Source organism: Aotus nancymaae, unplaced genomic scaffold (assembly GCF_030222135.1).
Source record: "Aotus nancymaae isolate 86718 unplaced genomic scaffold, 86718_ANA_hifiasm-v0.15.2.pri h1tg000014l, whole genome shotgun sequence".
Taxonomy (NCBI): domain Eukaryota; kingdom Metazoa; phylum Chordata; class Mammalia; order Primates; family Aotidae; genus Aotus; species Aotus nancymaae.
The window spans coordinates 1,171,262-1,232,209 of record NW_026988425.1 but is presented as its reverse complement, the minus strand read 5'-3'; the positions used below and the strand labels follow the sequence as shown (position 1 = coordinate 1,232,209).

Sequence of the window (60,948 nt, the reverse complement as noted above, 5' to 3'; positions counted from 1 at the left end):
AGGCTTGGCTGGTCGCCTGGAGGTCGCGGAGCCTCCAAAGCCACGGAAAGACCCGCGTCTCCGCAACCTGCACGCCGCGAAGCGGGGTTCCGAGCTGGTCAGGGCCGGAGCCCGGGCCCCCGCGTGGAGCGGCGGGTGGGAGGGAGGTGGTCCCGGGAGCTCGGGGTGGCCTCAGGGGCGCCTGGACGGGGAGGGAGGGAAGGGTCGGCCCAGCCGGGTCACCGCAGTTCCGCGCGCGCCGCCGCCCGGCTCCTTCCCCGTCCCAAAGGCAGTGGGTGCGCCGGGCAGCGCCGAGGGCTGCGGGCGAGGGCGAGGGCGGCCCGGACGGTTCTCGCAAGGAAGGCGCCCGTCTAGACCTGCGCCGCTCCGGACCCACAGGCCCCCGCACCCGGTGTCCGGGCCCCGGGGCGCGCAGGACCGCGCTGGCCGTGGAGCAGTGGCCGCCGCCTGCTCCGAGCCGTCCGCGCCCAGGGGGCGGGGGGCGGGGGCGCGGCTCGGGGAGGTGCGGAGGCGGAGCCAGGACGCCGGGGCGACCCCGACCGCGGGCAGGGCGGGGCGGGGCGGGGCGGGGCGGACCCCGGCGACAGGATAAGAGCCGGAGGCCGAGCCGAGACCGCCCAGCGCAGCGGAGCGGGAGGGGAGGTTTCGCGGACGTTCGCGGCCAGGACTCGCGCGCAGCAGCCGAGGCCCGGGAGGCCAGGTGAGTTCGGGGCGGCTCCCGGCCCTGGCGTCCCCAGCGCATCCTCCAGGCGCGCGCTCCCTCCGCAGACCCCGATGTCGGGCGCAGGGGCTGGGAGGCGGGTTCGCGGGGCGGGCGCCGTCTGGGGTCAAAGTCGCCAACAGTCGCGGTGCCGAGCGCTCCCGATAGCGCCGTATGGGCCTCTGAGGCCGAGGCGGGTGTGCACGGAGGGGCGCAGGGCTCAGGACGGCGTGGGCACCGGCTGCCGCCACTGGTGTGGGGGCCGCGTGGATGCCTGTGGCTGTGACTTGGGGGATCCGGTTTCTTCTTGTGAAACTTAACCCCACTGGGGGCGCGGCGCACCCCAGATCCGATCGGAGTGGGTTTTCCCCGCCGCTCCGTCCCGCGGGGGCTTTGTCTGATTTTGGGGCGCGGGCGGCCGCGGGCGCTCCGGGCAGTGCAGGGAGGCCGGGCGAGGGTTCTGCCGGCAGCGCCGCTTCTTGTTCTGGGCGTGGCGGGGAAGGTCGCGTCCTAACAGGCCACGTTTCGCTGCGTGGACCCAAACCTGGCCTCTGAGGCCCCGCGCTCGGGAGTGGGGTCAGTGGCCCCGCAGCCGCTTCCCGGGCAGGCGGCAGAGCAGGGAGGCCGGAGACTCGCGAGCTCCGCACCCAGCGCCCTCTCCTAGCGCGGGGGTCGTGCGGGTGGGGAAGGGTCGTGCGGGGCGAGGGTTGTCACCGGGAGCTGAAGAATCCACCCGGTAGCGGCGCGTGACGTAGCTCATGGGCGAGTGTTGTGCAAACTTGGATGCAGCGGAAAGTTGCCCGTTAGAGCTGCCATCTACGTCCAGCTTCATTGTGTGTGTGTGAGTGCGTGTGCGCCTGTGTGTGTGCACGCGCACGTGCCTGTGTGTGTGCCTATGTCTGTGTGTGTGCGTGTGTCCCTGTGAGTGGCTGTGTGTCCGTGCGTGAGTGCACTCCTGTGTATGTGTGTGTGCATGTGCCTGTGTGTGGTCGCCTGTGTGTGTGTGCACCTCTGTGCATGCGCCTGTGTGCACGTGCGTGTGAGTGAACGCCTGTGTATGAGTGTGTGTGCTTGCTTGTGTGGTCGCCTGTGTATGCATGTGCCGGTGTGTGTGTGCACGTGCCTGTGTGTATGTGTGCCCGTGCCCGTGTGTGTGCCCGTGTGTGTGAGTGCACGCACCTGTGAGTGTGTGCATGAGCCTGTGTGTGTGTGTGCATGCGCCTGTGAGTGTGACTGTGTGTGTGCACATGCATGACTGAAACGTGCTGCTGGATCCAAATGCCAGAAGTGGCCCTGGCTGGGGCGGTGTAGACGCTCCTGCTCTCCTGCGCTGCGTTGTGGCCAGGGACTTTATGGAGCTGTTTGGAAAGGATTTCCCAGGTTGCCCTGCTGGCCCAGGAGCTGGTCTCCGCAGTGAAGCCGTGTCCATCCTCTGCCCATCTCTCTCAGTTTGGCTGGTGTCACCCGACATGGCTGGATGTGGCTTGCACAGGCACTCTTTGAGGAAACAGTTGTGATGGTTATGTCTAAATCCTTCTTTACAGTGGCCGACTTTGGCTATATAAATTTTGCTCTTTATTACTGAGTATAAACAATATAAGGCCAGGCTTGATGGCTCATGCCTGTAATCTCAGCACTTTGGGAAGCTGAGGCAGGGATCGCTTGAGGCCAGGAGTTCAAGACCAGCCTGGGCAACATAGTCTGACCCTGTCTCTACCAAAAATTACACAAAAAGAAACTTAGCCAGCGCTGTGGTGCACACCTGTAGTCCCAGCTACTCAGGAAGCTGAGGGGCAAGGATTGCTTGAACCCAAGAGTTTGAGGTTGCAGTGAGTTGTAATCATACTACCGTGCTTCAGCCTGGGTGACAGAGCAAGACTTCATCTCATTAAAAAAAAAGAAAAAGAAAAAAAATACAGGTGAACAGTCATAAAAACATTATTGAATGCTCTTTGAAGATTGTAAAATTGCTCTCTGGAAGTGTGGGGGGAGGCAGAGGTAATATCGACGTATTGTTATTAGAAAGCCACGCTAGAGCTTACACAGCATTGCGCTTTGATAGGAGTGAGGAGGGTGCAGGGGATGGAGGGCAAACCAAGTCTGTCCCGAGGCCTCCATGGGCTGGTACCCCAGCCCTGTGGTGAGAGCTGGCACCTCCCAGCTTCTGCGCCCCAGCTGTGCCATCTCAGGCACTGGGAATGCACCCATCCCTTCCCAGAGGAAAGCCTGCGATGCCTCGGGGCTCTGCCCTCCACACCAGGCGTATCCCTGGCCCTGGGGCTGAACTGCTGCCTTCCTCTTGTGCGTTTGTTTTTCATAGTGGCTGAAGACCAAGCGACAAGAAGCACAGAATTCCTAGATTCCGGGTGTGCCCATGAGTAAGAGCAAATGCTCTGTGGGGCTCATGTCTTCCGTGGTGGCCCCGGCTAAGGAGCCCAACGCCATGGGCCCGAAGGAGGTGGAGCTCATCCTCCTCAAGGAGCAGAACGGACTGCAGCTCACCAGCTCCACCCTCACCAACCGGCAGAGCCCCGTGGAGGCCCAGGATCGGGAGACCTGGGGCAAGAAGATCGACTTTCTCCTCTCCGTCATTGGCTTCGCCGTGGACCTGGCCAACGTCTGGCGGTTCCCCTACCTGTGCTACAAAAACGGCGGGGGTGAGTCCCATCTCAGCCTTCCTGGGCACGCTGGCCAGGCGGGGGGCCGTGGGGGCAGCCGGGCAGGGCTTTGAGGAAAGGCGGCACCCGGACGAGATAAAGCCGTTCTCAGGCATGAAGATGGGGCTCCCCGTGAGAGCTTGCAGTGGGAGCAGATCGTCCCGGATGTCACAGAACCGCAGAGCAGGGCTGAGAGCTGCCTGGTCACGTGTGGGCATTTCAGAGGTCAGGAGAGGGAGGCAGTCGAAGAAGCTGGGGTTGGGGGTGGGGCGGTGGACGGAGCAGCTTGGCTCTGCCTCCTCTTTCCAGAGGCTATTTCACTTTGGAAAGAAAATTCTCGAAGACCCAAAGAACAAAGCGTGTGGAGGCCCTGGAGCCTGGAGTGGCAGAGGAGTCCTCTAGAGAGTGCCTGTGCCCCCTGCACCCTCCAGAACCTGGCCACGGAGCCAGAAGGCTAAGATCGAGGCCCCCCGCACCCTCCAGAACCCAGACACAGAGCCAGAAGCTAAGATCAAGGCAGGGCTACCCGGGAATTCCAAGGACATTGATGGTCCCTTCCCAGGAGCCTCTTTGGGCCTCCCTGCCTGGCCTCTATGCTAGGTCTAAGAAGGGAGGCCTGGGAAAGAATTTTGAGGAAAGCCTCACTGAATGCCCGTGAGGAAGATGGTATTTTTATGCCCACCTAGAAAAGGGGAAGATAGAGGCCTCAGCAGGTCCAAGAAGTTGCCCAAAGACAGAGCTGAGGGACCCCATGCCTCCCCCTCCCCTTCACCAGGGGAGAGAGAGTGGCAAGCTCTCTCTCACTCAGGTCAGACCGGGGGAGCAGAGGGGATCTAGGAGGCTGAGGCCAAGGGGCCCCGGGCTTTGTGCTGGGGATGGGAAGGTGCAGGTTTCAAAGGAACTAGGCCCTACCCTGGAGGGGCTCCCAGCACCTGAGGCAGCAAAGCCCCTCAGCCACTGGGTCGATGGGGGCAGGCGCTGAGGGCCCCGGAAGCCAGGGACAGGACAGTAGGGCCCACTCAGTTCAGGGGCAGAGTAGGGGTCACAGATTCACAACTCAAGAGGTAAAGAGGATCAGGGCAAAGGCGGGGGACGCAGGCCAGGGAAGGACACCCCGAAAACCACGGGGAAGAACAGTATCCAGAGCAGCGCCGAGCATGGGCAGGGCGTCCCTGCACCGCTCCTGGGTTTGACTTCACAGCTCGGGGCGCACGATGCTGAGGAGACCCAGGAGGGATGTGTCAGGCACCAACAGTACTGCAGGGCGGGCTTGGGGACTCCTCGGCCCCAGCCTGGGGCTTCCCGTTGGAGAGTGGGGTGAAAGGGTCGGGCCAGGACATGGGTGGTTGACTGGGGCGGGAGCCCGAGCTTCCATGAGGAGAGACGGGCCCTTCCAAGGCCCCAGACTCGAGGCGCTGTTCTGCCCACAGGTGCCTTCCTGGTCCCCTACCTGCTCTTCATGGTCATCGCTGGGATGCCACTTTTCTACATGGAGCTGGCCCTCGGCCAGTTCAACAGGGAAGGGGCTGCTGGTGTCTGGAAGATCTGCCCCGTACTGAAAGGTAACGCGCGGGCACCTCCCTCGACCCTGGCGCAGCGCGGACCCTGGTGGTGGCGCTGGAGCTTTCAAAGCCAGCCAGCCCCGTCATGGGCATGCTGCCCTGCTTTGCTGAGACACAGGTGTGGCACACGCCACTTGAACTGGGGTCCCACTTTAAAGACCTGGGAGGACGAGGACTTGAGAGTTCATCCCCTTGCTTCTAGGTGAGGCTGTCCTGCAATTCGTTCATGGTGTCACTTTGTGTTAAAGTGACAGATGTTAAAATGCAGTTAAGATAAAACGCATGTCTGTCTGCAGACCCGCAGTGTATCCATTATCCATCTGTCCGTTCATCAAATCGTCTATCATCTCTCTATGTTATCGTTATTATCCGTCTTTATCTCAATCATTCACCATCCATCTACCTACCTATCTACCCACCTGCCTATCCATCCACCCGTCATCATCGTCTGTCAATGTGAGTTTTCCGCGGCTGCCGTAACGAACGGCACACACTGGGTGGCTTAAACGGCACACGTTTATGGTCTCACAGTTCTGGAGGCTGGAAGTCCACGATCGAGGTGTCAGTGGATTGATTTCTTGTGACGCTGTGTGGAAGCATCTGTTCTAGCCTCTCTCCTTGGCTGAGACCGCCTTCTCCCTGTGCCTCTTCATACATAGCTCTGCAACCAAACTCCCCCTTTTTATGAGGTCACAAGTCCTGTTGGATTAGGGCCCACCCGAATGACCTCACTTCAACTTGATTACCTCCGTAGAGACTTTGTCTCTAAATAAGGTCACGTTCTGAGGTTTGGTGGGTTAGAACGTCAACAGATGAACTCGGGGGATGGACACAATTCATAACTATCACCTATCAATCATCTGTTCACCCGTCATCTACCCATCCATCTATTATCTATTGATCCATCCACCTATCAGTCCGTCCATTCACCCATCCATTTCCATCCATTCATTCATCTATGGATCCACCATCCGTCCATCTATCTACCCATCCATTATCTATTGCTTCCTCCATCTACCTATCGATCCATCCATCCATCCATTCATTCATCTATGGATCTGTCATCCGTCCATCTATCTACCCATCCATTATCTATTGATCCCTCCATCTACCTATCGATCCATCTGTCCACGCATCCATTCAACTATCTATGGCTCTATCCAACCATCCGTCCATCCACCTTCTATCTATTGATCTATCCATCCATCCGTCCATCCACCTATCGACCTATCCATCTGTCTATTAGCTATTGATCCATCTAGTCACTGAGCCTTTCCGGCTGCTGGTGCCCTGCTCTGGCACCATGAAGTGGACACACCTCGTGTTGAGCACAGGTGGCCTGCCCAGCACCAGGCCCTCTCCCAGCGTTTCTGACTCCATCCTCATGAGACCCTGGGAAGGGCACGCAGTATGTCTCTGTGTTGGAGATGCAGGTGCTGAGGACCAGAGGGCTGGGGTCATTCCCCCGGCCTCCCCATCAGAACACAGTGGGATTTCATCCCAGGTGTTTCTGACTCCCCAGTCCACGCACGCAGGTCACGCTTGCCCCATGGCACAGCCACCTCTTGGGAGCTGGTGGTTCCGGGAGGATTTGGGCATTTCCTCAGAGGCACCACTCAGAAACCTGGCATTAAGAAAATGGCTACTAGAAGGTCAGTCTCTGGATACTCACAGGAGTTCTGGATAAGCTGGTGTGTTTAGAAGACAGCCCAGCCCAGCACCGCCCCAGGACGTGTTACCAGCGGGTCGGGGTGGACCTTCAGAGGCGAGCCGCTGACCCGCCTTAGGAGAGGGAACAGATGGCATTTCATAGCTGCTGAGGTTGGGCTCTGGGAGGAGAAAGCACCCTCGCAGCCGTGGAGACGCTGAGACTGGCCAGGCGTGATGGCTCTTCCCAGGCACGAGACACATTCATTCAGTGAACCACACTGAAACGGAGCCACAAAAAGAGGACTCTCTCCCCACACCCACCCTGCACACATCTTCAGAGTGAGAGACAGATGCTGGGGGCACGCACCGGGCCAGACGGCCCCTTGGCAGGATCAGCAGGGAGAGGTCAAACCATACCAGAATTGCCGGGAACACACCTCCGCCCCCGTCGTCATTTTCCCGGTGGAGGAGTGCAGCAGCCGACGGAAGACCCAGGAGCCTCCTTCCAGACAGACAGGTGCGCGGGTCACATTGGGTGTCACAGTGAACCCAGGCTAACGGTTCAAGATGCACATGTGTTACCTGTGTCCCCCCGGCCCTGGCCGGCAGCGCGGACACATTTCAGGGAGGAGACGCTGCCTGAGTCTGCAGTTGTGAGCAACGCTGAGCCTGCACCGTGTCCGTGGCGGAGAGCACCCGAGTGCTCAGAGCCTTGGGACGCTGAATCAGGGAGGAGGCCAGCCCAGTGGGGTGGGAGAAACAGCGAGGAAAGACAACCTCGGGATCTGGCACGGGCTGGGGCGATGTCAAACTGCTTTGCTGGATGTTCCAGAGCCACCCTGGAGTCTGTCACGAGTGTCTACATGCACAGCCCTGCACCCCATTCCCGCCAGTGAGCCTGGTGCTGGGGCGAGTCAAACCACCTCTTCACATGCAGGATTCGGGTGAGGAGCGCAGGAAGAAAAGTGTGGATCAGCGGATAGAAGCCAATTTCCTTCTGTCTGTACACGGAAAGGAGGTTCACCCACAAAGCTCCCAGCATGGGTCTTCGTGATGCAGTTCACAAAACGTCAAGAAGCTATTTCTAAGAGTTTCAGAGCGCCATGTGGTGGTAACCGACGTGACTTGAGCTAATAGAGCCTCTGACTTCTGTAGGTGTGTGTGAGCAGTGGCGCCTCATTCTGGAGAAATGCGGCTGGCGGCTGCGACATCTCATTGTGTTCCCCGCCACGCAGCCTGGGGAAGCTGGGCAGTCACCTCCTCCGTGGCACAGCACACGTGCCCACCATCCCGCATCCCATGCGGGCTTCATTCTGAAGGCCAGTCCCCGAGGACGGCTGCGAAGCGTGGCCACAGGAAGAAAGGCTCGTGGCCCCATGGGCAGATCTCAGGCAGAGCCAGTTCACGCCCACCTCATACCTGGTGAGGAAGATCACAAATCACAGAAAGTGAACCGTTGGACCCATGAAGGGATGGATGAGTCGATACATGAAAGCTGGACTTCTGTAGAGAAAAGACACCTTCAATGGTTTAATCTCAGTAATGCTGCAGGTCCCGTGCCAGCGCCCAGTTCGCTCTGCCTGCCTGTCAACCGCGGGGTGCCGGTTTAGGGGAGATTACGACTGCTCGCGAAACCGGGTGTGCACCATGCTTCCCCTGCGCCCTGATACGTGTGCCTTCTCTCTCCTTCGTCCTTTATAAAAAGTTAGTTAATAAAAATACATGCATTTTCATGTGCCATTAAATAGAAGTGCCACGTGGTAAATTAACACATCAGCTAAAGTGCCCAAAATAATCTTTATGGAGCTAAAAGGCCATCCAGCCCTGAGCAGGTGGCAAGTCCGTGGGGGAAATGAAGCCCAGCTCTCCCTGGAGCCCGGGAGCTGCCTTCTGCTCCTAACTGGGAACCAAGATCCAACCTCAAAAGCCAACGGGTGGAGTTCACGGTGAGACGCAGCTGCTCAGATGCCAGGACTCGCCTGTGTTTCCCGGAGTCTCCCCCGAGCCACTTGACGGGTGGGCACCGCAGCCAGAGGGGCCTCGGGGGCCTTCAGCCCCGCAGTGCACCCCAGGATCCCGAGAGGTGGTCTTTAAAACTCCCCCTCTCCTCCCTTCCCCCTTTCTCTCTTTCCCGCTCCCTCTGTGTCTGTCTCTCTCCCTCCTCTCCTCCCTCTGTGTCTGTCTCTCTCCCTCCTCTCCTCCCTCTGTGTCTGTCTCTCTCCCTCCTCTCCTCCCTCTGTGTCTGTCTCTCTCCCTCCTCTCCTCCCTCTGTGTCTGTCTCTCTCCCTCCTCTCCTCCCTCTGTGTCTGTCTCTCTCCCCCCTTTCCTCTCTCTGTGTCTTTCCGGTTCTGTGTCTCCTCCTTTCTGTCCCTCTGGTACGTGCACGCACAGCAAGCAGATATTAAAGACACCCAGACTGACAGGGAGGCGTCCTCTCCTGTCTTCCTTCTGAGGGCCACCTGGATGCTTCCAGCGAGGTGTGGAGGGGCTGCTCCACCAGGGGCTTCCTCCTGTGGGCTCCGTGCATGTGTTGACAACACCCTCTCCTGAAGCCAGCTCTCGTGGGTGCCCGGGGGTATGCTGGTGTTCAGGGCTGGTGCAGGACAGCCGTGCTTTAGTGGGCTAAGTACCAATCGCAGGCAGGACCCTCAGCCAGCTTCTGTTTGTCAGATTTCCGTTTCATTGCCAAAGGCAACCCCATGTTACAGACGCCCTGGAAACCCCACCATTCGATTGTACCGAATATGAGATATTTAAGTCAATCATATTTTAGTGTGATTTCTCAAACAGAAAACAAAATGCACGCAAGGTATTTAATATAAAAAGGTACTAAGCATAAAATAAATTTAAGGAAATTGACCTTAAGAGATATGCTTGAAATTCGCGCTTAACGCTGAGCTTGCTGGGAGTCAGACAGAAGGGAAGGGAAGCATCACGTTCTCATGAACGCTTTCCCTGGAGACCAGGGGCTACGCCTGCCACCTCCCTGGGGAGAAAGCCTCCTGTGTCACTAAATGGTGTTTAAGAAATATGTCAGGTGAAGCTTCATCTAGAGCCCACAGTGATGCCATGAGCAGAGACCACCAGAAGGTTCTTTAGCAAACAGGGGAGCGGGTTTTGTGTGTCCGGGCCTTCGGTGAGCTTGAGGAGCTTGTGGTGAAGTTGGCTGTTTGGTGAGGGGCTACATGTCAGTGCCCAGGGCAGGGGTTCTGCCTTCCCGAACAGCAGGGCTTGGAGCCACCAAATGCCCAGCCAGTGCTGACACTGGCCACCACCTTCCAGGGGAGCCGTTTCGTCACCCAGGTGCCTGGGGAGGCATCCAGGAGGGTCCTCCTGGGAAGGGAGACTCTGGGTGTGGGGGCCGCGCTCTCTCACAGACCAGAGCGGGCCCATTTGCTCTGGAAGCCGTGTCAGCCAGTGTGGCCAATGGTGATGTCATGTGCCGTGGCCATGGTGATGTCGTGAGCCCAAGGTGACCCTGCCGATCTGGGGTGTAGGGTGGGAAACAACAGTGGTGGCTCCGGAAGGGCCCAGAGCTGAGTCAGCCCTTCCTTCGGACTCTGGATTGGGATCCTCCCTGGTGTTGTTTGATCAAAGGCTTTCCAGGGTTTCAAGCTAAGGGCTTGTACATAAAGTTTTAACTTTGAAAGTGTTTTTCAAATTGGGCATCTACTGTCCGTTGCCGCCATGGAAAATCCCTTCAGTGCTCTGGAAACAATGTGGCTTCTCACAACGTGGCTCCCAGTGTGGCCATGTGGGTGAGTGCCCGTGAATCACAACCCAGCCTCTCTCCCAAGGGACTCATAATACAGACTGTAATACAGAATTTAATATGGACCAGTTCCGCGTGGGAGAAGGGCTCCTAAAGGCGACAGCTTGGCTTTTCTCATCGCCACTCCTGAGCACATTTTCCAGGAGGGATTGTATGCACTCTGCTCCTGGATCTATTTAAAACTAAGTTTGGAGCCCTCTTTTTGCTTTCAGAGTAGGAAGAGAACTTTACTGAGGTGCCCTGAGCACGAGAACAGCTTATCTTAAGAACTGAGATCATAAAAGCAACCAGGCCACTCCCTGTAAAGTCACCTTGAAAGCACGCTCCTACCCTGGCCACGAGCAGGCACGACAGGGCATGGCGCTTCCTGCGTTTCCATAAAGTCAATCAAAGTTGGAGCCCAAACTAATCATGTCAGCAAATTGAGAAGGAATGTGGGAATGAAAAGAATTCTTCCCGGAGCTTAGTAAAGTCAACCCCAGTGGCAAGAACGTGATGGTGCCTATCCAGCAGGGAACGAGGAGGAGGCCATCCGCCCACCGGTCAGGCTGATGCCGCTCCGAAGACTGCTGACTGCTGAGTTCTGTTCCAGTATACCAGGAGCCCCCTAAATGATGGGTCCCAAATTCTAGGTCTGCGATCCTGGAAAGGGCACTCTAAAAGGCTCTGGGTGGCACTGGACGGCCACGGAGGGCTGTGGATGGCCTTGCGTGACCCTGGGAGACCGTGGAAGGTCAAACACGGCTCTGAGTAGTCCTTAATAGTCATGCAAGGCTCTGGGTGGCCCAAGGAAGCCCCGGATGATCTTACCTGCCCTGGGTGGACCTTGGTGATCTTATGTGGCCCTGGGTGATTCTAGGAAACCCTGGATGGTCGTGTATGGGTGGTGGGACCTTGGATGCCTCCACATGGCTGTAAATGGTCCCAGTTGATTCTTCTGGTAGTCTTCGGGGAGAGGCATGGGTAGCTATGGATGGCTGTGGATGGCCCTGGGTGGCCATGGGTGGCTGTGGGTGGCCCTGGATGGCCCTGGGTGGCTATGGATAGCCATGGATAGCCATGGGTGGCCATGGATGGCCCTGGGTGGCCATGGGTGGCCGTGGATGGCCATGGCTGGCCATGGGTGGCTGTGGATGGCCATGGCTGGCCATGGACAGTTGTGGATAAATGCACATGGCTGTTGATAGCCGTGGATGGCTGCGGATGGCTGTGGATGGTTGTAAATGGCGACGGATTGTTGGGAATGGCCAGGGGTGGATGTGGGTGGTTGTGGATGGCCATGGATGGCCGTGGATAATTGTGGATGAATGGAGCTGGCTGTGGATGGCTGTGGATGGCTGTGGATGGCTGTGGATACCCTCTGTGACTCCAAGTGGCCCTGGATTAGCACGAGTGATCATGTGTGGTCCTGGGTGCCCTCCAGAGTCCTGAATGAGCCTGAGTGGGTATGCATGGTTGTCAAGGACCCCAGTTGTCCCTTAGTGACTATGGTAGTCTTGATGGTTCTGGGAGACACTGGGTGTTCTTGGGTAACCCTAGGTGACCTTTGATGGCCCTATTCACATGGGTTCCCCAGTAGCCCTGGGTGCTTTTGGGAGGCCGTGGATGATTCTAATGGTTACACACGGACCTGGTAGCCCTGGTTAACCATGGATCGGGTTGCCCTGGGCCACCCAGAGTAGCCCCTAGATGGCCTCAGTGATCCTAGATGACCCTGTGGATCCTGAGTGGCTGTGGGGCAATGGATGACTATGTGTGGTGTGGGTGACAGTGTCCCTGGGGGTCTCTGGGTGTGTGAGGGTGGCCCTGGTCACCCACCATAGCTCTGGCTGACCTTGCTGGCCCTGGATGCCCCTCAGAGATACCCTGAAAGTCCCTGTGCAGAAGTGCATGGTTTTGGGGGCTGGGCAGCTTCTTTTCTGTGTTCACGGCATGAGGTCTGGCCTCAGGCCTTTCAGTGGCCTTCCCCTGCATGTTTGAAGATGCTGCCTGGCATCAGGGCTGTCCAGGAGCTGCCAGCTCAGGGTGATGTCTCCTGCAAGGAGAGGTGGAAGGGACTTCCATGGTGGCTCTGTGCATGGGTTACACAGTGACCCCCTTCCCTGCTGGCCTGGAGTCAATAGTTACCGCCTCCCCTCCATGTGTGGGCTCCACCATCACCCCCACCCCTCCATGTGTGGGCTCCACCGTCCCCCCTCCCCTCCATGTGTGGGCTCCACCGTCACCCCCCTCCCCTCCATGTGTGGGCTCCACCATCCCCCCTCCCCTCCATGTGTGCGCTCCACCGTCCCCCCTCTCCTCCATGTGTGGCTCCACCATCCCCCCCCTCCCCTCCATGTGTGGGCTCCACAATCACCCCCTCCCCTCCATGTGTGGGCTCCACCGTCCCCCCTCCCCTCCATGTGTGGGCTCCACAATCACCCCCTCCCCTCCATGTGTGGACTCCACCGTCACCCCCCTCCCCTCCATGTGTGGGCTCCACAATCACCCCCTCCCCTCCATGTGTGGGCTCCACAATCACCCCCTCCCCTCCATGTGTGGACTCCACCGTCACCCCCCTCCCCTCCATGTGTGGGCTCCACCATCCCCCCTCCCCTCCATGTGTGGGCTCCACAATCACCCCCTCCCCTCCATGTGTGGGCTCCACAATCACCCCCTCCCCTCCATGTGTGGGCTCCACCGTCACCCCCCTCCCCTCCATGTGTGGGCTCCACCATCCCCCCTCCCCTCCATGTGTGCGCTCCACCGTCCCCCCTCTCCTCCATGTGTGGCTCCACCATCCCCCCCTCCCCTCCATGTGTGGGCTCCACAATCACCCCCTCCCCTCCATGTGTGGGCTCCACCGTCACCCCCTCCCCTCCATGTGTGGGCTCCACAATCACCCCCTCCCCTCCATGTGTGGGCTCCACAATCACCCCCTCCCCTCCATGTGTGGGCTCCACCATCCCCCCTCCCCTCCATGTGTGGGCTCCACCATCCCCCCTCCCCTCCATGTGTGGGCTCCACCATCCCCCCTCCCCTCCATGTGTGGACTCCACTGTCACCCCCCTCCCCTCCAGGCGTGGGCTTCACCGTCATCCTCATCTCGCTGTATGTCGGCTTCTTCTACAACGTCATCATCGCCTGGGCGCTGCACTATCTCTTCTCATCCTTCACCACGGAGCTCCCGTGGATCCACTGCAACAACTCCTGGAACAGCCCCAACTGCTCGGACGCCCACTCCGGCGACTCCAGTGGTGGGAGCTCAGGCCTCAACGACACCTTTGGGACCACGCCTGCCGCCGAGTACTTCGAGTAAGTGGGAGTCGGGTCCTCGAGAACAGGAGAGACCACGCAGCCGGGTCCCCCATGGCAGCCCCTTGGTCGGCCACCTGGCCTTGCTGCCCCCCGGGGTGCAGGGAGGGGGACCTCTTCCTGCCTTCCCTCCTTTAGTGCTTCAGGGGGCACAGCCTCCCAGAGATGCTTTCTATGGTGACATCTGAAAACCTATCAGAAGACATCACTGAGGCCTTTTCCCGCAAGGAAGGGACGGTCGCCCTCTCCTGGGGGTCTTGTCAGAGACGGTTGAGATGGAGCCGTCCCAGAGGGTGTGGCTTGCTGAGATGGAGCCGTAGGGCTGCCCGGAGGGTGTGGCTTGGAGACAGTAGGGCTGAAGCTGCCGGAAAGGGGCCAGTTCTCGGTGGCCGGGCGTCCAGTCTCTCAAACTGCTCTGCATTCAGATATTCAGAACCCAGGGGCCTGGTTCTAGCATTCCTCCTCGGGCATGGAAGTGTATCGCCGGGCTGGCCTCAGAAGTGAGGAGCAGGGGTGGAGGCAGGTTTCGGGGGACCACCCGGCATTTTTCTTAGAGCCTGAGGAAGATCATGGGTTGTGAGGGCGAGTGTCATGTGGGCCTTTCTCGTGGTTTGCAGTTGGATGGGAGTTACAAGCCCCGAGGAGGATGGTTCCACAATGGGAGAGAGGAGCCCGCCAAATACCCCGCAGGAGGAGAGTCCAAGCTGGGGCGCTGGGAAGGTGTTGTGGGAGGAGGGCTGGTTTCGGAGGGTGGGGCAGGTGGGGAGAGCAGATAGGCCAGGATGACTCCCAGTTGGTTTGCCTGAAAGACACCTGGGTGACCCTCGCTGTGGGAAGTGTAGCCTCAGGCAGGGTCGAGGGAGAGTCTGGACGGGACTCTCGTGGGTGACAGGCAAGCAGGAAATGATAAACTTTCCCAAAGAATGCCCAGTCACACCATTTGTCCAAATAGATTTTAACAGTCTCGAGGGAGAAAACTCCCATGGCATGTGGGTGGCCTGCTCACACCTACATTTCCCTGATTCAACGCCCCACGAGCAGGAACGAGGCCGGGGTGCACGCGCTCCTGCTGTGTGGTCAGCTCTCAGGGCTGGCGTGCGATCAAAGAGAGGGGCCAGCAGGAGAGAGAGTGGGGGCGCACGGAGCCACGGCAGAGGCCACAGAGGCGCCTGGGAGAGAGCCTGTGCGTCCCCAGTATCCGACGCCCTGTTTAAGCTGCCAAGCACCGCTGTTTGGGCAGTGTGGGAAGCGTTGACTCATCTAAGTGATGTTCAGGTGAGAAAATTGGAGAGGAAAATTTAGTGTAATGATGAGCCCAGTGATTCGTTAAGAACGCTGGAAGGAAACAACACATGCTATTATTCCAAACAATCAGACTAGTGAAAAGTCTGTTTGGAAGTTCTGAGTCTGGAAGGAAGGAAGGAAACGGAAGGGTGCCCAGCCCTTTCCTCGGAAGCCCTGTCCACACTGGCACGTGCTACACTCTAGCTGGCGGCAGCTCTAGAGCAGACGTGGGGAGCTGGAGAAGGTTTAAGATTAATTCACAAATGATTAATGACCCAGGGCACTGAGGCGCTTGGCGCCCCTCCCACGCCCTCTGAAGGGAACTGGGGTTTCCCTGAAACAGGCCCTGGTGACTCTTGGGGAGCAGGGAGGACAGTCATAACATGCTCAGGTCTGCGGGGCGGGGGGCAGTTTCTGGATTTCAAACCCACTTTATAAAGCAGATCGTTGGACAAAGAATGTGGGTTTCCTGCTGGGAGTGCACGCCCACCGTGAAAAGCCATAGAGGCCGGAGCGGCTGTGACGCACGACAGTGCTGCTCTCTGTCCTAGATAATGGGCACGTCTGACTTTGTCGGTAACCACAAATGGGACTGAGTTTCCTACACAATGTACGAAGCATGCCACATCATACATCTGATGGCTAAGAGGTTAGCAGGAGCAGATCTGAAAGGGCCTCGTCGTGCGTTTTTACTCCAGGTCCTCGGGAAGTGACTATCAAGCCTGGGTGAGCCACTGGCCATGTCTTCTGGGCTCTCAGTCAGAAAAGACTGCTGAGCTGCCCCGTTGATGGCACTTCCTCCATATGCCACAAATGCCGTGTGCAGCGCTGGCTCCTGGACCCAGTGTCCCTCAGGGTTGGCAAATGAAACATATCCAGTGGGAGATGCTATGCTGGCACCCCCAGCCCCCAGGTCCCAGCCAGCCTTCCTGTGCTGCCACTTCCTTCTCGGGCAGCAGCCCACCCAGCAGAGGGAGGTGACAGAAATGGTTCCACCAGAGAAATAAAGGAAGCCTTCCCAGCAAGAACCTGGAGATTATTGTCAAGTGACTTAAGCAAGAAGCATTACCTTTATTCTCAGTGACTAATTATCTGAGAACAGCGAAACCCTTAAAGTGTTTATCCCTGGGTTGCCCTTTCTATAAAGTCCCAGGTTTCTCCCTCAGGACCTGTTTCCTTCCTTGCACTGGCTGACATTTCTCCAGCTCCATTCCTAATGAGTATGCATGAGAAGATTCTAGTCTCAGAGGAGAAACCACAAGTGCACTGCTGTCACCTTCAGAGTGTGAAAGGGCGTTGTAAACCCACTTGAGAAATGTGAAGTCTGAGCCGGGAAAGTGCATGTGGGTGTTCAAATCCCAGCACAGGATCACGTAACTCTGACCAGTTTACGATTTACCAACTTCCATAAATACATATCAGCACTGCTTAATATAAATTATGAAGTTATAAATTAAAGCTATAAATTTGACTCAAAGGGACCGCATTAGCTGCATCCCACAAAGTTTGGTATGTATTCCCTAATCTTTCTTTTGATTTCTAGTTGACTAATGGGACATGCTTAGAAATTTGTTGTTTAATTTGAAATATTTGGAGGTTTGCTAGATATTTTTGTTATTGATTTCTAGTTTAATTCTGTTTTGGCAAGATGATATGCTTATGCATCTTTAATATTTCAGAATATACTGAGACTTATTTATGACCTGCTAGATGGCCTACATCAGTGAATGTTCCACGTGCACCTGAAAAGAATACGTATACTGCTGTCTTTGGGTGGAGCGTTGTGCAAATGTCAGAGGTCATGTTAGGTCATCGTGTTTTCAGGTTTTCTTCCTCCTGACTGATTTTCTGTCTGCTTGCTCTATCAGTTACTGAGAATGGGGTATTGAAATCTCAACTGTAATTGTAGATTTGTCTATTTCTTTTCACTTCTACCAGTTTTTGCTTCATTCATGGATTCTGAAACTGCTATGAAGTGCATGCACGTTTATTATTATTAGTCTTTGAAATTACCCCTTTACCATTTGAACTGTCCTTCCTGGTTAGATTTCTCATTCTGAAGTCTACTTTGCCTGATAGTAATACGGCCACCGAAACTTTCCTATGATTACTGTATATCTTCTCCAGCTTTTTATTTTTCAATTATATGTGTCATTACATATAATGTGGATTTCTTGTTGACACCTTAGAGTTGGTTGTGCTTTTTACTCAACATGGCAATCTCTGTTTTTTAACTAGAGTCTCCATTCAGTAATTGTCAGGATGGCTGGCTTGAAGTCTCTCATCATGCCCCATTTCTTCTTTGTTTCTTGTTTCCCCCATTTATTCCCTGTTTTGAACTAATTTTTTGGGCTTTCATTTTATCAACACTATTAGCTAATAAACTATAGCTTTTTGTTTTCATTTTTTCATGGATGTTGTAGGGTTTACAACACTGACCTTTCACTTATCACAGTCTACCTTCAAGTGACATGATACCATTTCATAGAACGGAAGGGCCTGTAAGAGTAGACTTCTGTTTCTCTCACGTCCTGTGTGTAATTGTTGTCATAGATTTTTTTTTCTACAGTATGTTATCAGCTCCGTGATACGTTGCTGTTATTTCTGCTTTAAGCATTTACATTTTAAACATTTACCTGCATAGCACCAGCTCCGGTGCTGTCTGGTCATGTATGTAGATCCAGGTTTCCATTTCAGACCATCTTCCTTCCATCTAAAGAACTTCCTTTATCATTTCTTATAGCATAGACTTGCTGGCAATGATTCAGCTTGGGCTTTACACAAAAGTATTCTGCCTCTTGGGGGGTTATTGTGATAAACTATATATAACATTTCTTACTATTTTAACCATTTTTTTTTTTTCTGAGACAGAGGCTCACTCTGTTGCCCAAGCTGGAGTGCAGTGGTGCCATCTCAGCTCACTGCAATCTCCACCTCCCATATTCAAGTGATTCTCCTGCCTCAGCTTCCTCAGTAGTTGGGACTAAAGGTGCATGCCACCATGCCTGGGTAATTTTTTGTATTTTTAGTAGAGATGTGGTTTCACCATGTTAGCCAGGATGGTCTCCATCTCCTGAATTTGTGATCTCCCTACCTCGGCCTCCCAAAGTTCTGGGATTACAGGGGTGAGCCACCATGCCTGTCCCATCTTAGCCATTTTTAAGTGGACATTCAGTGGCATTAGGTACATTCACATGTTGTGCAACCATCACCATCATCCCTCAGAACTTTTTCCTCCTCCAAAGCTGAAATTTTCTCCCCATTAAACACTAAGTCCCCATTCTCCCTCACCACAGCCCCTGGCAGCTACCATTCTACTTTCTGTCTCTGTGACTTTAACTACTCTAGGTCCCTCCTCTGAGTAGAATCACTTATTTTTTTGTGACTGACTTATTTCACTTAGCATATGTCTTCAAGGTTTATTGAAGAATTTCAGAACCTATTGTCAGAATTTCAATCCTTTTTAAGGCCAAATAATATTCCAATTCTATTGTATGGATAGATCATGTTTTCTTTATCCATTTATCTTTTTCGTTTTTAGAGACAGGATCTCATTCTGTTGTCCAGGTTGGAATGTGCAGTGGTATGATCACAGCTCACTGCAGCCTTGACCTCCTGGGCTCAAGCAGTCCTCCTGCCTCAGACTCCCAAGTAGCTGGGACTACAGTTGTGTGACATCACATCCAGCTAATTTAAAAATTTTTTTGTAAAGTGGGATCTTGCCATGTTGCCCAGGCCTGTCTTAAATTCTTGGGCTCAAGTAATCTTCCCAACTCAGCCTCCCAGAACACTGCAATTACAAATATGAGCCAGCACTCCTGGCCAGATCTATTCGTTTTTTGATGGACATTTGGATTGCATCCACCTTTTGGCTACTGTGAAAACATGCTGCTATGAACTTCAGTGTTGCGTACCTGCTGGATACCCAGAAGTTGAACTGCTGAAACCATGTGATAATTCTGTGCTTAATTTTTTGAGGAACCACCACACTGTTTCCCACAGTGGAGGCATTGTTTTATATTCCCACCAGCAATGCACAAGGGCTCCGATTTCCCTACATCCTTGACAAGACTTACTTTCCGCTAGTTTATTTTGATAATAGGCATCCCAATGGGTGTGAAGTGGTCTCTCATTGTGGTCTTGATTTATATTTCCCTAAGGATTAGTGACCCTTGGACATCTCTTCATGTGTTTATTGGCCATTTGTATAACATCTTTGGAGCAATGTCTATTCAAGTCCTTTGCCCGTTTTTGGATTGGGTTGTCTGTTTTTTTGTTGCTGAGTTTTAGGAGTTCTTTACATATTTTGGATATTTTTCTCTTATCAGATTGATAGATGATTTGCAAAATTTTTTTACATTCTGTAGTTTTCTTTTTTATTCTGTATAGCATCCTTTAATGCACAAAAGTTTTAAATTTCGATGAAGTCCAATTCAGCTTTTGTTTCTTTTGTGTCGTATCTAAGAAACCATTCCCAAGTCCAAGATTGTGAAGATTTACCCTGTGTTGTCCTATGAGAGTTTCATGGTTTTAGCCCTTATATTTGGCTCTTTTATCCATTGTGGGTGAATTTTTGTGTGTGATGTGAAGTGGCTGTTGACTGATTTTCCTCTGGTTGTGGATCACCTTTCTTGCTTCTTGTCATGTCTAGTAATTTTTTATTAGATGCTAGACATGGTGAGTTTTATACTAGTGGATATTTAGCTCTTGTCTTTGTTTAAAGAGTGTTAGGTTTGTTCTAATAGGAAGTTGATATGCTTTGGCACAATTTTATTCTTTGGAAGCTTGTTTCTCCCTCTCACTGGCTTGGCTCCTTCTTGGTAAAATGGGGTGAGATGGCTGCTGTGGGGTCATGATGATGATGCGTGGGAGGCCTGAGCGTGCCTGGATCACCACCAGCAGCTACACTGTCACCTGATTGAAGATTCATGGCCATGAATTCACCAGGAAAAAGAGCCCAGCAGAAAGTGGGAAGAGCCATGCCTTTTCCACACCTGGTGAAAGTCCTGGGTCACTGCTTTTTGGTCCTCCTGACTATTTATGACTTCAGAAACGCCTGCAGGTGAGCCCCATGCCCCTTTCCAGACGTCCTTCAATTGTCCTGCCCACCCAGCCCTCGGAAGCATAGACATGCTGGGAACCACGCACTTTCCCCTGCTCCTGGCATGGCTGGGCCCCAGGCTGTGGTCAGCTGTGGGGACCCCTCTTCTTGGGCTGACAGCACTCAGGAGTGTCCTGTTCTCTAAATTGTTTGTGGGACTTCAAATAACCTCAAAACACAATAACTTTCTTTCTTTTTTTTTTTTTTTTTTTGAGACAGAGTCTCGCTCTGTTGCCAGGCACCAGGCTAGAGTGCAGTGGTGGGATCTCAGCTCACTGCAGCCTCTGCCTCCCAGGTTCAAGCAATTCTCCTGCCTCAGCCTCCTGAGTAGCTGGGACTACAGGCACATGCCACCACGCCCAGCTAATTTTTGTATTTTTAGTAGAGATGGGGTTTCACCATGTTGGCCAGGATGGTCTTGATCTCTTGACCTTGTGATCCACTCGGCCTCCCAAAGTGCTGGGATTACAGGTGTGAGCCACCATGCTCAGCCAGCACAATGACCTTCTAATCTCGAGAAGGGGGTCGACCCAGCATGTGGAGGTGCTGCTTCTGAAGGTGACTTCATGTTTGATGCTGAGCCTGCTGTGTGTGCTGTGGACACAGTCTCGTGAGAAGGCCCCGGATATGGCAGTGCACTTTCCCTGGGCCTTCCCACTCAGGTCCAGGAGGGCCTGAGCCATTATGGCCATTGGCTGAGTTGCCTTTTCTCCAGGCCCATGGGGAACGGGGACAGGGTGTGCTGTCTGGTCTGGTGTGTAATTCATGCCTGTGTGTGCGAGGCACTGAGGCTGCTGAGGCGTGGGTGGGTGGCATGCTGGGGTCAGTGACGCCAGGGCAGTGAGTGGACGTGGTCCAAGCTGCACGAAGTTGCTGTAGGGTCTCAGAGGCACTCAGTGGTAAGGCCTGGCTGCGGAGCAGAGTGACGGGGAGTTGGCCAGCAGGGGCAGAGCTCAGTGTGTGGCGAGAGGAGTGAGAAGAAGGCCTTGGGAGTCCCCACTGCCCCAGGAAGGACAGGCGTGACCTCCACCAGCTCCAGCGACTTTCCCTACACTGTGTGGGTGACAGACAGCCTCGATACCGAGCGGCTTGCCCTTGGAGAAGAGCAGAGAATAGTGATGATGGTTTCAATGGCCCCAGCCAACCTGAGGCCCATGCCTGGGCACCCTCCAGGATAGGACGGAAGCACTGATCGCAGCCCTTTCAGTGCTCATGGGGCCTTCCCTGTTGCTGCCACCAGGATGTCTGGCTATGATTCTGGAGTTTGAAGGGCTGAATTCCTGGAACATGGCCATGGAATGGCTTGCAGCTGGTGGAAAGCTCTCCAAGGCTGCCCTTGGCTGGGCTCCACCGTGGGTGCCAGGTGTTATTTCCTGGGGACTCAGTGGTCCCACAACAGAAGCGAACCTGGGCAGTGGGAGCTCCTCTCATCACGCGGCTCCTGACTCCACAGTGGCAGCAGCACGGCTGTTACAGTAGCCTGGGCCCCAAGTCACGGTTTGCAATGGTGATGCAGCCGACTGCACGTGGCCTGGTGCACGTTCTCCCGCAGAGAATGTCACAGGATGGAATGAGTTCCCACAGAAAGGGGGCCCAGGTTCTGTGCCTGGGGCAAGGAGCACGGCTGATGGTGAGCTCCATCCCTCACCCTCTGTTCTGCCCTTTGTGAGGTATCGATCCTTCACATGAGTGATTCCTGCTGGAGCAGAGTCACCTGCTGAGTCTGTTCCTTGTGGAATCCTCAAAGCAGCAGGGGCTGTGTGAGCAGGTGTCGTGAGCCGTCACCCTCAGAAAACAGTGCTGGCTGGCATCTGCATGCCTGGCATTATTGCTAGAGTCTGCTTGGCCTCATCCCTGCGGAGGGACCCAGGGCCATCCGTGGGCAGCGGTGGGTGCCCAGCATTGCTCAGCAGCTTCCTTTGGCTTCTGTGGCTCCTTTACTTCAAAGACCCAAGGTGGCCTTTCCCTCCTCAGCTCCAATGAGCAGGGGTGCCAAGGGCAGAGGGTTGGTGGGGCTCCCTGGGCCTCCATGTGCTCCGCTGGTCTCCAGGGCAGCCCTGACACCTCTGCCAGGGCCTGGGGCCAGACCTCCCTGGAGGACATCTCTTGTCCATCAGATTTGGACGCTTTTTGCTCTGCGGAGCTGGGGAGGGCATGTCCCTGGGTAAGCTCAGCTGTCCAGTTCCAGGTGGGGTGACAGGCCCTCCCAGAGCCCCCCGCTGACTCCCCTCTGCAGGCGTGGCGTGCTGCACCTCCACCAGAGCCACGGCATCGACGACCTGGGGCCTCCACGGTGGCAGCTCACGGCCTGCCTGGTGCTGGTCATCGTGCTGCTCTATTTCAGCCTCTGGAAGGGCGTGAAGACCTCGGGGAAGGTGAGGCTCAGGGTCACCAACTGGGCCCATAGACATGGGGCCACCAAGTGGACATGTGGCCGTGGCTGGGCGGGGGGCACATGTGGCCCCAGTAGGGTTTTGTGCTACAGATGTTGTCATGGCCAGGTTGGGGTGGACACGTGGCCAAGGCTGAGTTTGGGGAAACCCAAATGGCAGTGGCCGTGATCAGGTTGGGAGTGTACATGTGGCCACGTGTACACGTCCACAGATTGGGATTGTACATGTGGTCACGTGTACACGTCATCAGGATGGGAGTGTACATGTGGCCACATGTACACGTCATCAGGATGGGAGTGTACATGTGGCACGGCTGGGGTCACACCTGTGGCTGTGCTGGGTTGGCTTGGGTGGACACATGGCCATGGCTGGGTGGGGGGAGGTGGACACGTGGTCCCGGCTGGGCTGGGTGGACACATGGCACAGTTGGGTTTGGGGTCTACATGTGTCTGTGTTTGTGGAAGGGCCTCAGGAGGGAAGCACCCACAGCAGTGTTTCTGGCAGAAAGACACACACAACGTGACTTTTTGTTGATAAAAATACTTTGAGAGGCATGATTTTTTGTTGATAAAAACATTTTGGGAGGCCAAGGTGGGCAGATCCCTTGAGGTCAGGAATTCAAGACTAGCTCGGTCAACATGATGAAACCTTGTCTCTACTAAAAATACAAGTTTAGCCGGGCATGGTGGCGGGTGCCTGTGTGTCTCTCCTGTGTGCCTCCCAGCTACACAGGAGACTGAGGCAGGAGAATCGCTTGAACCCGGGACACAGAGGTTGCAGTGAGCCGAGATCATGCTATTGCACTCCAGCCTGGGAAAGCGAAACTCCATCTCGAAAAAAAAAATAACAAAACTGTATTTGTTATGTGGGCCCAAACCAGTTTTGATCAAGGCATGCCCCTCCCTTGGAATAGTGTGTGTGGCATGGCAGCAGCCGCAGGAGCCTCCCTCAGGGATGCAGCCCAGAGCTGCCCTTCATCGTGCCACGGGGCCCTTCCCCAGTGTGAGTCCACTCACATTCCACACATCAGAAATCCCCCATCATCAGCTACTCCCAGCTGCTCTGGCAGAGCGAATGCAGAAAAGGAATGTGTTTTCCCTGCCAAGTTGTTCTTCCCATTCCATCCCCAGGGAGGGTGTGCAGGACAGAAAGCGTCTGACCGTCTCACTCCAGTGAGCATTTGCTGAGCTGGCATCCCAGGAAATGTTTGGGAATTGGGCTTCCCAATCAGAGGACAAGCCGTCAGGGCAGCTCTGTGCTCTCCTGCCAGTGTCTGCTTCCACCGAGGGCCCCGCCTGTGCAGCTGGTGACACTGTCCCCTCCTGCAGGTGGTGTGGATCACAGCCACCATGCCATACGTGGTCCTCACTGCCCTGCTGCTGCGTGGGGTCACCCTCCCCGGAGCCATAGACGGCATCAGAGCGTACCTGAGTGTTGATTTCTATCGGCTCTGCGAGGCATCTGTGAGTACAGCCCACTCCCTGCTTCATGGTCCATGGGGGGGCTCTGGAATTCCAGGGCTCCATATTCATTGCCTGCCAGGGCTGCGATGTGTCAGAGTTGCAGAAACCAGGGTTCTTTCCTCAGGAAACTGAATTCCAAGTGCCCATGGTACAGTGTGAGTCATCTAAATTAAATCACGTCAACACTCCATCCAGAGTCAGGCTGCAGATTTCTTCAGCAAAAGAAGACATAATTCAAGGTTAGTCTCCTCTCCTGAAAGGAGGAGACTTGGTTGGGGAATGCGTCCCTTGTTGACAGAGGGAGAAGAGACTGCACCGTTTCTGGGAAACAGGCCCAGAAGTAGAAGCCGCCATTGGCGGAAGGCTGGTGTGAGAAAAACGGCAGCTCACATGGGGCATGGTTGGAAACCAGGTGGACTAGGGGAATCCCCAGTGGAGACAGGGCCTGAGCCACGAGTGCAGCAGGCGTGTGGCCACAGGAACCAAGGAGGAGAGAGGAGGACAACCAGGGCAGCAAAATCAGCAGTGGCCAGGGACCCACAACTGCAGAGCTGGAGCCAGACAAGCCATGAAGTCAGCAGGGCATCAGCAGCCTAGAAAGACCGAAGTGAAGCCAAAGGGTGTGCTTGCAGGAGCAGGGCATATTATTGAATCAAAGAAAAATACCACAAGGACAACCTAGAACCTAGTGCTCCAGCCGGGAAGAATAGGCAGCCCCAGGAGGAGGCAAAACAAACACCAATGCACTTGAAAAGATGCTCACTGGAGAACAAATTACAAAGATGAGATGTCAAAAATTAGGTGGCTGATAGGTCGGTAGCTGGATAGCATGGATGGATGATGGATGGATGATGGATGATGGATAATGGATGATGGATGGGTGGATGGATGGATGGATGGATGGACGATGGATGATGGATGGATGGGTGGATGGATGATGAACGGATGATTAGGTCGATGGGTGGATGGGTGATTGGTAGGTACACAGAAGGACAGACATACAACAGGATGGATGGAGGTAAAAACATGCACACACATGTCCTTCATAGATTCATAGATGATGGGTGGTTGATAGAGATGACAGGTAGATGATAGATTGGTGATGGAAGGATAGATGACAGTGATAGATGATTGGTGGATGATTGATTGATAGATAAGGGATGGATTGATGCATAGTGAGGAAAATTAGGAAAGAAAAGGAAGGAAAGGACAATTCCAGGTCCTGTAGTGGAAGTGCATGAGGTGAGGCCCAGGGAGGCAGCCATGGGCACTGGTTCTGGGGTTGGCATTGAGCAGAGGCCTGAGCCGCACACACAGCTCTGGTTGAGGAGGAGGTGTACACTCCCCTGTGACACCTGATCCAACCTGTAGCCACCTGGCCAGGCAGGTGACTGATGACCAGCATGGGAGCCACATGGGACAGCAGGGTATGAGCCTCTCCACCCACTGCCCACCCAGCCACTCTAGGCCTGGCTCCTCCCCTCATGCTGAGACACTGGCCACCTCTACAGCCCTGACTGCGGGGCCGGGCTGTCTGCCCTCAAACACACTGTCCCAGGAACTGGGGTGGCCTTGAGGCCCTGACATGCTGCCCAAAAAACAGAGGGCCCCACCTCCTCTGCAGCACCCAACTTACTTGCTCGGTCAAGCTCAGGCACGCTTGACCTGGGACCTGGGATGCCCTGAGACCCACCTGGCCTCCCCAGCAGGAGCATCTTGTGTCTCTGCCTCAGCATCCTGGCCCACAGGCCTGTACCATGAGCTCATGGACTCGCAGGGACAGCCCTGACTGACCAGTCCCCTGAATGCCTCCAAGGGGTTTGACTGATCCTTCTCCCCCACCCAAGTCCTGGGTAGGGGAAAGATGGGCATCTGAGCCACTGAAAAATCTCTGCGGTGCCCTCACCTTAGCAGGTTTGTGGCTGACTTTTTAAAACACCATATTGGTCTAATCATGGACCCACCCACCTTTCCTTTCATGTCCAGAGTCATGGGTGCCATCTACCGAGCTGGGCAGGCACAGCACCAGCGTCTAAGCTGCAGGTGGGCTCCTGGCCATGCCCAAGGTGCCGCTGTGCACCTGTGCTGCTTATGCTTCAGAAAAGATACAAAGCAGGCATTGCTGCTGTGTGTCTAATTAGGACACCATCATCATGTATGTGGATGAGTCCATGACTTTGAGGGTTATCAGGCCGCCGCCATCATGTGTGTGGATGAGTCCGTGCTGTTCTGAGGGTTATCAGGGCGCCGGCATCATGTGTGTGGATGAGTCCGTGCTGCTCTGAGGGTTATCAGGGCGCCGGCATCATGTGTGTGGATGAGTCCATGACTTTGAGGGTTATCAGGGCGCCGCCATCATGTGTGTGGATGAGTCCGTGCTGCTCTGAGGGTTATCAGGGTGCCGCCATCGTGCAGCGTGTGGATGAGTCCATGCTGTTCTGAGGGCTACGGAGCAGGGCACCTCTGGTTCCGTGGAATCGCTGCCCTGATAGATACTCCATGGGGAATCCCAGATCAATGGACAAAGACAGCCTCCTGCTTCTCTGGCTCTTTCAGGCCGCTGTCCAGAGAGAGTTCGTTTTCCACGGTTGTGCTGCTGCCATTTGCTTCTCGAGGCTGGTGTTGAGTTTAGAGGCCTTGGCATCGGGCCAGGATGGGAGGGTGCTCGGGTCCTTTGCCCACGGGCCTGCGCTTTCCTGGGGCAGCCCCTCACTGGTCTCTGGCTCTGCAGGTTTGGATTGATGCGGCCACCCAGGTGTGCTTCTCCCTGGGCGTGGGGTTTGGGGTGCTGATCGCCTTCTCCAGCTACAACAAGTTCACCAACAACTGCTACAGGTGAGCCCCTAGCAGGGCTGGGTGAGGGCCTTGCCGATACTGGGGAGGGGTCGTTGACTCCCAGAAATTGTGCGTCCCTGGGTGAGGACAGGGTGGATAAACTGAACCCACAAGTCCGTGAGCGGTGTGGCCTTTCAGACAGATGCGACGGTGAGGCAGCTCCCAACACGATTCTGATTTCAACTCTAGTGAAGGTGCTGAACCTGGTGGGCACATCACCTCCTGGGAGGGACCTGCCTAGGCCTGACCTGCTGGCAGATGATGCCCCACTGATGCCCCCCTCACCAGTGGCAAGGCCAGCCCCTCCCTCCACAGGGACACAGCCTCCTCCCTCACACCAGCCCCAGTGAGGTCTCCATCCTCCCTTGGGGTCTGGCTTCACAAACCCTGAGCGTGTCCCTCCATCCCGTGTGCACCTGTGTTACCGGCAGTCACCCAAAGCCCCATGCTGGACCCAAAATCCTCCTGAAAACAGAAACAGAATTTTATCTGGGACCTGCTTTCTTTGAACTTTATGGGCTTGTGTTTACTTTCTTTCACATCATGAGGATAAACACAGTAAAAACACAGGGACAGTGTGTGTAGCAGAATGGCCAGACAGACCACAGGCAGGCTCCATGGAGAGTAGGTGCTGGAAGGCAGGTCCTGAGCTTGGCAGCCCTGCCCGGAGCCCGCCTGCATCCACCTGGGTCCAGGCACTCTGCAGATGAAGCGTGTGGTCCTTCAGCCCGGCGACAGGCCACACAGGAACCCAAGAGGAGGACACTGGTGCCCTGACCGACCCCAGGACCCTCCCGGTCCCCCCTTGCATGCCTCCAGCTCTGAGTGGGGCCCCCAGGCCAGGAGCACCAGCACCCTGGGAGTTTACGGGAAACGCAGCCCCTGTGACCCCACGAGACCTGCCCAGTCAGCGTCTGCATCTTAGCGAGGTTCCCAGGAGGTGTGTGTTCTCAAGGTTCTGGAAGCTCTGCCTGGCGAGGCAGGTGGGGCGCCCACCACAGGACTCGCTGGGCACAGGGGCAGTTGCCCACCCTGAGCCCTGATGGCTGAGCCTTGAGCAGCTCAGCCAGCGGGCCGAGGTGGCCCAAGGACAGCTCTGCCAGGCTGCTAAGGGGCCGGCTCGCTGGGAAAAGTGGCCCCTCCAGAAACTTTCCTCCCCTTCCCCAGACACAGTTAATTAAGAATAATGACTGGAAAATTACAACCTCTGCAGCTCAGCTGGTTCCTGAGACGGCTTGTCTTGTTCTTGCAGGGATGCGATTGTCACCACCTCCATCAACTCCGTGACGAGCTTCTCCTCCGGCTTCGTCGTCTTCTCCTTCCTGGGGTACATGGCGCAGAAGCACAGCGTGCCCATCGCGGACGTGGCCAAGGACGGTGAGCCCCTCCTGCCGTACCCGGGCCTGCTCCGTGTAGCAGTGGCGCCGAGCTCTCAGCAAAGCCTTTGTCCTTGCAAGAGAGGAAGGAGACGCATGGGGTCTGAGCAACGTCAGAGAGAGTTGCTGCCTTACTCTTAAAGGGCGGTGGCCGGAGTGGCACACGTCCCAGCACAGACCTGCCCACCCCTCGCCGCCCCCACACCTTCCCTGCCCTGCCCTTCCCGGGCCCTCCATCCCTGGATGCAGAACCTCAAGCCCAAAGGCAACTGAGCGGCACAGCTGTGCCGCAGTCCCTCCGCTGCTCCCTGCAGACGCCATGTGAGGCTGCCCTGCGAGGGTCTGGAGTGGAGGTTGTCACTCAGGGCCCTCTAGGTGTTTGCTTGCCACGTGGTGGGGGAACGTGCAGTTCAGGGAAGGGGAGGAACGAGCTGTTCCAGCAACACCTGAAGCCGGCCTGGGACGCCGGGGACGTCAGCTCGGCCACGGAGCAGCTGGGAGACCCCTGAGGCCTCCAGCACAGGTGTCCCTGCCTGCTCACCAGGCAGATGTGTGACGCCGAGTGTCCCTGCATGCCTGGAGTTGTCTCTGAGGGGGTGAGGAGGAGTCCAGGGCTTGGGCAGGCGCAGGTGACTTGGGGAGGCCTCAGCCGCAGAAGGAAGTGTGCCAGGCAGGAAGGAGCCAGCAGGATCGGCAGAGATGCCGGGGTATGGGGAGGCCTTGGCCGAAGAAGGAAGTATGCCAGGCAGGAAGGAGCCGGCAGGACGGGCACAGATGCTGGGGTGAGGGGAGGCCCAGGCAATTGGGGCCACTGCCAGGCTCTGGTGCTTGGCATGAGAAGCCGTGGCATTGGCAGCTCTAACTTGGGCCAGCCGAGAGCTCCGAGGAGTCTCCAGGCTTCTCGGTCTGTCAGCCAGCAGAGCCCCCGCCTGCCTCCAGGCCTGCTGTGCCGCACGGATGTGGACAAGGCCCTTTCCTTCCAGACATGGGCCCCCAGGTTGGGCAGGCTCCCATCCTGCGTCCCCATCCTTGCTCCTCTGGACTGTCTTCTCCCGGGGACTGGGTTGGTGAGGAATGATCATGTTCAGAAAAGCCCCTGTCCCGTGGGTGTTGTCGCTGACTGACCTCTACCCGGGAGTTGGGGCTCAGCAAGGGTGGGGAGTGACAAGCACAGGGCCAGGCAGCCTTGACCCCCTCTGAGTCACTAGGACCCTGGCACTGCAGGTAGGAACAGGCTTGGAGACCTGAAAGGGCCCCTCCACGCTTGCAACAGAAAGCCGGGGTTGGGGCTGGAGCCACAGCTCAGACGTGGGCCTCCTAAGCCCGTGTTCTTCCCTCTAGAAGAAAAAATTCAGTCAAAGCGGGAGAAGGAAAGCATCGTGCAAATAAACGCGGAGAGTGAAATTTACTCATTGCTGCACTTTCGCATCTTCTCACTCTTTTTGCCCTTTATTATGATAACTAGCGTCGTTTGCAAGACCTCTATTAACCCCTGAAAATAGCTGAATATCTTCTATGCGTTTCATGACGAGCAAAGTAAATGTCATTTTCAGCCTTAATTCTCAAGAAAACAGGGTGAAATGTTAATGCAGGTACGGAAATGAAGGCGAGGATGTTGACATTATGTTCCCCGAGCTGATGAATATCTTCCCAGGCTCCTGACTTAGACCATCTAAGCCTCAGAAGGTCTCAGGGAAGCCCGCCTCCCCGACCCCACGCAGAGGCTGCCCCCGGCCACCAGGGTATCAGGGAGCTGTGAGAGCCGGGCCTGATCCTGCTGCTTGGCTGACAGTAAGGCCCCTGAAAGACCTTTAGGAACAGCCCCTGGCTCTGGCCTTTGATCATTTAAAAGGCTGGGCACAGGCCTATTCCCACAGGCTAGGGCCAGACACGTGCCCGTGAGGACACGGGAGTCTGTTGCAGGTCGACTGGACTCAGGAGACCCGCCGGCCAGTAGAGGATGTGAGGCTTCTAAAATGGTCAGTGGTCAGTTGCCTGTGGGACTGGTTTTCACTTTGGGGTCATCGGACACCAAATTGCATTGACTTTCGAATGCGTGGCTACCACCCTCCCAACCCACCTCCACCTGAGTCTGCCTGCTGGTAGCAGGAAGCACGTGTTGTTTCCCAAGAGAGCTGTGTGGGGATACCTCCTGCCTTGGCCACACCACCCTCAGCCTGGCGTGCCCCTCTCTGGCTTGCAGGGATAGCAGGGTTGCAGGTTTATCTCTCATCTTCGAAGCCTCCATCTGGGCCCCCGTGGTCTCCAACCCTGTGTGCATCAGGATGTGCTGCTCCTCTGAGCCCCCAGGGCCCCAGCTGATAGCAACCTGTGTTGATGTGACCTCCCAGACCCCATGGTGGGGGCGGTGGTGAAGGAGCCACATGCTTCTTTACTAAGCTTCACTCGCAGGGACCTGCTCATCGTGGGTTCACCATGCATTGGCCAAGTACAGCCATATCTAACCTCGTGGGAGGACCTTCACCTCCTTGTGTGCCTGGGAGGTGGAGGCCAGGAACGTATCCCTAATGTATTGCTAAATTTAGAAATTAGGCTACTAAGTAATGTGGATGTGTGTGATTTGTGTGTGCTTGTGCTCGTGTGCCTGGGCCTGTGTGTGTCTGTGTTTGTGCACATATGAGTGTGAGTGCACAAATGTGTGTTCATACATGTGCGTGCATGTGCCTGTGTGTGTATATTACATGATACATGCAGGAAAAACCAACTAGAAGGAATTAGCAGGTGTCCCTTGGGACAAAGGGCAGGACCACCTTGGAAACCCCTCCTGCCCTCTCCTCATTTCTACCTCTCCCTTCTCCCAGCGCCCCCATAGCCCTTGAGGATGCAGGCGATCTGGGGGAGCCCCGTTGCTGGGTAGTGGGTGTGGACTGAAGCCCTCGGATTGCTTCTGGGTTTCCGTTTTCCTGAGTCCCAGGCCAGGATCTGCTGCATGCACAGGAAGGAGGCTTTTCAGCAGGGCTGCACCAGCCCTAGTCCTTATAGGCCTGTGGTGGGCCCTGTTGGCCTCTCAGGATGGGGTGGGGTGGCGTGGGGGTGGGGTGGGTGGGAGAACACTGCATGAGCTCCGTGGAAAGCAGCGTGGGTTCTGGTTTCAGGGCCAGGGCTGATCTTCATCATCTACCCAGAGGCCATCGCCACACTCCCGCTGTCCTCGGCCTGGGCCGTGGTCTTCTTCATCATGCTGCTCACCCTGGGCATCGACAGTGCCGTGAGTAACCTGCACCACCGAGCCCCATCCTTGGCACTTGGGCTCCTTCCACCCAAGGGGGCCCTGTCCTCCCAGGGTCAAGCAAGACCCCTGGGCTCACGGACGGCCCCCAGACCTCCTGTGCTCAACTCAAGTAAGCCCCACAATTATTTGGGAGACCTTTCTTGGGGCTGGGGTGAGTGGTGACTGGAGTTTAACTTTTCCTTTATCACTCTACTCTGGGGTACCCATGTGACCTGCCCTGAGCCACCTACAGATCCTGGACATGTGCATGCACACACGTGCATGCATGCACACACATGCATGCACAAGCACACACATGCACACAAATGTGCACACATACACGAATGCACACAGATGCACACATACACACACATGAACACATACATGAATGCATGCACACATACACGAATGCACACACATGCATGCAGACATACACAGGTACACATGAATGCACCCACACATGCATGCGCACAAGCACACACATGCACACAAATGTGCACAAACATACATGAATGCACACAGATGCACACATACACACACATGAACACATACATGAATGCATGCACACATACACGAATGCACACACATGCATGCAGACATACACACAGGTACACATGAATGCACACACACATGCATGCACTCAAGCACACACACATGCATGCACCCACACGTGCACACACAGGCATGTACACAAATTCACACACACACATGCACACATACACAGGTATGCATACACACATGCATGCACTCACACACACACACACGCACACACATACACAAATGCACACACGCATGCACACATGCACACAGGTACAAATGTGCACATACATTGCATGCATACACATGCATGCACTCATACGTGCACACATGCACATACACATGTACACACACGAATGCACACACATGCATACACGCATGTGTGTGCACACATACATGCACACACACATACATGAATGCACACATGCATGCACACATACAAACACGAATGTACATACATGCATGCACTCACACACACACAGGCACTCACACACATACATGCACGCACACACATATATGAATGCACACATGCATGCACACACACAGGTACACACATGAACGTGCACACACATGCATGCACTCACACATGTATGCACTCACACACGTGCACATATGCATAGATGCATGCACACACATGCAGCAGGGCCCTGGCCACCAAAGACTTGGCTCAGGACACCAGAGTGGTGGGGCCTTGGCGGGCACACAGCAGGTCCTTCCTGTCTCAGGGCTTTCCCTGGAACCCTTGCCTCCTCCACAAGGAATGGGGAGGGCAGCAGAAGTTCCTGGTGCCCACGGATCCCAGGCCTGGCTCTGAATGCTTTGCGTGTGGCCTCTGCATGTCCAGCTGCTGGGGGTGGTGGGTCCAGCCCTTGATCAGCCCTGGACCAGCTGGACTTTCTCAGGCTCCTTCTTCCCTGTCAACTGCTTGGGACCCAGAATCCCTTTCCACATAAACACTGGTCATGCATCCAGCCCTCACTCATCTCCTACCCAGCTGGGCCACGGCCCCTGAGTTGACCACAGGTTTCATGTTCCTGATGTAGGAGCATGAAGGAGGGTCTGGACTAAGCAAGGCAAAGAAGGTCGCTAAGCAGGAGTCAGGTGCCTGGATGGCATCCCATGGGAGGACGCTGGGAGTCAGGAGGCTCCACTGGGGAGGTGTAGCCAGTGACTGGGCCAGGTGCACCCAAAAGCTTTGCGTGCGGGGGTCATCTTGCTTGGGAAAATTTGGCTGAGCCAAGCCTGTGTAGTAGTAGTGGACAGGGTGCTGGTATTTTAGCTATACCACATCTTACCCATCCAGAGACGTTGACAAGGCTACAAATCCCCTACCATGGACAGTGTGGTCCCTCTGGGTCTCCCCTACTGTAGATAGCATGGTCCCTCTGGGTCTCCCTACCGTGGATAGAGTGGTCCCTTTGGGTCCCTCCTACCATGGATAGAGTATCCCCTCTGGGTCCTCCCTACCATGGATAGAGTGGCCCCTCTGGGTTCCCCCTTCTGTGGATAGCGTGGTCCCTCTGAGCTCCCCCGTACCATGCATAGCGCGGTCCCTCTGGGTCCTCTCTCCTGCGGTCATGCCACCAGAGAAGCTCTTGCCAACAGCTGTCCTTGCTACCAGGCGTCCTGCACCCTGGACAGCTGTGCGGCCCCTGTTCCATGTGCATCCCCGGGTGTGCGTCCACTGAGTGACGAGTAGATCTCGGCCCAGGCTGCAGTGAGCAGTGCCCCAGCCTGCAGCCTGACCCTGTGCTCTGTGTGCAGATGGGCGGCATGGAGTCGGTGATCACCGGACTCATCGACGAGTTCCAGCTGCTGCACAGACACCGTGAGCTCTTCACGCTCTTCATTGTACTGGCGACCTTCCTCCTCTCTCTGTTCTGCGTCACCAACGTATGTACCATTGCCAGCTTTGCCTTCTCCTGGTTATGTCTCCTTAGCATGTGGCACAGGGTGGCCTGGCTGGGACTGTCAGGTCAGACAGAACCGCAGTGCTTCCAGGAAGCTGCGTCCCCACCCACCCAGAAAATGGCTCATACGCACACGAATGAACACACACGAGTGCACAGGGTTAACTGCACATCTGGAGCTTGGTCCCAGTCACTTCAGCACCTGGACAGCTCCCCGGAGTGTGCTTCCCATGGTCACTTCAGCACCTGGACAGCTCCCTGGAGTGTGATTCCCATAGTCACTTCAGCACCTGGACAGCTCCCCCTAGACGCGCCCAAGGCTGAAGCTTGCCTCCCTCTAGGGCTTGGGGACTGGGGGACGCTGGGGGTGACAGAATCTATGTGGCAGGAGAGCCCAGGCCACCCCCTCTCCAAGGGAGGCACTGCCAACTTCCACATTCGGTTGCTTCCGTTTCTAATTGCACATGAAGCCCTAGGAAAGGAAAGGAGAGGTCGTTTTTATTTTATTTTATTTTTTTGTAATAGAGGTGGCCCCAAGAAGCTGCATGTGGATTGAATTTTAGGAACTGAAACCAGAGTTTGCAGTGAGTGAAACAGAGCTTGTGTGTACAGTGTGTCCTCAGGCCAGGCTTACCTTTGGGAACAGCCTTCCCGCAGGTCCACAGGATCCCTCTCTTCCAGGGCGGCATCTACGTCTTCACGCTCCTGGACCATTTCGCGGCCGGCACGTCCATCCTCTTTGGAGTGCTCATCGAAGCCATTGGGGTGGCCTGGTTCTATGGTGAGTCCAGGAGAGGCAGCCAGGCTGGCGCCCTCTTGTTTGTTGGCTGTGCCACTCTCCATCTGACAAAGCCGCCATGAAGAAATGCCTTTCAGCTGCAGGTAGCCTGGGTTGGGGTCATCACAGCTTCACAGAGGGGAGAGGCTTGGCACTGGTCCCTTCGATGGAATCAGTGAGGTGCTTAGCTTGGATGGTAGCCAGAAGACACACACTGTGGTCAGAGGTGTTCACAGCAGCCAGGTGGCTTCAGCCTCCTCCGTGCCAGAGGCACCAGCAAGCCCACCCCACATAGGGGAATACAATCAGATCCATGCTGGGGGCTTCAGCAGGGATGTGACACAGAGCATTTCGAAGGTACTGTCATGGCCTTCCCTGCTAACCAGGGCTCCAGAGCAGTCAGGCCCGAGGGTCAGCAGGCGGCCCTCCAACAGGGCGCAGCTCCTGCCCACTGTGCCACCCCAGCTGTGTCCTGGAATGTCCACCGGCGGTTTAAACAGCAACGAACCCAGCCTGGCACCAGGGCTACTCTTTCCCTGCATGCTGACCTGGCAAGCCACCTCCACTCCCCTGAGTTCTGTCTTCTGTAAAATGGGGCTGTGATGCCGGCTCTGCTCACCTGGCCAGGTGGCTTCAAGGGAGCTGATGAGGCCTAACAGGTGCATCTCTCCAGCCAAAGCTGAACGTCTCTGATGCTGTGCGAGCCCCGGTTTTGGAGGACACCTAGCTCGCCTGCATACGAGGGATCATTTTCTCTGCCTCAGAGCTGTGGAATTTATAACCAGATAAACACCCTGGCTTTGAGACAATAGGACAAATAGCTCCTATCCTGAGAATATTCTTTTCAGTGTTGTTCTACAGAAAAGGGAAATATCAAACTTGTGCTTTCACAGGTACTTGGAATCAATACTTTATCTATCACTTTAATTGTCATCTCCCCTGAACAAAACATAGAGCTTCACAGAGGAAGGAGAAAGTGCCTCGAATTCACCCCAGCACCATGGTCTCTGAAACAATGGGAGGCGGGGAAAAGCTGGCCCTGGCATCCTGCACCTCAGAAGACCAAGCTCTGTTATATTTCCAAAGAGGAATCCAGCACCCCTCATCTAAATGAAACAAAATCTGTGCTCTAATAAGATATGCTGGAATACACCAGGCTTCCACTGCGCCGAGGTCCTGCAGGTCTTGGAGCTGATGCCACCTGCTCCGGCAGGGCCCTGGGACCTGCTGGTGGGAGGCTGAGTCTGGAGCTTGAGGGGCCTTGGGGATGCCCCCTTTTGCTGCTCTGGCCCGACCTGTCTGCATCCCCACTCCCTCCTAAGTCCATCTCTCATGTCGAGTTCATATCCCCAGGTGGGGTGTGGAGAGGGGATTCTGCATGGAGGCTTCTTTCTGACAGAACACGGGACACCCACAAGGCTTGCCCCAAATCTCAGCAGATCAGCTATGGCTGCACGAGTCACAGACCAGGCCAGATGTGGGGGGAAAAATAACTCTTAAGGTCTTCTTATGGTCAGTTCCTAAAAGAAGTTAGATAATATAGATAATACCAGTGAAAGGAAAACATGCATTTCTAAAGCAGACTGCTGGTGCTTGCTTTTGGGGGGAAAAATGTTTGTTACGTTTCTAGAAGTAGCTTTTCTGAAGACACAGTGATGGTATTCTTATGACGGAATATGATTCGGCCTTAAAAAGAAAGGAATGCTGACGTGGGCTGCAGCTCAGACAGCCTCAGGGACACTCTACGGGAAGTAAGCTGGTCACAGAAGGCCCCACACCTTGTGTTCCCACTCACAGAGGTTCCCAGGAGAGTCACACTCATTGAGACAAAAAGCAGATGGCAGAGTGGCTCGGTGGGGGCTGGGGGTCAGGAGAAATTGGCATTTAGTGGGGTCAGAATTTCCTTTTGGGAAGATGGAGAAGCTCTGAAGAGGGTGGTGGCGTTGGGTACACAAAATCTGAATGTATTAATACTTAATACATTATGAACTCTACACATAAAAATGGCTACAATGGTAAGTTTTATGTTATGTGTATTTTACCACAACCTTTTTAAGTGAACAAAAAGTCCTGGTGGCAGAGGGAGACAGGGAGAGCCTTGGGATGGGGAGGAGGACCCGAGGGGCTGTCGCTGGGGCACGGGGAGCTCCCGCCGGGGCACGGGTCTTCCTGGTGCATCTCCAGAGTAGAGCGGGCACACGGGCTCCCACCCATCTGCAAGGCACCCAGTGGGCTGCAGTGTGGCCCAGCCCCCTCTGCAGGAGGCTGGGTGTAGCCGGAGCCTGGGGTCAGTGGGTGGGACTCGGGGTCAGCGAGGACCCCCACGCGTGTCCAGCATCGGGAATGTGCTGCCCTGATGGGCACTGAAGCCGCTGCTTCTCCCCTCAGGTGTCGGGCAGTTCAGTGACGACATCCAGCAGATGACCGGGCAGCGGCCCAGCCTGTACTGGCGGCTGTGCTGGAAGCTGGTCAGCCCCTGCTTCCTTCTGGTAAGGGACCTCGGCTGCCCACCCCTTCCCCATCGGCCCACTGCCCCCACTCTGGCACCTGCCCTGGGGTCCAATGGCTGCATGAGGGTTGTTGCTTGAGCAAATTGAGTGCACAGGAGGCCAGGGGTAGGGCCTGGGGTGGGCCCCTAAAGGCCGCTTTGAGACTGAGGTCACTATGGCTGGAGTCAGGGGTCTCGGAACTCGGCCCAGAAGGGCAGGCCCGTCTCCTGAAGGTTCCACCTTCCCCTCTACGCCCACCCAGGAAACCTCACATGTGGTCCCAGGTAGCCTTGGACCCCTGTCACAGGCCATGTGAGTTCTGCACTTGGGCCAAGCGTCTGTGTTAGGAGGGGAAGCTGGAGGTGAGTTGGGCCATGCACTCATCTCTGCCATGAGGATCACGGTGGAAGTTAGAGCTTCCGGGGCGGTGGGGACAGAGGATGCCAAGTGCTGGAGACCCTGAGGGCAGCAGTGGCCTCGGCCCTGTCTCGTCGCTCATGCAGGCCTCCCTCTGACTCAGCAGCACCACTGTGTCCAGGAGGCACTTGTTTCTGTCACCTGGGCTGGGTCGCCGAGTCAGGGCCCACCGGGCAAGGCCTTCAGACACCCGCATTTGTAAATGGAGTTTTGTTGGAACGGGTCTGCGCCCATTCATTAGGGATTGCCTGCAGTGCTTCCCCCGCCAAACCGTAGAGGCCAGGAGGCTCGCAAAGCAAAACTGCGCGGCCTGGTCTAGACAGGCCACCTAAGAGCTGTCCAGGTCTGAGGCTCATGTTCTGCGAGCTGCTCACGCAGAAAAGCACCTCCCGAGTCCAGCAAGCACAAGGAGGTGCCTGGAACGGGGCAGGGGACTCAGGCCACACCCTCTCATAGACCAAGGGCTGGTCCTGGGGTCAGCAGGGCCTGTGTGTGTGGAGACCCCTCGTCACCTGCACACAGCAGGTGGGACAGCCCTGTAGTTGCAAGCAGAGGGGTCTCCCAAGGGCGGGTGCCTGGGGTGCAGGAAAGAGATGAGAGACAGAGAAGCTCGACAGTGTCAGAGAACACACCCGGCATCTTGCAGCAACTCCACCGTATCTGAGCTCCAGGCCGCGTGGCGTGACTGCACATATGCTTACTTATCCAAGCTCAGTTAACTGCTCCTGTGAGGCTCCCGTTGAAGGCTCCTGGATTCAGGGGCAGTCTTTTAATAGGACACGGAGTACACAGCCGTTCAGAGGGGAAAGTGAGGCAGCCTCCCTGGGAAATCAGCCTCCCACTCACCTGCTGCTCTCCCCCGCCTGGCACAGTACCTCTTCACCCCACTGTTCAGCCTTTAGTTGAAACCGAGCTGTTTTGCATGAAGACATTGGCTCTCTTTGGGGGGGTTTCTCCTTTTAACATCCAAAGGGCTGACCTTGATCTTAGGAGGTAAAACATTCTAACATTCTACTGATCTTAGACTAAATCTTCGAACTTCATACAGAAACACACTTCGTAGTTGTAGATAAGCCTACAAACTATACGAAACAGGACTTCATGTTGCCAACTTGAGAGCAACGTGACAATTTCATTGTTCTGTGCCATTTTGTATTTAACATTGCAGTGCAATCCTGTGAAGTTTCCATTTTAGCAGGAAAGTAATGTCCGTATTATTGTATGTCTCTTCAGGTTGTGGCACAGTCCCCTGCCCTCTGGCATGTGCTGGCCTCTGGTTGTAAGGGGTGTACACGCCCCAGTCTTGTTGACGTGACTCTGTGGCCGATGATGCCGCCGCACTGCTGAAAGGGAATCATGCCAGAGCAAGGCAACTCACGTGGGCAGGCTGGCCTCGGAGCACAGTCTTTCTAAGAAAAGTGCTATCTAGCAAGTGGAACAGTGCAGGAAAACATGTTACAGTGATACCTGCGTGTCCGATATGCAAAACTGCCATGTCTAGGGAGGCGTGCGTGGCTGTTTAAGTGTGCTCAGGGCTCTCTGCGCAGCCAGGGCAGGCTCCCCTAATCCCAGATGCTCCAGGACGCTGGCTTCGTTTGCCAAAGAGCTGCCTGTCCTGGCTTTGGCCATGTGACAGACCCGACCCCAACCCCTTCCCAGTCCTTTGCTACCTGGCTCCAAACCTACAGGTGGCTCGAGGCAGCATGTGAAGAAGATGCTGAGACTGGCATGAGACACGCATCCAACGTGCTTTCCGGGTAGAAGGCTTGGACCTTCAACTTCTCTGAAATTGAGGAAAAATGGACAATTTGGAAAAAGTTACACGTTAAGCTCATATCTCATAAGCCATATCTATCAGAGCTTTCCTTGTCTCCTTGGAAAGGACCCAGGTGTGCAGTACATATGTAGGTGTGCAGTCCACATGTGGTGCACAGAACACAGTCAGGTGTGCAGTACATATGTAGGCATGCAGTCCACATGTGGGTACATGGAACACAGGTGTGCGGCATATATGTAGGCACACGGAGGCTGTTTTTAGATGGTGGTGCATTTTGTGGAGTGGATGAACAAATGCATGAGCTGCCTCAGGAGAAGTCTCCGGAGAGTGGGAAGCTTCCCCTCCAAGCAGCATCCACCCCACCCTTCACATTACCTTCGTGGTGGTGTTCTGAGATAGCTCTGTGACTTTATCGGATTTGCTTCTAGGAGATATGGAGCTCAGGTGCCCCTAGGGTTGTCCTGCATGGCTCACAGTCCTGTCTTCAGTCCATGGAGCATAGATTCAGTGTGCTGAGTAGTGGTCAGATTTGTTCTGCTGTGATTTCAAGCAAGGAATAGAACAGGAAGGCACGGGATGGGATGGGATGAGATGGGATGGGATGGGACGGGACAGGATGGGGTGGGGTGGGATGGGGTGGGATGGGATGGGATGGGACGGGACAGGATGGGGTGGGGTGGGATGGGGTGGGATGGGATGGGATGGGATGGGACAGGATGCGGTGGGGTGGGATGGGGTGGGATGGGATGGGATGGGATGGGATGGGATGGGACGGGACAGGATGGGGTGGGGTGGGATGGGGTGGGATGGGATGGGATGGGATAGAACAGGATGGGATGAGATGGGGTGGGGTGGGATGGGGTGGGATGGGATGGGATGGGACGGGACAGGATGGGATGGGGTGGGATGGGGTGGGATGGGATGGGATGGGATGGGATGGGACGGGACAGGATGGGATGGGGTGGGATGGGGTGGGATGGGATGGGATAGAACAGGATGGGATGAGATGGGGTGGGGTGGGATGGAATGGAACAGGATGAGGTAGGATGGGGTAGAATGGGATGGGATAGGATGGGATAAAACAGGATGGGACAGGACGGGCTAGATCATGCCTCAGGAGGATGTGGATGCCCGGCTGCCATGACTGCAGGCCTTGCTGGGGTCTGCACGTGCACAGCTGTGGGAGCCAAGAGACCCTCTGCCATGAAGTGCCTGCCTGATACTTGCTTTGTCCTGGCACCGCTGGCTGAGAGCTGCCTGACCTCTGTGTCCACTGGTTTCAGTTCGTGGTCGTGGTCAGCATTGTGACCTTCAGGCCCCCCCATTATGGAGCCTACATCTTCCCCGACTGGGCCAACGCACTGGGCTGGGTCATTGCCACATCCTCCATGGCTATGGTGCCCATCTATGCAGCCTACAAGTTCTGCAGCCTGCCCGGGTCCTTTCGAGAGGTGGGTATTTGGACAGCGCGCCTTCGCCTGAGTGTGAGGCCTCCAGGAAGGCTCAGTGGGTGTCCACGGCCCCAGTCCTCACCTGCCTGGGTCATCTGTGACCAAGAGGAGGAGACTGGATGTTGCCACCACAACAGTGTGTGTGTGTGTGTGTGTGTCCACCTGCATGCCTGTGTCCATGGGTGTGGGTGTCCATATGTGCATTCCTGTGTGTGTCTTTGTGTATGTCACGTGTCTGTGTGTGTCTGTGCATGTGCCTGTGTCCATCCACTGTATCTACCTGTGTGTGTCTGTGTATGCATGTGTCTGTGTGTGCATACACTGTATTTCCATGTCTGTGTGGGTCTGCATGTGTCTGTGTGCACATATGTGCCTGTGCGTCCGTCCACTGTATCTCCATGTCTGTGTGTGCTGTGTCTCTGTGTGCACGTGTGTGTGTGCCTGGGTTTGTGCTCTCCTGCGTGTCCAAGTGTTTGTGTGTACTGAGTGCATGCATGCCTACACACTACAGTGTGTGGTTGGGTGGACACAGCAGCCATCTGAGGGCGGTGGAGTCAGGCGTGACCTAGGCCCCCCGAGGGCCGAGCCCCACTTTGGCTGAACAGGGGCAGCTGGAGCGCAGGCAGTGGAGGGAGCTCTGCGGAGTCATGACACGCACTTCTTTTCCTCCTCTTGGGTTTGCCTCCTTCGTGTAGAGGAAAGGCAGGTGAGCCAGTCACGGGGGTCCCCCTCTTTAACACCCTGGCTCTGTGGTCCCCAGAAGAGATAAGGACCTGCCCTCCTTGGAAGAAGGTCGCCCTCATCTGAGACCAGCTACTGGGAGCTGCTTCCCTCGAATCCCAGTCTCTCTTGGAAAGAACTGGTTTGGCCCTGGGCAGCAAATCCCCACAGCTGCACCAGCCGTGTTCGAGGAGTCCACCTTCGGTCCACACCTGGGCTCAAACACATGGCAGGTGCCCCAGGCTGGCACTGAGCCAGTCTCTCCAGCAGCCTGGCAGGCCAGGGCCCAGTGCAGGCAAAGCACAGAACGTGGCCCCTCTCTGGAGTGGGAGGGGCTCAGCGGCTGCCATGGCCCCAGGAAAGTTGTGGTACCCTGCTGTGGACAGTCCTTCTCAGGCCCCCACTCACTGACCTGCCAGGACCCAGCGCAGGGGAAGAGCGAGCAGCCGGGCGGTTCCTGTAGGGAGACAGCGCCTCTGGGAGTCTGGATGGACTTGGGAGGAGGGGCCAAGGTCAGCGCGGAGCTGGAGGATGGCTGCAGCCCAGCAGGCCTGAATAGCCAATTCCCTTACCCCTCACATGGCCAAAGTCTGAGCATAAGCCAAGCAAAAGCTCAGCAGCTGGGCCGGGTACAGGTGGACTGTGGTGATGACGTGGGCTAGGGCCACACCCAGGGGTCCCTGAGAGAAGTCATCTGGCCTCAGAGATCCAGACACAGGTATCCAGGCCCCCGAGTGTGAGCCCCCGAAGATACCACCTGCTCTGGGAGGACTCGGTACCGTCCAGGCCCCGGGAACTGCCGCAGCGGACAGTGGAAGGAAGGCAGGCCCAGTGGTCACTCTCCCAGGAGCCACAGGGGACAAAAGGCAAGGGTCCTGGAATGTGTCAGCCACAGGCGGCCCCAAGGCTGCCCACCAGGGCATGTGGTGGCTTAGAAACAGCCACTCAGGGACCACGTTTTATTTCAAGTGAGAGAGGTTTTATTTCATTTAAGGGGACCATCAGGACGTCAGCTTCCAGGCCTGACTGGTGTCAGGTCGGTGTGGGCACTGGCAGTGGGTCAGTGGTGGGCGAGGGTGGTGTGGACACTGGCGGGTGGGCACTGGCAGGCGTTGAGGCTGCTGGAAGGTGCGGGTGCTGGCAGTGTGAGTCAGCAGTGGGTGCTGGTGGGTGGGTGCTGGTCTGCACTGGCCCCCACACTCTCCTTGTCTTTCAGAAACTGGCCTACGCCATCGCACCCGAGAAGGACCGCGAGCTGCTGGACAGAGGGGAGGTGCGCCAGTTCACGGTGAGGTCACAGCCCCCCCGGGCCTCTCTCGGGGAATTCAGAATGGTCCCAAGCAAGGTGTTCTTTGCCCCAGCTACTCCTGCAGCCCCCAGAGGGCTCCAAGGCTGACGTAGACAAGGCTGGTGTAGACGAGACTGGTGTACGCAGCACTCAGTCAGCATGCGCTCCATGAGGACAGGCAGGCAGCAGTGGCAGGTGACAGTGGAGGCGTGCACCTGGGAGGGGGTGCGTGACACGGGGGGCCCCGGGAGGAGCATCTGCGCAGATGCCTGCAGTACGCACGATCCCTGCAAAGGCCTGGGCACATCCCAGACATGGGAGCAGCACACTGCAGGGCCAGCTAAGCCAGCTTAAGGACCAGCAAGGGACCTGCCCATCTCACAGGGGCACCAGGGAGAGTGCCGGGAGTTGGCCAGGAGGGGAAGTCTGGGCCTAGCCATGGGGAGCCACAGGGAGCCCTGGAGGGACCGGGAGAGGCCCGGGGAGCCTGGGGCAGGCTCCCGGTGAGAGGATGGTCACACCAGGTCTTTCTTGCACCCTGGGAGCCATCCAGGAGTGTGCGCACATCACGCGTGTTCATGACCTGCCGTGAAGCATGTGCATTCCTGGGGGCACAGAGGTTTTCCTCCCACAGCCCTGAAAGGCAGCCCGCCACTCTCTCTACACAAGGCCCCTGAGGCCCAGAGAGGCCTGGGAACGTGCCCACCATCACAGAGCTGGCCGGCAGGAGAGGAGCCCGGTCTGTGCCCTGGGCCCATGGCACTGTCCTCTCCACCCCGGAGCGGCCTCAGCCCGGACCTGATTCCAGGCACTAACGTCACACAAATGCTGGCAGCAGAGTCCCATGCACAGCAAAGGGCATAGAAGGGTGGTGTGGAGGGCACCTCGGCCCCACCTCGGGGCTGCCTCTTCCCTCTGGCCACCTCTCTGTGCCTCCTCCTGGTAAACAGTCCTCCCAGCAGGGGTCTCATGAGTTCACACATGAGGACCTCAGCAAGGAGCACAGCTTTCCTTGTTCCTCCTCCCTACAAGTCCCGGTTCTGGTGTGGGCTTGGCCTCCCTCCCTTGGCACCCTTCCCTCCGTCCTCCCAGTGACTCGCCTGCTGCAAACACAGGAGGAGCATCCAGGCTTCACACCCATCTGTCCAGGGGACCCCAGCGCCTCCCCACTGGCCTCTGGTCCAGCTCCATGAGAGCCTCTCTCCTCTGAGAGTCCTACAGCTGGGGGTCTTGCACTTTGTAGAGGATCTCGCTAGTCTTCTCAGATATCCAACTTTGACTTCGTGTGGGACTCTTGCTCTGCTTCCTGTCGCATTAACCTCAGCTCCTGGGTTTATTGTTTCTTCCTCTGCTTTCCTGGATCTACTCTGTTGTAGTTCTGCTAACTTTTCAATTTGGACCTTAGATTAATTATCATCCTTTGTTCTCTTCCAATGTAAGCATTCAAGGCTATGATTTTTCCTCAAAATACTTCATGTGTTGCACTCCACATTTTACATAATACTTTCTTTACCTTTTAGTTCTAAGTAACTTTAATTTCCATGGTGGGTTTGTCAACTCATAACTTGCTTGAAAGTCCGTTTTTAAGTTGCCAGATATATGCAGATGTCTTATTCATCTTTTTGTGGCTAATTTCCGAATTCGTTTTGTTGTTCTCAAACACATATGATACCTATTATTTAAAATGTATTGAGACTCCTTTAGGGCCTTGTACCTGACCAACTGTGACAAACGTTGCACGTCTTTTAGATGAACGTGTTCTCTCGTGATCGATACACGGTTCTGCTCCCGTCCATTTGAATAGGCTTGTCTGTCGTGTTACCCTCTGTCCATTTTAGCGGTGCTTGACCATGAGGAATTGAGAGGTGCCTGTGGCATATTCTACCTCGATAGCATGTTCGTCTGCTGTTCCCTGCAGTTCTATCAGGATTTGCTCTCTGTAGGCTGAGGCTGTCACCTGTGGTCGATCCATGTCTACGATGATTATATCTTCCTGGTGATGTGAACCCATCTTCACTCCCTAATGAAGCTTTTGAACGTAAAGTCTGATTTGTCTGGGATGACTGTAGCTGCACCAGGTGTCTTTTGAGTTTGCCAGAAATATCTTTTGCAATCTGTTAACTTTCAGCTCTGCAGTGATCTTAAGATTTAAGTGTCTTTTGCACACCCAGCAAACACCTAGAATTTTTCACTCTGACAATTGGGCAGATCAATCCATTTACATTTGTTGTGATTATTGATATATTTGAAATTAATTCTACTGTCTTTCAATTCTATTCATCCCATTTTTTAGTGTTTATTTTTCTCCTTTATTGTCTTTTTATAGATTGATTTTTGGGTTTATTCATTTTTCTTATTCTGTTTATTTCTTTCTACTTTTTTTTTTTTTTTTTTTTTGAGATGGAGTCTTGCTCTGTCACCCAGACTGGAGTGAAGTAGCGTGATCTCCACTCACTGCAACCTCCACCTCCCAGGTTCAAGCGATTCTCCTGCCTCAGCCTCTCGAGTAGCTGGGATTACAGGCACCCGCCACCATGCCTGGATAATATTTGTATTTTTAGTAAAGACAGGGTTTTGCCATGTTGGCCAGGCTGGTCTTGAACTGCTGACTTTGAGTGATCCACCACCTCTGCCTTGCAGCCGCTGTGCCCAGCCTTATTCTGTTCTTCTAATAGCTACTCTTGAGGTTGTCCTGTACATTTTTCACTTAAACTCTACAGTTAAACCGTATCGTAACCCTGTCCCATTACGAGGACTTAAATCTTCCTTCTACTGATGAATATGCTGTGATTGTTCGAATCCATTTCTGTCTTTTTAACCCGCAGATTAGACACTGTTGTTCTCGTTGCTGTTATTTTGCACGGACTCACCGTGTTCCTTGGACTAATGTGCATGCTTGGCGTTTGCTGAGGCCCATACCTTGGCTATAGACTTATTTTCTGCTGGGACCACTTTTTTGCTTTTCAAAAAGCACCCTTCAGATGTTCCTTAGAGGAGGTCTCTTGCCAGCCTGTTCACTGTTGGTGTTTGTGAACGTCTTTACGTTGCTCTCATTCACGAAAGCACTGTGGTGGCCTCTGGGTCCTAGCCTGACAGCGACTATCAGCATTTTGGAGGCATCAGTGTTCTGTGGCTGTGCTGAGACCTACGGACTCGTGAGCCATTCTGTGCTGTGCCCTCTGTCCTCACCCCTGCACGCGGCTGAGTTTCCTGTGCTCCGTCCTCACTCCGCCTCACCCCTGCATGCGGCTGAGTTTCCCGTGCTCCGTCCTCACCCCTGCCTTACCCCTGCACGTGGCCGAGTTTCCCGTGCTCCGTCCTCACCCCTGCACGCGGCCGAATTTCCTGTGCTCTGTCCTCACCCCTGCACACAGCTGAGTTTCCTGTGTGCCGTCCTCACCCCGGCACGTGGCTGTTTCCTGTGCTCTGTCCTCACCCCTGCCTCACCCCTGCACACGGCTGTTTCCCATGCTCCGTCCTCACCCCTGCCTCACCCCTGCACACAGCCGAGTTTCCCGTGCTCCATCCTCACCCCTGCCTCACCCCTGCATGTGGCTGAGTTTCCTGTGCTCTGTCCTCACCCCTACCTCACCCCTGCACGCGGCCGAGTTTCCCGTGCTCTGTCCTCACCCCTGCCTCACCCCTGCATGTGGCTGAGTTTCCTGTGCTCTGTCCTCACCCCTGCACGTGGCCGAGTTTCCCGTGCTCCGTCCTCACCCCTGCCTCACCCCTGCATGTGGCTGAGTTTCCTGTGCTCTGCCCTCACCCCTGCACGCGGCCGAGTTTCCCGTGCTCTGTCCTCACCCCTGCCTCACCCCTGCATGTGGCTGAGTTTCCTGTGCTCTGCCCTCACCCCTGCACGCGGCCGAGTTTCCCGTGCTCCGTCCTCACCCCTGCCTCACCCCTGCATGTGGCTGAGTTTCCTGTGCTCTGCCCTCACCCCTGCACGCGGCCGAGTTTCCCGTGCTCCGTCCTCACCCCTGCCTCACCCCTGCATGTGGCTGAGTTTCCTGTGCTCTGCCCTCACCCCTGCACGCGGCCGAGTTTCCAGTGCTCTGTCCTCACCCCTGCACACGGCCGAGTTTCCTGTGCTTTTCATGTTGCAGGTTCACTGTGAAGTGTGGGGACCTGGGTTTCTTCTTTTTCTTATCCTCTCTGGATATGTTGTGTATCCAGATCTGCAGACTCAAAAATCGCGTCATTCTGTGAATTTTGCAGCCGCGTGTCGGAAGATTGCCTGCTGCCTCTGCTTCTGCTGTGAGGCTCTGGTGTGTCCACTTTGCCCCCGGGAATTGTTTTCATTTGAATCTCAGGTGCACAGTTGAGCAGCACGCTCTTATCATTAATCCACAGGTGGCCACGTTTAAATGATTGATTTGTCTCTGTGACAAGCAGACCCTGTGAGCCCACAGCAGGAGAACCAGACACTGGAAGCTGCCCACACCGTCTGCCCCTGAGTCTAGCTCGATCTTTCCCTCGCCCTTCTTATGGTCCCGTTTTGTCACATCTCTAAACATTTCTAGGTTCCCAGGGTGTTATTTGGCTTCAGCACTCGGTGTAGCCCTAACTGACCCCTGCTGAGGCGAGACGTTATGCACGCTCCATGCGAAGCCCCGAGAACGCTGCTGTCTTTCCTGGCTGGGGGAGCAGGGACTGTGCCCAGCCCCGTGTGGGCATCAGAGGTGGTTCCTTCTCTCTGGTTCTGTCGGTAGTTCTTCCCCAGCCTCCTCACGCACATGGGATGTGCTCTGCCGAACCCTCAGCGGCGGTCGGGGCACTGTCCAGGGTCTCCTCTCTGGCGCTCTGGCCTCTAAGCTGCGGCCACCTCTGTTTCCAGCCTCTCCGCTCAGGGAGTCCACCAGGCTGCGCCTTCCCTGTGCTGCAGTCTAGAAACTCCCTAGAGGCAGCGAGCAGGGTGGTGGAGGGGGCCCTTCTGGTCGGGGGCCCTCCTTCTGCTTCCCTCAGGGACCACTGACCCTTACGCCGTGGTGTCCAGTGTCTGGAAGGTCATTGGTGCATGTATTTTGTTTATCTGGGGGTTGTTTTGGACAGTAGGGTAAATTCAGCCCCTGTTACTCCATCTAGATCAGAAGTGTTGTTGTTCATAGCTACAGTTCGCCCACCGTGACTGGTCGCTGACTGTCTGTCGAGTAAACAAACCACAGCTCAGCGCTGCGGGTTCTGCCTCCCCCGCCCCTTCCCGTGCTCTGCATTCCCAGCCGCCCCCTTTTCTTCTTCGTCTCCTGAAGCCGCGCGTGTGCTCTGCTGTTTCTCGTGACATTCTGTACGAGTGTCACTTTGTCGAGAGCCCCCTGTGTGGCTGTCCTGTAATCTGCTGCAACCGGTCTGGTCCTCTGGGGGCAGGTGGAGGTCTGCTTTCTGGGGACTCACTCAGAATGGGTGCTGTCTTGTTTCTGGTCGTTATTTTGCATTTATGGCTTGATCTTACTCTGTGGGAATCTGGGGGTTCCCCAGGCACACCTCCCTCCAGAGCGGGACCTTCTGCTTCTGTCAGAGGGCAGGACAGAGAATGGCTTCTCCTGGGGGCGGAAGGTTCACAGCTGGAGTCCTCATCACTGGGCTGAGGCAGGGCTCCCACCCAGAGCCTCTGCTCCAGGGCTGTGACCACTGAACTGCCCCTTGCTGTGGGTCCTGGCCAGGCTCCCTGCCCCCAGCGGCCTTCACGGAGCCCCGAGCCTCGCCTGGATGCTGCCTGTGCTGGCATCTGCTGTGGCTGCCGTGTGATCCCAGCCAGGTTGCAGAGGCCCCTGCAGGCTCTCCGTGGAGCGGCCGAAGGAGCCTGTGGTGTGGCCAGTGGTAGCTTCAGTGGCTTTCCGTGGCCAGTGTGGTTTTGTCAGAAGCAAGCCCTGCTTGGCCATTTGGAAATGTTTGTGAAGCACACTTCTTGCCATTTCATGCTATCAAGAGGCTTCTGCTCAGAAATAGGCTGAACTCTGTTGCAAGACAGCGGGCAGTGACATTTGCCAGCCATCTAAAGAGCTGCTCTTGTCAGCCCCTAAGCAGTCAGCACGCCCTGCTCTTGCGCCCGCCGGGGTCACCGAGAGCGAGACAGAGCTGCAGAGGCAGGATCTCACTCTGCCAAAGCATCCGAGGCCCCCAGGAAGGTGGCGGGGACATGGGGGAGAGGTGACATCACCACATCACACACAAGTCACTGGGGTGCAGTCTGGAGCCAGCCCCAAATTGGGAGTGCCCAGCATCTCTCGGACCCAGCAGCTGAGCTCAAATACGCCCCAGAGGCCACCACACCCACCACGGCAAACACAGTCTCACTGCTTTTTAAAAACCAGTAATAATTCATTTACAGAAGTGAGCGAGGCTTCGGATCCCTGGTGCCTGTCAGGAGCACGGTGACCCGGGTCCCCCACGTGCCCCCCGCTCTCCCAGGGCTTGTGGTCAGGAGGCTGCAAGCTGTCTGCTCACTGCCGGCGACTGGTCCCAGCCACAAGAGATGGGCGTTGGCCCGGGGCTGCCCCTCTCCAAGCAGCCGCACTGTCTGTTTCTGAATAAACCTGTTTTCTTTCCAGCTCCGCCACTGGCTCAAGGTGTAGAAGGAGCAGAGACAAAGACCCCGGGAGATCGTCCCGCCGTGGGAGAGACGCCAACAAGCCAAGGAAATCTGAGCTTCAAGAGCAGGAGGCAACTTCTCTCCAACCTCTACCAAAAGCAAAAAGCAAAGCGAAGGCTCCTCTCTGACTGTTGACACCTTTCCGTGCCGGGAGCGCATCTCGCCGTGTCTTGTGTTGCTGTAATAACGACGTAGATCTGTGCAGTGCGGTCCGCCCCATTCCTGCCCCTGCAGGGCAGTAAAACGCCCACCTTCCTGCCCTTTGTGTGAGGCTCCCTCCCTGCCCCGGCTCCCAGCTCCGAGGCTGCCCGGGGCACTGTGTCCTCAGGCGGGGATCCCCATCCTTGTGGACACACCCACCCGGAATGTCGCTGTGTTAAGAAGCCGTGCATCCTGCTTTGCTTAGCTGTGCAGAAGGTGAACTGGAAGAAAGCACGAGCTCCTGCAGCCCTCTCCTGTTGCCCTGTTGCTCGGCTCCCAGCAGAGGCTGTAAATTGAGGGTTCAGTTGACACATTGCACACAGAGTCTGTTCCGAGGCATTGGAGGGTGGGGTCCTGGTGTGTCTCACCAGGAAATTCTGTTTATGTTCTTGCAGTAGAGAGAAATAAAACTCCTTGAAACCAGCTCAGGCTACTGCCACTTGGGCCATCTGTGGGTCCTTGCGGTGTAGCCCTCACAGAGGAGTGTCCTACCCCGGGACGCATGCAGACCCCTCACAGGAGCGTGTCCTATCCCGGGACACATGCAGACCCCTCACAGGAGCGTGTCCTGCCCCGAGACGCATGCAGACCCCTCACAGGAGCGTGTCCTATCCCGGGACGCCTGGAGACCCCTCACAGGAGTGTGTCCTGCCCCGAGACGCCTGCAGACCTCTCACAGGAGCGTGTCCTGCCCCAGGACGCCTGCAGACCCCTCAAAGGAGCGTGTCCTATCCCGGGACACCTGCAGACCCCTCATAGGAGCGTGTCCCACCCCAGGACACATGCAGACCCCTCACAGGAGCGTATCCTGCCCCAGGACGCCTGCAGACCTCTCACAGGAGTGTGTCCCACCCCAGGACACATGCAGACCCCTCACAGGAGCATGTCCTGCCCCAGGACGCATGCAGACCCCTCACAGGAGCGTGTCCTGCCCCAGGACGCCTGCAGACCCCTCACAGGAGCGTGTCCTGCCCCAGGACACATGCAGACCCCTCACAGGAGCGTGTCCTGCCCCAGGACGCCTGCAGACCTCTCACAGGAGTGTGTCCCACCCCAGGACACATGCAGACCCCTCACAGGAGCGTGTCCTGCCCCAGGACACATGCAGACCCCTCACAGGAGCGTGTCCTGCCCCAGGACACATGGGCAGACCCCTCACAGGAGCGTGTCCCACTCCAGGACACATGGGCAGACCCCTCACAGAAGCACACCCTACACCAGGACGCATAGGCAGAACCCTCACAGGAGCATGTCCCACCCCAGGACACATGGGCAGACTCCTCACAGGAGCACACCCTACACCAGGACGCATGGGCAGACCCCTCACAGGAGCGTGTCCCACCCCAGGACACATGCAGACCCCTCACAGGAGCGTGTCCCACCCCAGGACACATGGGCAGAACCCTCACAGGAGCACACCCTACACCAGGACGCATGCAGGGCTCCCTCGCAGGCAGCCTGCAGGCCACACTCTGCCTGGCCTTGAGCCGTGACCTTCAACGAGGCACCCCACTGGAATTTTATTTTTCTCAGGTGCATGTCACATCAATAACAACAGTTTTTATGTTCGGAAATGGCTTTTTAAAATCATATTTACCTGTGAATCAAAACAAATTCGAGAATGCGACGCCCGCGAGTCTGTTTGCCGATGTTGCAGGTCTTGTTTACAAGAACAGTCAGCGGCACTGATGAGGGAGGTCGGCCAAGCCCCACCTTTCCACGCACGCTGCCCTCGCTCGCGACGGGAAAGTGGGCGTTGTATTTTGAATTCACAGGTCAAGATAGGGCTGCCTGCGTGTTGCCCGGGGGCAGGGGCCGTGCAGGGCCAGTCACATCCCTGCAAGTGGACGAGGGCTCCAGGGACTGGACGGTGACGCTCGGCGGGAGCCGTCAGCCTGTGAACTGCGAGGCGGCTGCGGTTAGCACAGAGGGTGGCTTCCCCACCGCCTTCTGGGGAGGGGCTCCATGTAGCACCCCGGGTGTTGTCCCTGTTCACCTCTCTCTAGTCAGCATCTTATGGATCTCTAGGCACAATAAAGACATCCACAGTGGAAACGCTGCCTCAGCCTCCTTGCCTCATTTCGGCTGGGCCCAGGTCACCTGCTCACACCCTGAGGTCAGCTTCCACCCCACCCCAGCCCACTCACAGCAAGGCTTCCACACCTGAGGCCTCTTGGCACATCTCTCCTTCCAGCCTCCTCCAAAACCTAGAGGTAACACCTCCACTACGCTCCTGTGCAGGTGTGCCTGGTCCCCCCCTCCCCGGGCTCACACATGGGTGTGCTGGGTGTGACCCGTCCCCCTCCCAGGCTCCCACATGGGTGTGCTGGGTGTGACCTATTCCCCCTCCCAGGCTCCCACACGGGTGTGCTGGGTGTGACCTGTCCCCACCTCCCCGGGCTCCTACACGGGTGTGCTGGGTGTGACCCATCCCCCTCCCCGGCTCCCACACAGGTGTGCTGGGTGTGACCCATCCTCCTCCCCGGCTCCCACACGGGTGTGCTGGGTGTGACCCATCCCCCTCCCAGGCTCCCACACGGGTGTGCTGGGTGTGACCTACTCCCCCTCCCCGGCTCCCACACGGGTGTGCTGGGTGTGACCTATTCCCCCTCCCAGGCTCCCACACGGGTGTGCTGGGTGTGACCCATCCCCTCCCAGGCTCCCACACGGGTGTGCTGGGTGTGGCCTATTCCCCCTCCCGGGCTCCCACACGGGTGTGCTGGGTGTGACCTATTCCCCCTCCCAGGCTCCCACACGGGTATGCTGGGTGTGACCTATTCCCCCTCCCGGGCTCCCACACTGGTGTGCTGGGTGTGTGTGACCCATCCCCCTCCCAGGCTCCCACACGGGTGTGCTGGGTGTGGCCTATTCCCCCTTCCCTGGGCTCCCATGCTATGTTGGGTGCAATGGTGACCCTCACACAGGTCCCCACTCCTGCAGGGTCCCTGTGGCAGGTTGTGGCACCTACTTTACGTCGTGCCCACTTGCTCAGGCTGGACCTCGGTGCCATCCTGCACCACCCTCCCCTCGCCCCTCACCTGCCCACCTGCATTCCCATGGGCTCCCCATGTGTCCAGACTCCAACCACACTGCCTGACCACTGCCGCTGTCCAGCCCCAGAGCCTCCTGAAAACCCCACCCCGGATCTTAGTGGCTCCTGGCCCTCAGTCCAAGGTTCTTTTGTCACTCTGTACCCTAAAGGACTCTTCTAGATACCAAGAGATCAGGCCACAGCCCCGGGAAACCCCAGGGTTATTCCAGTGCTTGGAATAAACAGCAATACCCTTAGCTGACCTGTGATAGGATGGCAGTCACCCCCTGTGACAGGACAAGTGTCATTCCCGCCAGCCCATCTGCAGCCTGGCCCTGAACCGCCCCAGGGCACCCCCTTCCCCACACCGAGGGCTTTGTGCCCAGCAGCAGGTGGAGGTACTGCGCATCATGGAGGGCATCTCTGCTGGCCACGCAGGCCTGGGGGCCGAGGCGGATACTATGTGCACTGAGACTTGAAGGACTCCGACACCATCACGCGTGACTATTAAGTCCTAGCGATTGGAGAGGTGGGCTTGGGGGCAGGTGGGTCTCCTCTGCCTGTGGTCCCAGCAGCTCAGCCGCAGGGACTGGCCCAGATGGCTACTGGCCACAGACACAGTTGGGCTTTGCTGAGCGGGTGGTGGTCCCGCCTAGGCCCATGGCACTGAAGCTTTTCTCAGAGGTGTGGGGTCTGCAGGGACTGGTGGCATGGGGACCCGGGATCAGGACGCTGGGGGAACAACCAGCTGAGACCCTTCCCCAGTCCCCAAAACAAAGGCATAGCAGTCCCCGAGCAGGGAGGAGTGAGGGCCCGCATGTGGGGTGCCGCCTCTCCAGTGTGTGAGTTGTGGATGGCACAGGAGCACTCCAGGTTGATGGTGCTCCAGGACTAAACAGGCCCTGCCCACCCCACATGGTGCCAGCCCATGCCTGCTGGCCCCTGGCGAGCTTGCGGGCTCTGCAGACAACCAGAAAGCATAGTGCAGGTGCACACGGGGTCCTCGTGCCGAGTGATTTACTCAGGAGTGCCTGAGGGAGCAGGTGAGGGAGGGGCGTGTACGCCCTGAGAGTAGGAAGAACTCCACAAGTCCGTAAGGAAGAGGCAGACACCCCATCAGAAAAGTGGACAGAAACCTTGAATGAGTGCCAGCAAGAGAAAATGCCCACATGGCCAACAAACCTATGAAAAGAGGCCCAACCTCACCAGTTGTCATGGAAATGCAGTCAACCACCATGTAATGTCACGGCACACACCCATCACAGCAGCTGGGCTTTCAGAAGCTGAGCCCCTGTGTGGCTGCGTGTGGACGGGAAGGATATTCGCACCTTTCAGGTGGGTGAGAGAGCCCCGTGGCAGGAAAAGTGCTGTGCTGCCCACGAGGGCTGAACCTGCCTCCAGCCTTACTGCCACCCCCCACCCTCCCCGTTGTCACTTAGGATGCCCGTTACTCTGAGGGGTGGCCACGACTCCCCCCTGCCACCGCAGGAGGTGCCGCCCTAACAGCTGACACCTGAAGCCCCCAGGGCTGGCCTTGGGCAGCTGGACCCTTGTCCGGGGCCCCGGGATTGAAGCCTGTGCCAGGGTGGCCCAGGGCCAGACCCTGACCATCTTTAGAGCAAAGCCCCCATCCCGACCTGCAGTCTGATGCATGTCCAGAGTCCCCATGAGGATGGGCTGGGCCCCGCCTGCAACCGCGCCTGCTCCAACCTCTTCCCTCTGTTGGCCTGTTTCTTGCTCTCTCCTGGTTTTCTCCTCTGAGTCCCAGTGATCAGGAGCACAACAATCTCCACTCAAGAGTCTACAGGATTCCAACCTAAGAGACATGATCACAAGTCCCACAATTCTCTGCGTGCCTGACAGAGATCAGCATATGGACACATCGAGAGGCCTGTGCAGTGTCCATAAAAGCCAAAACTGGGAGCAGCAGGAAGGCCAGCACTGAGTGAGCACTCACGGCAGGAAGGGCCCGAGAGCCACGGCTCTGGCTGGTGAGGCGGTGTGAAAGGTTGAATTGTGTCCCCCGAGAAAAGTGAAGTCCTGGCTCCTTATTTGAAAACAAGGTTGTTGCAGATGCAGTTAGATGAGACAAGGTCATACGGAAGCAGGGTGGGCCCTAAAGCCAGTGTGAGGGGGACCCTATGAGAGGAGGGCAGAGACACTGAGACCCTAAATCCAACAACTGGTGTCCTCGGAAGGGGAGGAGACAGACAGTGAGACAGAGCCCAGGACAGGACAGCCAAGTGATAACAGAGGCAGACGTCGAGAGATGTGCCTGAAAACCAAGGCTCACGGGGGCTGCCAGCATCACCAGGGAGCTGGAGACACACACAGAACAGATGCTGCCCGGAGCCTCCAACAGGAGCCAACCCTGCCCATACCAGGATTTCAACCTTACGGCCTCCAGAGCTGTGAGACAATGTGCGCCCAGGTTGTGGTGGCTTCCCCAGGGCATTAGAGAGAGCAGGTCCATCCCACCTGGGCATCTGGGCACCTGAGACACTCCTGGTCCTTCAGACTCTCTCCCAGCCTTCACTCTCCTTCCATCCTCTTGTCCTTCCTCTTGTTCTCTCATCTGGAACTACCTTCTTTCTGCTCCCACCATGCACTTTCCCAGCTTCACCCACTTGCTCCTATGCCGTGTCATCGCCTCTGGAAGTCTGCCCCCACCCCAGCTTCTGGGTTCTGGCCCTTGGCCAGTGTTCCTCAAAACCCCTATTCTCCCCAGGTCTTCCCCAGCAGGTGTCATGTTGAAGGCAGACAGTTCATTGTGTCTTTTCCAGCAGGAATTGAGTTAGTCTCACTTACTTATGCCAGTGTCCGGAACAGGCCTGGTACCTGGAAGACAGTGCATTTAATATATGTTTACAGATGGATGAATGAATGGGTGGGTGAAGGGGGGTGGATGGATAGATGGGTGGATAGATAAGGGATGAATGGATGGATGGAAGGCTGCATGGATGGACAGGAGGAAGGAGGGATGAATGAAAGGAGAGAGAAAAGGGCAGGAGAGAGAGAAAGGGATAGACTGATGAATGCTTGGGTGGGTTGATGGATGGGTGGTAGATGGTTGGATGAATAAATGGATGAATGGAGAGTTGGATAGATGGGTGGGTAAATGGATGGATGTGTGGATGGACAAAAGGAAGAAGAAAGGGAGAAAGGGAGGGTAACGGAAAATTGGTGAGTAGATGGCTGGGTGGATAGATGGTTGTTTATGCTTGGGTGGGTGAATGAATGGATAGTTGGATCGATGGGCAGGCAGGTGATGGCTGGATGATAGAAGGATGGAGGGGTGGATAGATGAATGGATAGGTGAATGGATGGGTGAATGGATGGGTTGATGATGGATGGATGAGTAGACAAGTGGGTGGGTATGTGATGGATGGATGAATGAATGGGTGGTGTGTGGGTGGATGGGTTGATGGTGGGGTGTGGAGGTGATGGATGGATGTGTAGATGGGTGAATGGATGTGAAGGTAGGCTATGGCTGGATGGAGGGATGGATGAATGGATGAGTGGATAGATAGGTGCATGGATAGATGGATGCATGGGTGGATGGAAGTATGGATGGATGGATGGCTGCATGGATGAATGGATGGATACATGGATGGATGGACGGATGGATGATAAATGGATGGATACAGGAATGGATGAGTGGATGGGTGGGTGGAGGGATAGATGGATGCGTGGATGGTTGGATGCATGGGTGGATGGATAGATGGATGTGTGGATGGATGGATGGATGTGTGGATGGATGTGTGGATGGATGGATGCATGGGTGGATGGATGGATGCATGGGTGGATGGATAGATGGATGTGTGGATGGATAGATGGATGTGTGGATAGATGGATGTGTGGATGGATAGATGCATGGGTGGATGGATAGATGCATGGGTGGATGGATAGATGGATGTGTGGATGGATGAATGGATGTGTGGATGGATGGATGGATGTGTGGATGGATGGATGGATGGATGGATGTGTGGATGGATGGATGCATGGATGGATGGATGGATGGATGGATGGATGGATGGATGGATGGATGAATGGATGGATACATGGATGGATGGACGGATGGATGATAAATGGATGGATACAGGAATGGATGAGTGGATGGGTGGGTGGAGGGATAGATGGATGTGTGGATGGATGGATGCATGGGTGGATGGATGAATGGAGGAATGGATGAGTGAATGGGTGGGTGGAGGGGTAGATGGATGTGTAGATGGCTGGGTGGATGGGTGGGAGGTCCTGGATGACATGTACCAGACCACCATTCTGATCCAATCTAAAACTCCCCCATAGGGCTGGCTGTATGAATGCCATATTTAGCACCTGTTCCCCAAGGAGGGTTGGGCTATTTCATACAAATGAAACATGTTAATTTCAAAATATCTGAAGAACTCTTCTTCTCACACCAACTTTGTGCAGAACCCAAGTTTTCTGGGAGGGATGAGCCCGCCAGAGGCCGCTTTGGTGCTGGACGGGAGGCTCACCCCTCTGCACCCTGCACTTTACCATCGGATTTGTGCTCTTTGCCAAGTGACCTTTAGACATGCAGCCTGGGGTTTTAAAGCCTGAAAAAGCCGTACGATTTTTCCTTTGAGAGAAGCATTTTAATAAAGGTTCGGCAACAGTGAAATACGTGGCTGGAAGGGTAAACGGATTCCTCTATGTTTGGCTTTTTTTGGTTTCCACTCCACAATCCTCCTTTAATCTCTGTAGATTCATTTGACTGGCCCAAAGGTCACAGCCTTTACCTGTTTCCTGATGTCTGACAACACAAAAAAAGCCACCTTTTTTGAAACATTTCATTAGCAAATCCTACATTCCCTGGCACCTCGCCAGCTCTCCTCCTAAGGACGAACCAGGTCACAAACAAAGCCGACCCTGACGCTGCGGCTGGGACCCGGGATTCCCAGCAGGACGGAGCAGAGGATGTTTGTGTCCTACCGACAGAGAGGGGTCGCGCAAACCAGCAGCCAGTGCACCGGTGGCTGACTCAGGGAGCTAGAGAAAGCAGAATTGAAACTGGTGGTCACACCCCGGCCTCCCCCTCCCCGCACCCCAGCCTGTCACTTAAGTGACCAGGTTCATGTGGAGCTAGGATGGACCTGCAGCGTCCAGCTGTTCTGTGCAGCCGGGGGTAAGACCCATGGCACCAGCCAAGACCCACAGCTCTTAGCATCCCTACAAAGGATGGGAACCTCAAGAGAGCCACATGCCTGGCACAGAGGGGCAAGGGCTGTTTTTTGAGACCTGGGCGTCAGGTGTGTGTGAGAGAGAGGGAGGTGGGCCTCCCTTCCTGCCTCAAAACGCTCTCATGAATAAAGGGTGCCCTTCATGCCACTAGAAGAGCCCACCCCAGGCCACAGCCCCTTCTTGGTGGTCCTGCAGAGGCCTCCTCTCCATGGACACCAGCCCGCCACTGCCTTTGAGGACGCAGGGCCAGACACCAAGTGGGCGGGTGGCGTGGAAAGAAAATATCATAGACTCTATTTGCCTAAAAATGTCCCTCTTCTAAGGTGAATGCGGAAGAATTTCCATGTATATGACTGACCTTCCCAAATCCAGCCAGCATTAGCGCACCAAGCATGGAACGTATTTATCTAGAAATTAAATAACGTTACTCATTCTGCAAGCTGAGATCCTCTTTCCTTAAAGCTGTTTGTCATATAGATGAAGGGACTCATGAAACAAAACATTTTATTTGATTAAAGTTGGATGGCATACATATTTACACAGTGTTAGTGGGACAGAAACGCTCCTTTGAAATTGTGCTCTCGGCCACGGCTGCTGGCCACGGGGTCCAGCCGGCCACGGGCTCCAGCCGGCCACGCCCTGCAGGTCCTCACTGTTAAGCCCATCTTGGTTCAGAATCAAAGGTTAATACTTAAGTGGTTTTTCAATATGTGTATTCAAGACAGCATTGTGACCGTCAGCTACAGTATCCTCTAAGCCTTGTTCACACAGAGAAACTGTATCTAAAATTCTGAAAAGTTCTATCGTATCACAATGACAATTTTTAAAGCTTAGAGAGAAGGGGAAAAGAAACCACCTATAGGTTCGTTACCCGGAAACAGTCAGTGCCCTGAGGTGCTGTGCGTTCATCCTGTGCCCCCCATGCTGAGGCCTGGTTTGCTCCGGGTCCCGTGGCCAGGACGCTGCCGGGCAGCCGCAGACCCTCCCTGCACTTCCTCCATCCAGGGTTGGGTTTCAGGGTTTTGGAGAAAGCAGGCGGGCAGGAGAGGGCAAGGGCGGGGCTCAGGGCTGGGGTCCTGGGTTAGAATCTCGGGCTCCCTCACTGTTTGGCAAGGGTCCTGGCACCTGTGCCTCAGTTTACTCATCTGTGCAGAGAGCAGTCATCGCACCCAGCATGGAAGGTTGTTGAAAGGACTGAATAAGTTAAATGATGGAAACGACTCAGATGTGTACATGCTGAGGCCACAGATGTCCCAGATCCATGCAACTATTAGTATAAGGCTATTGTTATCAGCTCTTAAAAGTATTTCAGAAAACGAAATAAAACAGGCTTTCCACATTCTGACATGATATAAAGAGGCTTTGGTGGGGATCCCTGATGTGAGGTTCCTGGAGATGAGCCTGGCTCTGCCATCATGCAGTGGGGCCATGACACACAGGACACCACTAGCACCTGCCACCACCTGGTAGGACACAGAGGATAGTCACCCCCACCTGCCACCACCTGACAGGACACATGGGACAGTCACTCCCACCTGTCGCCACATGACAGGACACAGGGGACAGCCACCCCCCACCTGTCACCACCTGACAGGACACAGAGGACAGCCACCCCCACCTGTCACCACATGACAGGACACAGGGGACAGTCACCCCCCACATGTCACCACATGACAGGACACAGGGCACAGTCACCCCCCACCTGTCACCACCTGACAGGACACAGGGGACAGCCACCCCCACCTGTCACCACATGACAGGACACAGGGGACAGTCACCCCCCACATGTCACCACCTGATAGGACACACGGGACAGTCACCCCCCACCTGTCACCACCTGACAGAACACAGGGGACAGTCACCCCCACCTGTCACCACCTGACAGGACACAGGGGACAGTCACCCCCCGCCTGTCACCACCTGACAGGACAAAGGGGACAGTGACCCTTACTTGTCACCACCTGACAGGACACAGGGGACAGTGACCCCCACCTGTCGCCACCTGACAGGACACAGAGGACAGTCACCCCCACATGTCACCACCTGACAGGACACAGGGGACAGTCACTCCCCATCACCACCTGACAATACACAGAGCCACCACCACCTGTCACCACCTGACAGGACACAGGACAGTCACTCCAACCTGTCACCACCTGATAGGACATAGGGGACAGTCACCCCCACATGTCACCACCGGGGAGGACACAGAGGGCTTCTGGGACCACTTGTGTCGTCTGTGTGTCCAAAGGGTGTGAGCGGACAGCGCAGTGACTGCTGCCTGCACACAAATCATGCCCTTGAGATGGGAGGCCGGGACACCTGCCACCTGTGACGGGCTCGGCGCTGGGCTTGAGAGCAGGAAGTGTGTCCTGCTCCCATGTGTGTTTTGAGCCGAGTCCCTTTCCCGCGTGGCCACCAGGACACTCAGGGCTGCTGCTGAGCTCAGGTTCAGTGACAGGGTGAGCTGTCATTTCCTCCTGTGTGGCAGATGGACTCCCAAGGCCCCCCACCTTCTGTCGACGACACCCTTGTTTGGTGTTCCAGCAATAACCCACTTGTAACCCACAAAACACAGCAAAGGGGAGTGGAGGACGGGATTGTGTAACACGGGATTGCAACGCCCCTTTCTCTGGAGCCTGTCCCGCCCCTGTGGCTTTGAGGAAGCCCATGGCCAGGCTGGGGAGCCCCAGGTGACAGGAACAGAAGGTGGCCTCTGGAAGCTCAAAGCACCCTCCAGCCAGCAAGGAAGTAAAGTCCCGAGTCCACAGCCACAGGACGCGGGATCCTGCCAATATCCCCAGGAGCAGAGCCAAGTGGACCCTGCCCGCCAGGAGCCTTGGGTGAGACGGCAGCGGCCTGACGGGCTGCACGGGTGAGGCCTGACAGGGGACCCGGAAACCGAGAGGGAGGAGACATGGGCTGCTGTCAGCGTTTGGCTCACGGTTGGCATTGCCATGCGCGGGAGGCACTCACTTCTCTGCGGTTTTCATTTTATGTTTTCTTATTAGCAGCCCTGGGAAGGGCCGGGCGCAGAACGTGCCTGAAACACTGTGGAGAGAATGGAGGAGGGCAGGCAGGGAGAGGCCTTGGAAACCCTGGGGACGTGAGGGGAGGCCTGTGAAAGCGAATGTTCATTATTTGTAACGATAACATCCACTATTTTGCTTTGTTTTGTTTTGAGATGGAGTCTCGTTCTGTCGCCCAGGCTGGAGTACAGTGGTTCGATCTCAGCT

General features: G+C 55.9%; 1 protein-coding gene across 1 annotated transcript; it reads left to right on the top strand.

Moving 5' to 3' along the window:
• Positions 1-633: 633 nt before the first annotated feature.
• Positions 634-49,940, top strand: SLC6A3 (solute carrier family 6 member 3). Its single transcript, XM_021675413.2, has 15 exons — positions 634-700; positions 3,021-3,357; positions 4,788-4,919; positions 13,401-13,635; positions 22,257-22,395; positions 23,742-23,876; positions 26,608-26,711; positions 27,964-28,088; positions 31,204-31,316; positions 33,621-33,749; positions 34,448-34,547; positions 36,933-37,033; positions 40,511-40,678; positions 42,615-42,686; positions 49,235-49,940. The coding sequence occupies exons 2-15, from the start codon at positions 3,075-3,077 to the stop codon at positions 49,256-49,258; spliced, it is 1,860 nt and encodes a 619-aa protein (XP_021531088.2). The 5' UTR covers positions 634-700; positions 3,021-3,074; the 3' UTR covers positions 49,259-49,940.
• Positions 49,941-60,948: the final 11,008 nt, after the last annotated feature.

What these genes read in the sequence shown, in the direction of transcription:
- SLC6A3 (XM_021675413.2), top strand. Translation starts at nt 3,075, where the DNA reads ATGAGTAAGAGCAAATGCTCTGTGGGGCTCATGTCTTCCGTGGTGGCC. An exon ending in CGCGGACGTGGCCAAGGACG is followed by an intron (nt 28,089 to 31,203) that starts GTGAGCCCCTCC and finishes TTCTGGTTTCAG; the next exon opens with GGCCAGGGCTGATCTTCATC. An exon ending in GGGAGGTGCGCCAGTTCACG is followed by an intron (nt 42,687 to 49,234) that starts GTGAGGTCACAG and finishes TTTTCTTTCCAG; the next exon opens with CTCCGCCACTGGCTCAAGGT.